The sequence below is a fragment of the Polistes fuscatus genome, unplaced genomic scaffold (assembly GCF_010416935.1).
Source record: "Polistes fuscatus isolate 324 unplaced genomic scaffold, CU_Pfus_HIC Scaffold19, whole genome shotgun sequence".
In the NCBI taxonomy this organism is placed as follows: Eukaryota; Metazoa; Arthropoda; class Insecta; order Hymenoptera; family Vespidae; genus Polistes; species Polistes fuscatus.
Window position 1 is genome coordinate 1,686,171 of NW_025113095.1, and position 50,813 is coordinate 1,736,983.

At 33.8% G+C, this 50,813-nt stretch overlaps 2 protein-coding genes and 1 long non-coding RNA gene across 18 annotated transcripts; 2 read left to right on the forward strand and 1 right to left on the reverse strand.

The window, feature by feature from the left end:
* Positions 1 to 3,841: 3,841 nt before the first annotated feature.
* LOC122515898 (flocculation protein FLO11-like) lies at positions 3,842 to 6,327 on the reverse strand. Its single transcript, XM_043633392.1, has 5 exons — positions 6,276 to 6,327; positions 5,211 to 6,145; positions 4,747 to 4,993; positions 4,489 to 4,662; positions 3,842 to 4,036 (listed from the first exon to the last, which is right to left on the reverse strand). Exons 1-5 carry the CDS (start codon positions 6,325 to 6,327, stop codon positions 3,900 to 3,902), a joined length of 1,545 nt encoding a protein of 514 aa, XP_043489327.1. The 3' UTR covers positions 3,842 to 3,899.
* A 12,492-nt stretch (positions 6,328 to 18,819) lies between these two features.
* LOC122515868 lies at positions 18,820 to 20,522 on the forward strand. Its single transcript, XR_006303417.1, has 2 exons — positions 18,820 to 19,529; positions 20,460 to 20,522. It is a non-coding gene; the product is annotated as an uncharacterized LOC122515868 (long non-coding RNA).
* A 397-nt stretch (positions 20,523 to 20,919) lies between these two features.
* LOC122515800 (homeodomain-interacting protein kinase 2) lies at positions 20,920 to 48,225 on the forward strand. 16 transcript variants are annotated; one of them, XM_043633266.1, is made up of 19 exons: positions 20,920 to 23,067; positions 25,440 to 26,081; positions 36,300 to 36,647; positions 39,266 to 39,664; positions 39,761 to 39,853; positions 39,960 to 40,178; positions 40,253 to 40,625; positions 40,721 to 40,938; positions 41,059 to 41,382; positions 41,484 to 41,726; positions 41,894 to 42,031; positions 42,120 to 42,284; positions 42,400 to 42,827; positions 43,238 to 43,354; positions 43,897 to 44,172; positions 44,255 to 44,420; positions 44,675 to 44,898; positions 45,586 to 45,906; positions 46,886 to 48,225. In XM_043633266.1, the coding sequence occupies exons 3-19, from the start codon at positions 36,303 to 36,305 to the stop codon at positions 47,082 to 47,084; spliced, it is 4,248 nt and encodes a 1,415-aa protein (XP_043489201.1). In that variant the 5' UTR covers positions 20,920 to 23,067; positions 25,440 to 26,081; positions 36,300 to 36,302; the 3' UTR covers positions 47,085 to 48,225. The 16 variants fall into 16 exon arrangements, with proteins under 16 accessions (XP_043489201.1, XP_043489196.1, XP_043489203.1 ...); XM_043633261.1 differs by having other exon boundaries at positions 20,921 to 23,067; positions 41,885 to 42,031; XM_043633268.1 differs by having other exon boundaries at positions 20,921 to 23,067; positions 41,885 to 42,031; positions 46,916 to 48,225.
* Positions 48,226 to 50,813: the final 2,588 nt, after the last annotated feature.

Genomic DNA, 50,813 nt, shown 5'->3' on the forward strand with positions numbered 1-50,813 from the left:
GAAGAGGAAGTGTTAGGTAAAGAGAAGAAGGAAGAACATAGCTATAAATACGTTCTCTCATTCGTGTTCTCTTTTTTACTAAAGATGAAAATAAGAGAAGAGACCAGACCAGCTGTTCTCCACCACCACCAGCACCACCCTCACAGGGATGCTTATTCGGAAGATCCTTCGGGTGGTATTCGCCTATCTGAACGAACTATCGTTGCGGAGGAGTTTTTCGATGAAGGTTTTTGGTTAAAAGGGCAGCTGTTAAGCTCGCATAAAGGATAAGAGAATGATAGAAAATACGAAAAGATCACGGTCACGCCCACCACCAACTTATTCTTCATTTCATTTTATTTTTTTAAGAAATATATATATGATATTTGATTTTATTTATATTGACAAATATTTCAAATCTATTTAAAAATGTATGTTGAAAAATCGCGAAGTGATCAAAGTTGGTTGGTTGGCTGGTTTGAATCGATGGTCACGTCTATTAAAAATCGGTGGGTGAATAAGAAAAAGTAGAAAAAATAGGCAGGATAGTCAGATGCCAAGGAAAGTTAATTAAATCGTAACGAACAGAAGCTTAGAACCTTTGACGGACTTGGTAGTTTAGTAATTTCACAATTTCAAAGTAATCGAATAAAAATAGAGATAGAGATAGGTTCTCGTATTTCTTCGATCCGATGTAAAAGAGAAAAAAAAAGAACGAAATCGGAAAGAGGAAGCGTTTTCGATCGATCGATCGATGGAAAGAAATTTGATTCGCGTTGAATCGGTTCGGGCTTCCTTCCCTTTATTTTTTCCGCAACGACATCCGTTAGTCGGTGGTGTCTTCGGTGAATAAAAGAAAAAAAGAAAAAAGAAGAATAGAAAGAAAATAAGAATAAGAATGAGAAAATAAATATAATGGAACGTAGGACACACAGATACAACGAGAATATTGTTCGTACAATTTCGAATTGAGAGGATGACTAGAAGAAGTTAAGATTTGGGATTAGGGGGGTGGGGTGGGGTGGAGTAGGGTGGGGGGTTGTAAAAGAAGAAGAAGAAAAAAAATAGTCAACGTCTTGTTCCTTTTTCGTTCTTTTTTTTTTCTTTTTTGCTCGTTCCTCCGTAAGACGTTCGCTCTCTCTCTCTCTCTCTCTCTCGGATGTATGAGGGCGCAGATGGGATTGCGTTTAATGAAGTTTGGCCCGGCTTGCACCTGCCACTTTCGAGGTAGTATCTCGGACCAACGGCCGTTAGGTTGCCTCGAGCAGCCGCCAACAAATTGGCGGGAACTTGCTTCCCAGGATTCTCTTTCCTTTTCTTTCTTTCTTTTCTTTTCTTTTCTTTACTTTACTTTTTCAAACTTACGACGTAGCTTTAAAACATTTTACTTTTTTGGCCCATTGAAACAAATTTTATCTTATTCCCAACTTATTTTCCCATTCGATTCCTTTTTCTTTTCCTTGTATTCTTTCAAATCTTTGCAATTTAAAACATTTCGTCCACGGTAATTATAAATATTTATAACTTATACGGATAAAGTTCCTCCCCAAAGAACACTTGTAAAATAACGAGTGTTGTTTTATTTTGAATCAAGGTAGGAAAAAGAAAAAGAAAAAGAAGAAATCGAATTCTTTTTGAGATCAAAAACAAATCGTTTTCTTTTCTTTTCTTTTCTTTTCTTTTCTTTTTTTCTTTTTTTGGAAAGAAGATACGGGAACGCGCGACCGAATCTTCCGGGACACGCGTGTGACACTCCGTGTTTTATTATTCTTCACAAATTTCATAATCCTAAGTCTCGCAATATTTTTGTTGTTGTTGTTGTCTCGCATAATGATGTACCATTGTAATATAGCAAATAATTTCTACAATTAAAATCATTTGAATATAAATCGATGTTAATGAAAAGTAATTTCGAAATAAAATTGACAACGAAATGGTTCGCAATAAGCAAGGTGTTTCCAAGTGGTATTCCCACACCATAGTAATCCATAACACGTTCCTTCGAATGTATGTAACATACCTGTGTACCTGCAAGGGAAGTAGGAAGAAGAAAAAGGACAATAGGGAGAAAAAAGGGGGCCACTTGTCGCAGTGGTGGTAGTACGAAGGGCGCTATTATCCACCTTATAGATCCAATACCTTTTCTCTACCCCATAATTCATCGTAAGGAGCCTTATGGGGGATTATTTTCCGGACTTTTGCTATTCCTTCGATCGGGGGAAAGATCTTGGAACAATTTTGAAGGAATATGATTGCTTCGATTACTATCGACCAACTTCTAATGCTCTTTTAATTTGTATTTAAAGATACGTTTGAAAAATTTTAACAGCCAATCGATATTTTAATTAATTAATAATGTTTATTATTTTTATTTATTTCGAGAAAACGAAACAAGACAATAGCCGATCAGTTTAATCGGGTTCCCACGAATGATGCACGTTAATTAAAATGGAAGATAAAATTCCAAACGTGACCAATTAGAGAAAGATAATCGTGAATTTCTCTCATAATTCATTCGGCAGATTGTACATACGCGATATTTCCTAAACAGGTGTTAAACGGGGGGAGTGTCTGTTATTTGATATGTTACCACCGTTTGAAAATCATCATCGTCGTCCTCGTCATGATGCACGCAAGAATTTCGTTCCGGTGTCGTAAATTCGATCAAATGTCTGCTCCATTTTACAAACGTACGATAGGGTGATTAATTTTTATCTTTTTAATTACAATTTTTATACGAATATATTAATACGATATATTATATTATTGAAAATATTTTAATATTAATTGTAAGAATAAACAAATGATAATACTGTATAGTTACATTTATTCGTAATAATAATATATTAAATTGTTTTTTATTCCTATATTCAATGAGTGAGAGGGTTACAAACTCTTCCTCCCCATCAATTGTCAATTTTAAAGAATTCATATTTACTTGTTATGCAAAATTTCAAAATTGTTCTACGCTAAAACATATTTTAGAATTATTAAACTTTCCACATATCAATAAAGTAAATATTACAAAATATTCACACACACACACACACACACACATACGCATAAATATAAAATAAATATATTTTTATAAATAAGTATGTTGATTGTGGCACTAATTTGCATTAAATATAATGTTATTAAGTTTATAATGATTGGTCGACGTATTCTCGCGACAATCAATTTTCTTATCGTTTATGTCAATTTATATTTCCCTAACGTTGATATATTCTTTTTTGCAATCGAATTTACATCAATTAGAATGTTTAATAATCCTAAAATATATTTTCGGGTAGAAAGAATTTTGAAACATTGCAAAATATGAACAAGAGCAAATATGAATTCTTTACAGTTGACAATGGGAATGCGAATACTCTTGTGGGGGTGGGAGGGGTGGTTACTCCTGTAAAAATCTATCGAAAAAACATTCAAATTCTCTCTCTCTCTCTCTCTCTTTCTCTCGCGCGCGCGCGATTGTAAACATCGTAAGTACTAATATTATGCAACAACAAAAAAAAAACGTGAAATTAATTGTTCTATTCGAATGAAACTCGAGAGTATCGTTTTGAATGTTATTTGAGAAAAAATAAAGTAAAGAATGATCGACAATTTGTTATCTAAATTCGCGTTGAACGCAATCTCCAATTTGCTCGCAATATTATATCGCACAATCTTGATCTCGTTAACAATTTTATTCAAAGAAATAACAACGAATCTTGACACCTGTCACACCACGGTCGCGTTTTTCAATGTTTAAAAATGAACGTACTATTTATATACACGCATATCAACGATTCTATTCATTTCTATAATTAATTATCGAATTTTTATCACATGTCCGCGCATAAATAATAATCCGTTTTGTTCTTTTCTTTTCTTTTCTTTTTTTTTTTTCTATTTTTCAAATTTTCCTTCCTTCTCTTTTATGCAACTTCCGAATGAGTAGTCGCGTTCTTTCTTCGTCGCCAAATGATAAATCCAATGATACCGATCACTGCCAAAGCACCGATAACACCACCAACTATTGCACCAACGTTCGAAGTTGCAACACAATTTTCCTCTAAAAAAATAAAAAGACAATGAGAAATAATCTCGTTAAGATTATTTTACAATCGAAAGTATAAAAAAGATAATAATTATAATTTGATATAATATAATAATAACTCTCTATGATATTATTATTCTATTAGGTATTATAGACAGTACATTTTTACATTTATGCCAGACCTTTGAAAGTTAGTAAAACGTTAGTGAGAATTTTTCAACGGTATAATATCTTTGTAATTAATTCATTATTATTTCATACAATCATCAAATGTGAAGAAATATTCGTGCTCGTGAATAACGCAATTATCCTACCTCTTTAGTTTCAATTTTAAGTGAAAGGGAAAAAAATTGATTGACCGAATAAATAAATGTGTTAGTACGTTTCACGTAACTTTTGTCAACTTTTTGTTTTTTAAATTAATTAAAAAACAAAAATAAAGAAATAATGAAAGTTATAATCCTTACCAGATCTCGAGGAGTAATCGTCATCATCTAGGAAAGCCATCAAATTGACATCTGTGATCGATAATTCCATATTTTCGGTAGTAACGAAGGTTTGAACATCGCACACGTATTTACCATTTGTAGAAGTACTGAACAATGACAGACTTTTCCCGGTTGTCTGTGATATCTCGGAATCTATAAAATAAAAGATCAATCAAAATACTTTATTAATATTCGTCGGATGTTTAATTAATAATTATAATCGTTAACGTAACTGACCTTTTGCATTTGGAAAATTTATTTCGTCTAAAACGATTTTTACAGTGATTTCATCAACCGCGTACGTAGAATCGGTCTTCTTGAACAGGAGAGAAACTTCATTTTTTCCGGTATCAAAATTGTTGAAAATTCTCCCATTTAAAAGGTTCTCGGAAGTAGACCAAGTGAAAATCATAACAGAATTCGTGTCACCGCATGTACCGCTGATTGTTGCTTTAGATGGTACATCTATAGTTTTCTTTTCGACCTGTTAAATATTACATGTAAATGAAAGAAAGGGAGAAAGAGATACGTAACGAGAAATCTATTGCAAATCGAAACTTTCGATATATTAGATAGTCAAATATTTTCTAACAAATTTTTATTACGAAATTCCAATATTCGTTTAATATGAATTAAACATTAACTAGTTTCTCGAAATGTTTCCCCCTTTAATGTTATATATTATTTTTAATAACTAATACCTTGTCGTCCTTTGTGTTGTACGATACGGTTATCGATATCTTCATTCTCGATAATATACATGTTTTATTTTCCACAATTACTTGGTGTGGATATTCCTCAATACTTGCAATTGTACTTGTAGGTGGATCCGTTGCTGATGAATCCGTTGTGGTTGAATTCGTTGCTGATGAATCCGTTGTGGTTGAATTCGTTGTGGGTGAATCCGTTGTGGTTGAGTTCGTTGTGGGTGATTCCGTTGTGGTTGAGTTCGTTGTGGGTGATTCCGTTGTGGTTGAGTTCGTTGTGGGTGATTCCGTTGTCGTTGATTCCGTTGTCGTTGATTCCGTTGTCGTTGATTCCGTTGTCGTTGATTCCGTTGTCGTTGATTCCGTTGTGGTTGATTCCGTTGTGGTTGATTCCGGTGTGGTTGATTCCGTTGTGGTTGATTCCGTTGTGGGTGATTCCGTTGTGGTTGAGTTCGTTGTGGGTGATTCCGTTGTCGTTGATTCCGTTGTCGTTGATTCCGTTGTGGTTGATTCCGTTGTGGTTGATTCCGTTGTGGTTGATTCCGTTGTGGTTGATTCCGTTGTGGTTGATTCCGTTGTGGTTGATTCCGTTGTGGTTGATTCCGTTGTGGTTGATTCCGTTGTGGTTGATTCCGGTGTGGTTGATTCCGTTGTGGTTGATTCCGTTGTGGTTGATTCCGTTGTGGTTGATTCCGGTGTGGTTGATTCCGGTGTGGTTGATTCCGTTGTCGTTGATTCCGTTGTGGTTGATTCCGTTGTGGTTGATTCCGGTGTGGTTGATTCCGTTGTCGTTGATTCCGTTGTGGTTGATTCCGTTGTGGTTGATTCCGTTGTGGTTGATTCCGTTGTGGTTGATTCCGTTGTGGTTGATTCCAGTGTGGTTGATTCCGTTACTGATGGATCATTTGTGGATGTATTTTCTTCATCCCCTATTAAGAACAATTCAATAAATTCGGGTTTTTAGTAAATATATTCGTATATTCGTTCGCTACGATCACAATATTACTAAACCATTTTAAATGTGTTAGCGTTTCGTTCACTAATTAAGAAAATTCTCACCTCTTGCTATTGCGATCGCAAGTAGGATCACGTATAAAAATCGCAGCTTCATGTTTGTAATAATTTTCTTCTATATTCTTATCGTCGAGTCACTAAATTTCTTTATATATTTGTCCCTTTTCTTTTCGTTTAATAAATCTCTACACAAATCGATATTCACTATATGTCGAATAATGTCTCAGATAAAAAATCGATAAATTGAAAAAATAAAGAGTTGTTCTTTTAGGTAGGAGCACGAAGAAGCGATTAATTTTGTAAAGCCTTTCTCCGTGGTTAATATAAACGATGGCGAGCTAATAAATGTCTACTACTAACCCCCGCCAACCAACCGTGTTCTCGTACTTTATCATTATATTTTTATCCGTACAAAGAGATAGGATATCTCCGTTATACGTAGCGATTTAATACTTGCCTTTTCTTCGCGGACGAATCGAATGATTTTAGAATGGTTCTACATTTATTACACCCTAATTACCTATAATATTTTCAATTAATTTTACACGTAATTTTTTTTCACTCCTGATCGATTTATCGTTCGACGACGCATTTAATATGAAAAAACAAACTAAATATAAATAATTACTTTTAATATCTGTCTGTGTTGAATTTTTAATTTGACTGCAAGTCAATCGGACAATCTAAACGAATGATAATAACTATTAAAAATATTCTTGAAATTGTTTGGGTACACCTGGTACGTACACTTTTGCGTGCACGTATGCACGTTAGATTTCGTAAAAAAATGAACTGACTCACGTTCGCTATGCTATCGACGTGATTATCGTGGTCTGTTTATTGTCACCGATATGGATGCATCGATAATCGCGATGACGAGTATCGATTGACGAGAATTATTTGATCCTATCGAATAATTACGAAATAATTCTCCATACTCTCTATCTATTTTTCTCATGATTGTATTTCGCTTTCTATGGAATTTCTATGAATAATCAGGGGTGGGGGGGGGAGAAGGTTTTATAAAAAGAAACACGAGCACGTATCCTTTGCGGGGGGTGAAAGGGGTGGGGAGCGGTGGCGGCGGCGGCGGTTACGGTGCGAGTAATGTTAATCAATGAAAAAAAGAAAAAATACGAAAAGAAAGGGGTCAAAAAAATGGATAACGAGCACGGGACGTACGGTTGCACGCGTATGTGACATTAGGTTGTCAACGTTAATGCGCTCCTAATGTACGACCCTTTAATTTAAATCATTGTCCAATGCAGCTGCCTAATTCGCGTTCTCGACGACATTTCAATCCTTGAAAAAAAGAAAATACATATAAAAAGAATAAATAATTGTAATAGCAAGAACGCAAAATCTCTTCTCCTTTATATATTTTTTTTTAATAGTACAGAAAGGGAAAGGGATGGAATACAAGGGTATTTCGACGAATAGAATTTGAGCATTTGCTGTTTTTTGTTTTTTTTGGTGGTAAAAGTCTAAAACGCGAAATTCAAAACGAACGAATAAAATTTGCAATTAAAGGGAATAGGGAAAAGACGAAAAATTAATAGAAAATAAAGAAAAGAAATCATTGAATTTTGATTGTAATGGTGGTGGTGGTGGTCTCTCACTTTAACTTGGTCTCACAGAAGCGTGCTTGGTGCATTAAAAGCCGAAGGATGAAAATCGATAATTATCTTTGATCAAATATCAGAAAGTAACTTTGCAAATAGACAACGTAATGGATATGATAGTAATACGATAATAGAATCGAACGAACGAGTTTCTCGTTTCTCGTTTCTGCGATATCTTTCTTTTTCTCTCTCTCTCTCTCTCTCTTTTTCTCTCTCTCTCGTTGTAATCTTGGCTTTGAAACAAATGACAAAGTTAATACGTACCAGTGCAAAGCAAAGAAAAGGAAAGACAAAAAATTGTTGTCATCGTTGCGTTTCACGACTAATTGCGTGATTCAAATCAAACACAATTAAACGCGTAGCCATTTTGTTGTTAACCGTTCAAGAGTCGTTAGAAAGAAAAAGAAAAAAAAACTATTTATCGATAACGAGTCAACATTTCTAACTTTCGATTGGTGGTTTAACTAAATTGAACATTTTTATGTTTTTTTTCTTTTTTTTTTTTGTTTAAACAGTTAATAAAATTACGTTGAATCGATAAGAAAATATTTATCGATCGTCGATCATCGTCACCTATTTATCGCAAGTTATATTTCCTGTATTTATTGTTTCTTTTATCTTTTCTTTTTCCATTCTTTTTTCCTTTACCCCTTTTTTTTTTTTCAACATTAATTTCTAAAACCGTGCGTGATCTCAGGCAATACGAGAATCGAAAGATAATCGTACAATAGAAACAAATACGAAATATTACGCGCATGCCACTTTGCACTAATTTATTTTCTATTATTTGTTTAATAAAAAAACAAAACAAAAAAAGGAAACCGCGCCAATATACTTTTCGTTAGACATTTAATAAACATTTTATCGAAGGACACGTTGATTAGGATTGATTACTCATTTCGGGGTTTCCTTTTGTCCTTTTTTATTTTCGAATAATCGAAGTATCGAATATTATCGTTAATAAATGAATCGAACGGTTTGTAAAGTCTCAGGTTTCGTTGTTTCGTGTCATCTGTCAATCGTTCGCACATCCTCGACAGATTGAAAGATAAATTTGATATGCGCCAAACCGATAATATCATCGTTTTCCTAGTCGTTGCAATCAATTCGTACGAATCGTATCCCAATAATATAACAAATCTTTTCATGGGAAATATTATTCTCACGTTTCAACATATATTTTCTAATTACTCGATATTTTATATAAACAATTAATCGATTAATTATAATAATCTTACGTATACATCTAAATCGTACATTTCATTTAAAAATCCTATCAATATAATAATCAATCTTATTGATCATGCCATTAAACATGATATAATATTGTTAAATACGTGAAATGGGGGAAATATATAATTATTAGATAAGTTCGTTAAAGTATATATTTCCTGTTCGTAACATTTAACGTTAGAAATAGAAACTAATAGTGTGTCGAACGATTTCCTGACTCGTATGAAACAACTAGAACAGGAAATGAGAACTAATTAATGTCTAAAACCTAACACTGATATAGTCTATAATATATGTGAGTAACAATATTAACTATAATTCCCACCGAAATAAAAGTATTTCTATGGGTATAGTAACGGGGGGGGTTTGATAATAATATTTTATTAACGAATTCTCGGAATTGTTTTTTTTACCCCAAAATACTTGGACAAGAATTTTTGTCTATTTTCTATCTCTCGGTGTAATATAAATAATGCATACATGTATGTAAGTATGCATGAACGTACCGATCGATCAGGATATCATCGTGCAAAACTGCGACCCAGTCGTTGAAGAATAAATAAAGCCACGAAAACAAACAAAAATGTAAGGGAAAGAATGGAAAGAATTAACATAAATTGAAGATTTTATACGTCGGTGAAGAAAACTTCTCGCTTACGCCATTGCCAATATCATTTTGAACGAAAAAAATCGATAAATGGCGAATAAAATAAAATAATATAATAACGCGTGAAAATTCGCGTTAGATCTCATTACGATCATTATTATTATCTAATTATATAATTAATCGTTTATTCGTAGGATGTTCGTACACAATTTGTAATCGTACATAAATTTTTGATTTCATAAACAATTAAGTAGAATGAAAATTATGGGGACAAAAATTTTATTAAAGATTTCCTTTTATTATTTACATATATATGATTGGTAATCTTTTGCAAAAATAACAAAAAAAAAAAAAGAAGCGTAATAGCGGAGAACGCATACGTACCGTCGAACATCCGGAATTACTGAAACCGGTTCCTACTCCAGGTGTTACACTTGCATCTTTTGCTTACCTTCTTTTGGCTCGCTTTTCTTATCTTTACAGTCGTGTAGAATATAAACAAACGGAAAAGAAAAAAACAAATCGGATCATTTACATACATTCGTATTGGATAAATTCTAAGAAAAATGTCAAATAATATTATAATAAAAGAAGAGTCATTTTGTTTTCTTTAATACGTATAGGAGGGCTGAAAAATGTCGAGTCTGGCATGCCAAGGGGAAGGGGGAGATTGTAATGAAATGATTTATTATTTTCATACGTTTGATACATTAAACAAAAATATACGTAAAATCGTGTAAACTGCAAATGATTTCATTTCGTTCATTATATTTAACCCTGAATGAAAATTTCCATTTTCAATTACGTTCGGCACGAGTAACTTCTCTCTCTCTCTCTCTCTCTCTTCTTCGTCGACCTGACTCGCGCACGTGCTTCGACACTTCCTCTTTTTCTTCGCTCATCGAGCATCGCAACAATTTGCATTAATTTTCTACCATCCCCCCCCCCGGGATGGAAGAAATATAACTTATTTCTGTTTTTTTTTTTTTTTTCTTAAATATTGGATTGGCAACTAAGTGATCGCGAATTTTAAATGTGAAGGAAAATTCCAAATGTTTCCTGAAAAATAAAACTATATTCGATCAGATGCCATATCCGTTTTCGTCGATGAACTTTTGCAATCGTTCGGGCAGGGTCGCGATTCCACGTTCGTCAAATTGTCGATCTTTCCTATTAAAAAAGTGAATTTTTTAAAAAAGACAAAATCCGCAATGACTTAGTTGCCAAGCCAGCCAATAGTACGCTCAACCACACTTGAGAGGAAAAATACGTTTAGGGTTAATATCGAATTCAAGGAAGTTTAAAATGAGTTGGTTTCCCGTGAAAGCCATTAAAGTGCCGTGTGACGCGAGGTGAAGCGAGGAATCGGTCGCGCGTGCAAAGTTTAAATTTCGTTAATTCGATAGGTCTCGATCGGGTGTCGAAGAAGACCAAAAAAAAACAACAAGAAGAAGAAGAAAAAGAAGAAGAAAAAGAATAAGAAGAACCTGGTGTATGGTAAAGGCCACGTGGACCATATGGTTCGCGTGCCCCCAGCATGGAAGTAATGGGCCATGGTTACATAAAGAAAACCTTCCTTCCCCCTTCTCACCCCTCCTCCTCCTCCTCTTCTTCTTCTTCTTCTACGTCAATTCACCCTTGTCATCTCGTTCCTTTTCTTTTTTTCATATCGACCGAGTTTTATTCCTCTTATCGACGCATCCGCATTCTTCCGAGAAAACGATATATGTCATAAAAGACTATAATAATTTATTTCTTTCTCTCTCTCTCTTTCTCTCCCTCCCTCTTTCCGTTATCAAAATCTAATCTAATTAAATTGAACAGGATTCTACAAGCAGAATCATCGTCGATCGATATCGAACAATAATCGAGAGTTGATTCACTGCGATACTATCGGTAAATATTTTTTCTTCGCTAACGAAATTGTTCGAGGCTTCGGTCATTCGATTTTTTATTTTTTTTTTCCAAAGGACAAAAAATAAGGAAAAGAAAAAAAGGGAGGAAGCCTTTGCGGGGAGCAACACGTGCCCATTTATCGAACGAACTAAATTTTTAATTAACCGGATGTCTACGTAAGAGGAAGTATACCTTTTGAAGGATTTCTTCTCTTTCTCAATGGTTGTCTTGCTAAAAAAAAAAAAAGGAAGGGAGACCTTCGTAGTTCTAATATTTAAAGAAAAAAAAAAGAACGAGAAGAAAAATAATTTTTAATTGTATCATTATTGTTATTAACATTACTCGAGCTCCCCCTGCGGTCTCGGGGGAATAAGAATGAGCCGCAGTAATCCCTGCTTGTCGTAAAAGGCGACTAAAAGGGAAATCCCGGAAAAAAAGGGAAAACCCTGGAAAAAAAGGGGAAAAAAAGCTTTGCTTTATATTATTACTATTATTATTATTATTATTATTATTGTTAGAGATCATTTGATATTATTTGAGATTACTTGATTGCACTGTTATATTATTTACTCTTATCATATTAGAAATGTTTATTTCGAGAAATATCGCATCTATTTCTCGAAATTCTCTATTTGCAGAAACGATTTTTGAAGAGGCAATAACTCGTACATACCAGAGCGATAACAACGACACGACGAGAGAAGAGAATATTCTCGATACAATGTGTAATCTTCTAGATAAGAATAATAAGATCAAGTTAATCCGTAAATAATATCATATAATATCGTCTCTCGATTAACAGCCATGATTAATATAGCTGTCGTAATTGGCAAAAAGAAACAAAATAAATATTGAAACAAATAATTAATGATTTAAAATTTGTTGAAATTCTAGTAACATTCGTTAATGATTAAATTATAATTTTTCTTCAAAATATATTTAACATATATACTCAAACTTTAACATTTCACTTAAATATGAATGATTATGAAGACGATTATTTAATTCATACGGTGAACAAGTAAGCTATTCGAGTGAGCCACTATAGTGGCCCATCGACCTGGAAAAAATAATCGCAAAAGCCACTTTAGTGGCAGGCCCGCTAAGGGCGATATCGGTAATTGCAGTGCTCTACCTTTATCATTTTGAACGTCGGTAACTCCACCGTCGGTAACTCTACCGTCGGTAACTCCACCGTCGGTAATAATAGACTTAAAATTTTTTTTACTCTACATCGATAATATTTTGTATTTAGGTTCCTGACGGTTAATATTATTAACGTACAAACTCTCATTAAAAACGGTCGATGTTTTAAAATTTACCGACAGTGTCGGTAACTACTACTGTCGGTAATAGTTGACTTAAAAATTTTTTTACTCTACGCCGGTAATATTTTGTATTTAGGTTCCTGACGGTCAGTATTATAAAACTACAAACTCTCATTAAAAACGGTCGATGTTTTAAGATTTACCGACAGTGTCGGTAACTACCACTGTCGGTAATTGCCGACTTAAAAATTTTTTACTCTACGCCGGTAATATTTTGTATTTAGGTTCCTGACGGTCAGTATTATAAAACTACAAACTCTCATTAAAACGGTCGATGTTTTAAGATTTACCGACAGTGTCGGTAACTACCACTGTCGGTAATTGCCGACTTAAAAATTTTTTTACTCTACGCTGGTAATATTTTGTATTTAGATTCCTGACGGTCAATATTATAAAAGTACAAACTCTCATTAAAAACGGTCGATGTTTTAAAAATTACCGACAGTGGTAGTTACCGACAGTGGCAGTTACCGACGGTCGGAAGATAAAGGTAGAGCACTACAATTACCGATATCGCCCTTAGCGGGCCTGCCACTAAAGTGGCTTTTGCGATTATTTTTTCCAGGTCGATGGCCACTATAGTGGCTCACTCGAATAGCTTACTTGTTCACCGTTTGAATTAAATAATCGTCTTCATAGTCATTCATATTTAAATGAAATATTAAAGTTTGAGTATGTAAAATATATTTTTAAGAAAAATTATAATTTAATCATTAACGAATCTTTAAGTAAAACATACGAACTTTCTTTATATATGGCTGATGATTTAAAAAGTGTGCTTACTTATATTATACTATTGTACGATGCAAATTTGTTTGATGCAGATTTCTAAACTGATAAGAGAAAAGGATACATTCAAATATATTTTATACCGTCTACTGAGCGTGGTAGTTTTAAAAAAAAGAAATAAAATTAGATTGCATTTAAAAAAATTAGCAAAAAAATATGGGAAAACAATAAGCTTCGTTTTCTCTATCGGTACAGACTCCATTGACTTCGACATGGTTATTTCAAGTTGAAAGTGTCTCTCAGGAGAGAAAGCCGAAACTTAATCATTGAATTAAGAACGAAAAACCTTGATATTCGTTCCTCTCGAGTTTGTTTGGTTGTTAGCTCGCGTACATATAATTGATAAAAAAGGCAAACTCAAAATTAGCAAGGAACAATTCTCTATATATTTTTTGTTTAATTTTTTATAGTTCTACTCTTATATTTGTTTGTTTATGTATTTCCGTAAGCAAATTGAAACATACTCTAATGCCCGACAAAATGAAAATTATTTTCTGTAATAATACCAAAGAAAAAAAGAAGAAGGAAAATTTCGAGTGAACGTTTAAATCCACTATATTAAATGCATTATTTTCTTTTAATTGTATTCTTTGTTGAATAATTGTAATTTTAATACTGAAATAATTGCTACCCTTTACCCTTCGATTCCCAGTAAGGGAAAAGTCTTCTCTTTCTCTCTCTCCCTCTCTCTTTCTATATATATAGAGAGAGAAAATTGATTTATTCTTTGTTCAGATTTCTCGAAATTAAAACGCGTCAGGTATCGTAACTCTTTTCGTTCGCGTTATCGGCTCAGAGATTGGGAAACGGACAGAGACAAACAGACGAACGAACGGATGAACCTACGCGAGTGCGAATTCTCCGCAGTTCAGATAGAAGTGATAATTCGACTCTCGAGATAAATTTATTTTTAGTGTCGAAACGAGGCTTTAAGCGTACACGAACGAATGCCCCTATGCAAAAATTCTCATCCGTGTGTGTGTGTGTGTGCGTGTGTGTTTGTGTATGTTCTTGTATATGTGCACGTCTGTTCGTGAGTCTGACGTCTGTTTGAAAGAAAAAGAAAAGAAAAAAGAAAATCATTAGAAAATTATCGAAATAAAAAAGTCAGGAGGAGAAAAAGGCGGAAGACGAATAAGAAAAAGAAATCGAGAAAAGCCTATAAGGATGAAATATGGAAGAATAAAGACAGTTCTTTAACGACTCAATAAATTTATCATCATCTGGCTATTTACATCCGAATCGATAATCGATGACTCGACACACACACACACGTAGGTTACATAGGCCTTACAGGTGCATCTATATACAATACCGTAAACGATTTACAAGAGCGTGTGTTATTCGTTAAAAAAGAATATTTTTTTATTGTGTTTGAATATTCGTTTAAAAAATGTCGAAGCTGCATCATATTTTCGTACAAATTATTATTCGTTGAAAATAAGAAAAGAAAAAAGAAAAAAGCGGATAATAAGGAAAATAATTAAAAAAAGGAAAATAGAACGATCTAATTAAAACGGAAGTCTCGGTCGTCGTGGCCGGTCTTTTCTTTTTCCGTTTCCTTTTTTATCACTCCTGATTGTAAAATAAATAAACAAATGCACGCACGCACGCACGCATACAAAGGCAACGTGACTTTGAGATTGCGGTCGAGCCGTCAACCGAGCGGCGGGGTCACCGTTTCCGCGATCGAGCTGTTGCTTCGATTTTTCCATCGTCTTTTACTGCATCAAATACACGTATATTTTTATATATGTCTATCAAAAATACCCGAATAACATATAAGTAATACGTTACACAAGAGAAATACATTTAGTTTGATCAAAAGTTTTAACGCGCGACATCAAATTTTTATTATTTCACGCGACTGTGCAAATCAAAAAATTAACGCGTACACGAATTTTTGCGTGTACGGTGGTTTGTCCATTTCTTTTTCTTTTTGAATATTTTTAAAGTGAAATACCTTTTAGGAGGGTACCAAAAATACGGAGAAAATATCGATCGGGCAAGACTTTGCGAGAGATAGATACGAAACACTGACGGGCACCAGGTAGAAACCATTTAAAGTTCAATAAAATGTCTTCGATAAAAATAATCGAACAAATGTTTTACTTAACTAACATCTTAAATTTATCACGCGTATTATTTTATTAGATCTAAACTCTACTTTAAATCTTAAATCACCTTTCATGAGATATATCGCGCGCGAACACATTCAATATATTATATAATTATTATATAATAATTATTTTATACAAATGATTTTTACCTCGCGTTGCGTGATATAATATTTATTTTATAACTAATCGGAAATGAAATTTTAAAGAAAAAAAAAAAAGAAAAAAACGTTTATACACGCTCGACGTTGTTACCTTTTATTGTCGCTTTTCGATCGTAATTTTTTTTATTTAAAGTTTGAATCGATGAAATAGATCGATGGTGGATAGTTTGAAAAGGTAACACACGTATGAATGGACGTGTACCTATATATATTCGTGTTAAACGCAGCGGAACGTTATTTTAACGCATCGTTGCCAAACGAAGACTCTTATCGTTCCTGGACCATGCACCATCCAAACACTCCATCCCTCTTCTCTTTCCAACCACCCTCCTTTCCACCCTCCTTTCCACCCTCATTTCCACTCCAACCCCCCATTCTCTCTCTCTCTCTTTCTCTTTCGTTCGTTTTTTGGCATTGGCTTGCATGGCTCGTAATTTCGCGATATTATATAGCTCGATGAGTCACGAACTAGTGAATCTTTCGTTAATTTAATCGATTCGTAGACTAAAGAGAGAGAGAGAGAGAGAGAGAGAGATATGTATATAGATCTCGCGTATTATTGATTTTAACAACAATAGAATAGAAAGGATTAGCTTGCTTACGTATACACGATTCCTATTTTATACTGCAAATAAATGAAATATATAATAAAATGTATTAATCATCTGTGTGTGTGTGTGTGTGTGTGTGTGTGTTATTCGTATTAATATATAAATAAATAATTCATTGTGATAGAGAGTACATTAACGAATAGCAAAGAATTCTTCCAAAATCGTGTCGTTCTTTTTTTCCGGTTGTAGCATTAAAACGGAAACTGTTGAGAATGCAGATAAAAAATATTCAACGTAAAATAAAATAGTTGTTTCCTATTCTATCAAAATATTATAATATATAAAAAATAATAAAATAATATATAAAATAATATATAAAAAAAAAAATAAGAAGAAATGAAAAAAAAGAGATGGAAAATGTTGGGAAGAGAGAGGGATGTAGGAAAAGTTAGGAAAAAGTAGTGGTGGAAGAAAGAAAGAAACCGTTGCGATGATAATCACGGAGGGCGAAAAAGCCATGGGGGATTAGGGGAGGGTGTTCCTATAAGAGAGAGAGAAAAAAAAAAGAGGGTTTTATGCGTCTCAAAGTGAGCCGATCGGATTAAATTTTGCGACTTCCTTGGCGAAAAAGGAAAAAAAGAGAAAGAAAAAATAAGAAGGGCAGGTGCAACTCGTTAATGAAGAAAATTGTTCTCTTCTCTCGTCTTATACGTAAGCGAACTCCAACCGAGTAAATCAAAGCAACCATAATAAAAGACAAATATCCGAGTTTCGCTAAAAAAAAAAATAATAAAATGAAAATATGTATTTCGATAGAGAATTGATTTTTTTTTGTTCATAACGGGCCAGAATTTGTCCGCGTCTCTCCGGGAGACTTCTTTATCGTAAATTCGAAAATTTTTGTTCTCGATGAGTAGCAAGAGGGGAGGAGAGGTCCCAGGGCCGCGAGAAAGGAGGTAAAACCAACCTTCGAGCGGAACGACTTTCAGAGTCCGCACACGAGTAATGTACTTTCACATTTGCAAGAGAGCGAAGCATTGAATCGCTGAAAACTCGTTTCGTATCGCCGGAAGGAAAAAAAAATATAGAAAAGAAAAAAAAACACGCGCAAGAAGAGAGGGGTTGGACCCGGAGAAAGATGGATGGGGAGTAACGGAGTTGGAGAGAGAGAGAGAGAGAGAGAGAGAACAAAATTAAACAACGAGAAGAATAACGTAATATAAAAGAAAAAAACAATAAGAATTTTTGGAAGAGCTTCCTTTGGCTCCTATCGCGCACGCAACATTCATCGAGAAATTGGAAAATGAATTTAAGAATTTCTACGATCTATCTTTTTATCATCTTTATCTCCCCCTGGTTTTACGTATCGTCTAAACGTTTAGATCTTCGACCATTACGGATAGTTCAATGTCTAACGAACGATATTTTATCCGCTTTAGGATCATTTAAACTGCTATATGTGTGTTAGGCATCTGCCGAGAAAATGCTTGTGTTTTCTAGATCCGATTTATTGGCAAAATGGCCAGTTCCCTACGGTACGCCATCTTTTCGGGACCTTTAAAGTTTATTATCAAATTCATTAAATTACAATTTTATTCATTATTTTTCTATATTTAGTATTATGAAATATTTGCACAAGAACATAATTGCATATAAATAACATATTTGGAAGAATATAAATATAAATTATTATAGTATATATATATATGTATATTTTATATATTTTAGAAAGAAAAATGTATAAAAGTTGATAAAAAGACGAAGGGAAGAAGATAAGGTTTAAACCTTTTATTGTTCAGGTATAGGTACTGTCATTGAGTAGAAAGCTCAAGTACGACAGCTGCATCAGCCCAAGCACAACTAATCCCAGTACTTTGATATTAAAAGGGTGATCTCTATTCTTGTTTTCTCACAGGACACCCGATGGACAAATTCGACCCACTGACACTTTGCAAATTCTATACCTGCCGTTTTCTCGCTCGCTCTCTCTCTCTCTCTTTCTTTCTTTCTTTCTTTCTTTCTTTCTTTATCTTTCTTTTTATCGTATTTTTAAATGCTCCTATATAATTACCAAGCAGCGAGGCTTTAGAATTGTTCGAAGGCGAGATCGAAAGTCTAACGGATGTGCACGAGTGAGTTTGTGGGTCTAAAAACCTAGTAGAACTTTGGTAATCATTTCTAACAACGTTCTAACATATTTACGCATTCTACTGATCATTATGACTACACGATTCTTAAAAATTTTTCGCGAGATAAAAGAAATGAAATAAGAAAATTATGCCGGAGTTTTGTTTGATGGAAAACAAATAAAATGAAAGCGCGAATTTTTCACATTAAACGCAATCGTAAATTTCGTATCGTTTCGTTCGTTTGATTGCGCGACGGCTCTCGAATCTCTCATGAAAAATTGTCTGCGTTAAGCGAAAACAAATAATTAAAAATAAAAATGAAAGAAAATAAAAGCGAAGTTTCGAGGGCAAGATGGCGTCGCAAGGAAAAACAAGCAAGCAAGCAAGCAAGCAAGCAGATTTTTCCGAATACATATATCGAGGACGCTAACGTGCCAAGCAAAAGGGTGTGGAACGGTTTCTATTAATAATCGTGTTGCATCGTGTCCACACGTCGGCCCGTCCAAGTTTTACGAACGGGCAGGATATTACCGACGAGCCAATGCAATTTCGTCACGATACAAATTCGTTTATGCACGTGTACCTTTCTATGCGTGTATCTGTAACTCGGATAAGTTACATTCACCTGGCTTCGTTGTAAAAAAAAAAAAAAAAAAAAACAACCCAAAAATGTTAACCTCGATCAATTTTGTAAAAAAGAAAAGCGACAATTCTCGAAGTTCAATCGATTTGAAAAATTTCGATTGACAATTTCTTTCCCACCACTTGTATTGTTATCGTTGTCGTTTATTCACGAAAAACGGAAGGAAAATCCTTGGCCAGTATTTCATTGTCATCGGTGAAAAGGGCCTTATGCCGTAAGGGTGAGAAGGAATATAATTTCTTAGTTGAAAATCTACCCTTAACAAACCATCAAGACCCCACCTCTCTTGGTCCCTTCGTCCTTTAATACCGTTATATCCTGTACCTACTATAAATTTTTATATAGGATCGACAAAAGATAGAATAAGAAAGAACGAGAAAGAGAGCGGAAAGAAAATAGTTGAACCATCGTGGAAATTCTTCCTACCCTGTCATTATCGAACAGTCGCTGAAATGATTGATGCTTTTTAGACTTTTCCAAATCTGTATCCTATAAAAATATATTATTTATTCGTACATACATAAAAGTATATAAGCGTGCACATAAAAATATATAAAACAATTCGTTAATAACGTAACGAATGATCGAATAAAATGTTTCAATTCAAATTTATATCATCAGCGCGAAAATTGCCGCCCCTTTTGACTGGACCAGTGACGTTACAGTTATAACCAGGGTCGTAAGTAGTACATGCAATGCCCCTCGAATACCGTTTTTGCAAACTGCACTGTATCTCTCATTCTCTTCCTTTCTCTTTGACTTTTCAAAAAATACAATAAAATGTATTAGTTGAAATCCAAATGCACTCGAATTTAAACGCTTATTTGTCATTCTCTTTCTTTCTCTTTCTCTCTTTTTGTTTCTCTTTTTTTCTCAATCACGACGAGAGCAACCCATACGACCTGGAAATTGCGAAAAAGCGAGCTTTCGTATCCCTTTTTAGACGACACGAGTGCTACAAACGAAGATCCGGTTTCACTTGGCTTCGAGACAAGAGAGACAGAAGGAGAAAGAATGAATAAGAAAAAGAAAGAAAGAAATAGATGCAAAGCTTTCCGATTACAACGATCTAAATGACCGATCGCGTATCCCTGGTTTTTTTAGGCTTGACTCTTTCTCTGCTTTTCAAATATCTCTTTTCTTTTTTTAGTTCGAAAGATGTTGTTTACGTTAACTGCTTGCACGAGGAAAAGAATTAGAAAGAGGGAGAAAAGGGAGATTGAAAATAAAAAAGTCGGGTAAGTGGACTTATTTACTTCAGTTGGTTTAATGCTATTTTTATGATTTACAGAAAAACACTATACCAAGTTATTAATACATTATCATCTCTCTTTCTCTTTCTCTCTCTCTCTCTTCAATGAAAAATATATATAGAGGTATCCGAACCTCCTATCTTTCTGTTTTCCCTCTCTCTTGATCACTCCCAAATAAATGGCGCCAGGGAACGAACGCATACGAAGATACACGATACGTTCTGCTCGTTGGTTGGTTCGTTCGCGTTCGTTTATAACCGTCCCGATATTTCATGAACGTTCTACTACATCATTTTCAGGGGAAAATCCAAGAGGGACTTCTCTTTGAAGGCAGGACGCGTTTGATCTCTCGAGGGAAAGCAAACGAAGCCAGAGTGAAATTACCTTGTCGTCGATCGGTGACGCATATCGAACGATAACCGAACGATAACCGAATGAACAAACTGATAGACGATCGACATTAACAACATTCTTTTTAATTAACTGAAATAAAATCTTATTTATTCAATTTTAAGAGAATTTTGGAAGCAACAGCACAATAGAGTGATCCAATTTTAAAGACGTTCCCAAGTGTGAATGATTTATCTACGTCTATAGATCCTCCTCATTTACTAACAATAAGCTTTACAAAGAAAAAGATAAAGCTTAGCAGGACGTCTCGACGCTAAAATCGTCCTTTTTCTTTCGCATAATTAAGTTTCTATTTGATCTTAAGGAATAAAAAAAAAAGAAAAATGAAAAAACGTAAACAAAAGAAAATAAAAAAGTACGAATATCAGGGACATTTGCGATAGATACGTACCTGATAAATTGATAAGTGGTGAGCACGCAGACGGTTTGCAGAACCGATTAACAGCGAACGTTAACGAAGGCTGCCGAATGTCGCGCAATACTCGCCAGTCTACGCCGAGCGATCTCCCGGTTAGCATCGCGTTCGCGAGTGGTAAGAAAACGAAGGGAAGAAAAGAAGAATGAGAAGGAAAGAAGGAAGGAAAGAAGAAAGAAAGAAGGAGGATAAGAATTGATTGAATAAACAACGATAATTGTAACTAACGTACAGCAAGAAGAAAAACGATATCGGTAATAATCAAATGAAATTGAATAAATAAGCGAAACGTATGCCGCTTACAAAAGTGGAAAGAAAAACGTAAAGCAACGAGGTATGGTTTATGTCGAATCATTACCTACAGAAATAGAATCATTTTGGATATTGGTTAGTTACGACTCGAACAAATGTTAATAAATTAATAAGGACGATAGCGTGTGCGGCTGCGTGTGTATAATGTACGCGTATGTGTATTAAGAAGGAGAAATCGTCTCGTCTAACTCTGTAGTAGAAAACTTATTCTCGAAAAGAGAGGTTAGGAGTTGGTATTATGAACGTGAGAAGAACGGGGTAAAGTGTTGTTCGAGAAAGTGGCGAAAAGTTTGAGGACGAGAGAAGAGGTGGAGACGACGGTGGCGGTCGAGGAGGAGGAAGAAGAAGAAGAAGAAGAAAACGAAGACGAGAGAGAGAAACAGACTAATAACAGGGACGAGGAGGAGGAAAAAGAAGAAGAGGAAGAAGAGGAAGAACGTGTTGGTAGTGGTCGGTGACACAGAGAAGAAGAAGAATAAAATAAGAATAAGAGGAACTGTGTGGTGCAGCAAGCATAACGTTGGCAGTTCCAATGCTATTCTACTAACATTTTAATAGCAGTGGAAATAATAATAGTTAGGGGGATATGTCGGTGTGCGTTGTTTATCGTACGTGGCATTGAGTCGCGCTGTCAGAAAGAGAAAAATCAAGGAGGAAAGCAGTTAACCAATATTACATCCGTAACAACAGCAACAGCAGCAGCAGTAGCAGAAGTTTTAGGAGGAGGAAAAGAAGAAGAAGGCTAGTGGTGTTGTGTTCCGTGTGCTGTTATTGCGTGTGGCGGCGAAGCGTGCGTCAGAAAAGTCTTGGACACGTACTCTTCGTTGTGTGTCGCGTCAACCATCTCTCTCTCTCTCTCTTTTGGAGTATCACGTATAGGGGCAGCCGGGCAGGCGCGTTACTTGTGTTCCGCGTCTCTACACTGTCTTTGGTTAAAAAGAGAGAGATAATATTCCTCACCAGCACACTAATACACTGATACAGTGCCTATCTCCTCTTCTTCCTCCTCTCTCACCGCAGACAGCCACATCCACCCGTTGTCCTCTCTCTCTCTCTCTCTCTTTTCCTCTCTTTCTCTCTCTCTCTGTCTGTCTGCTGTCTCTCTCTCTCTCTTCTCCCCGTCTCCTCTCTCTCTCTCTCTCTCTCTGTCTCGTTTGTTCGTCGTTCTATCGCACGCTCTGGGGCCACCGCACCGAAGGCGACCGAGCCAGGCCACCAGGCGGTACGCAAGATGGCTGTGTGTCGCTAACGAGAACCCAAAGAGAAACCGGAACGGGAAAAACGAGGAGCCGGGAATAAACGGAACATGCGGCTACAAGAACCTCGGGCCCGTCCCTGAACGAGAGACCCTGGCCAAAAGCAGATAGGTAAGTCTCTTTTTCTTTTATTTAATCCTCTTTTTAAATATCTTTTTCTACCTGTATTTATTTGTTTCCTAACCCTTTCTCTTCGTTTTATCATTTCCCGGTTACCCCCTACCTTCCACCCCCTTCTCTCTTTGTTTTATTCTTCTCCTATTTATCTATCTATCTTTATTTCTTGTGATAGAGGCCATAGAAAGAACCTAACCTCTTTCTCTCTCTCTCTCTCTCTCTCTCTCTCTCGCGGTTTCTCTAAACGTCACTCCAGGAAAAACAGTACTCTCGTTAAAAAATTCGGGACGATCTTTCTCTTTTTTCTTTCTCTTTCTCTATCTTTAATATATATATATCTCTCTTTCTCTTTCTATCTCTCTTTCTCTTTCTGTCTCTCTTTGATATACGCCGGTAATATGTCTCTCTTTCTCTATATATGTGTGTATTAGTAAAACGTAAACAAGTCGCAAAAGGATTCTTTCTCTCTCTCTATATATATCTTTCTTTCTTTTTCTCGATGACGTACGTGACTACCTCGTGCCTCGACTTTGCAACGAACGAAAGAAGAACGAACGGTTTCTTAAGATGTAATAATACAGTATGTTATACGTCGTCGTCGTAGTCTCTCTTTCTCTCTCTTTTACATTGTCATTCCAGGCAACATTTTGGTGTGTGTCGCGTGTTCCCGTTCGTCGTCGTCGTCGTCGTCGTCGTCATCGGCGTCGTCGTCGTCGTCGTCGTCGTCGTCGTGGCCACACACTTTTACTCGTGCCAGGCTCCGTTCCGCCGATCGAATCCCAGCAGTATAATCTCTCTCGATTACATGGCAAAAAGTATCTACGTAGACAACACACCGACAGATCCAACATACGAACGAACGATGACGTGGGTGAAAGAGAAAAGAAAGGGAAAGATAGAATTGTAGATAAAAGATTGTAGATACTAACGATTTGATATTAATATCTTATGATTAGATACAAATTCTACAAAAAAGTAAAAAATAAAACACACATTGCATTAGTTTCCATGAGAAATAAGAAAAATAAATAAAGTAGATTAAAATATATATATATATATATGTCAGATCGATATTTAATATTTTAAATACAAATTCAAAGAAAACAAATTGCATTCGTTAACCATTAAATATAAATGAATACTGGTAATAATTTCTTAGCCTCGATGTGTTTAAAAAAACATTTTGAATTCATATAGAAATGTGTTAGTTAAATAAAGATAGTCATAGAAATTCAAGAACACACGTTGAATTAATTAGCATGAGAGACGAATAAAATATAGATAGATTAAAAATGAGCAAGTTAGGCAGAGAAATACTTATTAAATAAACAATAGCTAATGTATATTTAATGTTGAAGTTAAAGGAACATGTTGAATTTGTAAGAAAAATTTCTGAGAATAAATAAATGAGATAGTTAGATTCAGCAGGAGGGGGTGGGCCGACTTAGGTGGAGAGAGATGAGGCTAGACAGAGCCTGGGATCCTAGAATTCGTCGATTTCGCCGATGTGTGTAATATATATATATTTATATCTATATATCTAACTATATAGATATAGTTATATAGATAGATAGATGGAGAGGAACGAAACTCGTGCAGAGTGCTCAAACACTGTCTCTGGCAGCCGGAAATTTCCATCGAAAGTACGACGATGAGATCGAAGCTACGTATGCGTTGTTCCTGTCTTTCTGGGTTATTTGTGTGTGTATATATATATATATTATAAGATACGTGGAGAACTCGAACGTTTTACGCGTCACGTATTCTACTATTAAATTTATATATAATATGTCAAAAAAAAAAAAAGAGAGAAAGAGAGAGAGAGAAAAGTTAGAAACTTATTGGAAAATATTTGAGTTGTGTTTTTAAAGGTTTTCCCGGACGAAAAACTTTCCATGTTTTCGTGGAATAACAACAAAAAAGGGGATTTTATTATGCATCTATCTTCCGTTTTTTCGTTCTGTCATTTTCTTTTCTACGATGAAACTCATTGTGCATAAAAATAATATTCTCTTAATCTTTTTGTTCCCTTTTCCCGTAGAATCCCATATTGTGCGCCGTTTTTAAGTTACCCTTGGTTAGCGTGAAGTTTTATTTGAAAATCCTACGAAACGTTATATCCATTATCGGGCATATGTTTCGTTGCATAGAAAAACCACTGGTAGGTCAACCATTGAAGAAAATAAATCAATTTCCCAAATCTTTTGCTTATTCGAACGATTTCTTAGAAATTTTGCTTTTCTTTTTCTTATTCTTCTCCTTCCCTTTTTTTTTTCCCCTTCTTATTTTCTCCCATCTTTCTTTCTTTCTACTTTCCGATGGATACGCATCTTCAATGCCTCCAGTTTGCTTTTTTCTTCTTTAAGGATCCGAAGGAAGGCCAAGAGAGAGAGAGAGTGGGTGAGATGCTTGTCACGAGTAAATTCTGTGTAGTATTCGTCTTCTTTTCGTCCTCGTGGTCGTCGTACTCTCGGAATGGGAAAGGAGAGACGCAGGAAAGTTTTCTGATCGTGACTGACCGTACATGTCGTCATCGTCGTCGTCATTGTCGTCATTGTCGTCGTCATTGTCGTCATTGTCCATCGTACATGTGAACTTTCTCACGGAAAAGAGAGTTTAACGAAGATTAAAGCAAAATATAACTTACAACGTCTTTAACCTACCAACATCGTCATCGTCATCGCCACCGTCAACTTGGTCATCGTCATCGTCGTCATCGTCATCATCATTATCATCATTATCATCATTATCATCATTATATTCATCATAATCATCATCGATGAATTCGTCGAGGACAGTACACCTCTTCGTTATCTGTATTCACCTTCGAGGATCTTTCTTCTTGCTCCTCAACTTCGAAGAATCGTGATCGTGATTGGAAAATACGATATGCATCCTTACGATTTTATTGGACGAACGAATGCTACTTTTCGTAGACGAGGATAGCGTTAGAGACGGATGCGAAAGAATTTTCTTGAGGAACTCAAGTGTCTATTCAGAGATAACAGGTTAGTGAATAAATTTCTACTTGGAGAGAAAACGAATTTCAAGGTTCCCTTTTTTTTTTTCAACGCAATTCTTATCTGCGCAATTATTTATCGTAGATTTTGCTTGGTTATTTCTGTAGATGTTAGAACGTTTATACGAACTTGCGTGTTATACATTTATTTATTATTAGAAATATTTAGTTTGCTGTTAAGTTAAGAATTGCCAAATGATATTCTAGTTCTCTCGGTCGTAAACTTTCGTAAATGTTAGACGCGTGAAATTAATTTCAATTGAATGATCAAATCGAAACTTCGGTTCGTTTAGATTAATATTCTCACCGTAGATATATTCATTGCAACATTTCAAAATAGGTGAACAACCTGGGATGATCCTTTTTGCCGGCGTTCGTATTTCGTTATACTTTTTCTTTCTAGAAACGTTTCATTTTCTTTGCTCAAATGATTGCATAAAATAAAAACCCAAAATGGAAATTCGGTGGCTTGTTTTCGAGTACGCTAATTGTAACAATTATTCACTCGGCATTGGATAAGCATGTAAATCATTAGAAACATCATTTTCAAAGCTTTCTCATTTATTTATTTTGTCGAGTTTTTTTCTTGTTCAAGGACAAAAATAATATGTAGAATAAATTTTAATTTATATATTTGGATGATAATATATTAAAATGTAATCGTCAATAAGACGATTAAAATTTGAATGTAAAGAGCGATAGAATAATAGAGATAGAAAACTATGACGAAATAGAACTTTATCAAGTCAACTACTTACGTAGTCCATATAGCAATCACATTATTCGATGGCCTGCTATATAATGTATTCGTTGATCGTTGTTACGAGGATATAAATTTCACGTAAGATCCTTGCTCTCGTATATTTCGTCCTCTCGTTTATGTAATTTCGTTCGCGTAATATTTTAGTCATGCGAATTTGTCCAAAAGAAAAAAAAAAGAAAAAGAAGGAGAAAGAAACAGAGGCGTATATAAATTTTCTAAGTTGCGTTAAAAAAAATTTCAATAATCGACTAAAACACATGTGCGAATTAATTAGATTCCAGAGTGAGACGATTAAAATATTAATTAGAATATTATTTTATTTGTTATTTTTGTTAGAAACACCATATGCTGCAACTTCGTCAAACGAGTAGAGTAAATTGTTTTTCTTTTTCTTATTTACGAGTAGGGGAAGAAATGATTATGACAAAAGAGAATTAATTATTATTTTCGTTCTTCTTTTTTTTTCTCACTCTCAATCTCTCAATCTCTCTCTCTCTCTTAATTTACAAAAAGTGTCAGAGATAAATTTGAATTCGTCTACGGCTTTGAAGATTAACGTTTATCTTGTTTATCCAGCAGGTGAAGAAGGACTTATCGTGTCGTATCTATGACGAGGAATAATTACTTGGGGTTAGATTGCGAAATAAATTCAAATCTTTCAATTATTTGGGTATTTCCTATCGACTAATTTAATAATCCATTTTTTGTTGTCCTTATTCCTTTCTAATCACGCGATTTCATTAACAGATTAAATGGTCCAATATAGCAAGGGAAAAGGAATAGGCATGCATGACAATCATAAATTTGGGAATTTGTTATTTTATTGGGTAGTCGAGACATGTTGCTTTTCTTTTTCTAAGAAACTGGAACAAAAAGAGAGAGAGAGAGAGAGAGAGAAACGCGTTGCAATAAAGTCAAAGAAAGACGGACGGAGAGAGAAATCGTCCTTTATATTCGAAAGTAATTGCAACGAGGCGAAAGGAAACCACTGCTTGCTTTTATAGCGAGAGAAGCCAGTAAGAAGGTTAATACGATCGTAAGATCAACATTATTCGTCGAGATCCTATTGATTTGTATTGAAAAAAAAAAAAAAAATATGTCTTTCTAATATTATTTTTATAATTTTTTGTTTTTTTTTTTATTATTTCTTTTTTTTTGTATTTGTATTTTCAAACGGAAAACAACGAACGAAACAACGTAGATGGTGGACCAATAGTTTTCAAGTTTCGTAATTTTTGTTATTTACAAAAATATCCAAGATTTAAACATGTCCTTGAACATTTAAAATATCACTTCTTTAAACATGTTTGGATAGTTCTTTATCGGTATGATCGGTAAAAGATTCTTTACAATATTAGTTTCTAAAGGATACATTTGTTATTTTGAACATTTCCTGGTACGGATAATAAAAGCTTTTAAAGGATTAGAAAACCCTTTAAAAGAATTCTCCTTGGGATTTGTAGTTTTATAATTCTTAGGAATGCGGGTTTTCATCGTAACAATATTTTTTTAGTACTGCTATACGGAACAAATAAAAACAAGATATTAACAAAAGGTGTCTGTCAGAGTATTATAGTGGGATAATTCGTAAATCAAAATGAACAGAGATCGAAAAAAGGATAATACTTTTAATGTTTTGTTTATTTTTCTTATATTTCTTTCCTAAGATTTCTTCGTGGCCTTCTTCTTCTTCTTCTTCTTCTTCTTCTTCTTCTTATGTTTGGCCTTTCTAGCGAGAACCCTGCTGAGAAATACCTGTAGAAAGAAGAATATTTTGCATATATTTCTAAGTCTATCTATCCTTCACATATTTTTTTCTCTTGTTCCATTCGATTTTTCCCTCTCTCTTATTATTCTCTATATTGTTTTGACACACAATTTCTTTTTACATTTCGTAAATATTCATAAACTTTTATATTCGACTAGCAGAATATTTATTCTCCGGCTAAATAAATCAATGATCGATTAATTGATCAGCTAAAAAAAGAAAATAAATTAGGAATGATTTCGTAGATCGTACAGTTGATTGGAACAAAAAAAAAAAAAAAGAAAGATTGAGAATTTCTAAAGTGAAACGAAAATAATTTAGATTTAAATATAGCGTAGGAAAAAAAAGGAATGAATATTTTTTCTTAAGAATTAGCGTATGATAATAAGGTTTAACGATTTTCCCCCTTCCCCGGATAGTTTTCTAAGTAAAATTTCGTAGACACTTTTTGCGTGGGATGTTTCTTCGTCGAAAATCAATGAGGAACACACGAGCGAAACTTTCCACGTGCCGCCGGTACGAGACGCCATGACATCAAAACGTGATACTACAAGGATATATTAAATGTCCTATTACGTCTATAATAGAGTATGAAAATCGTTGAATATTTTGTAATTTTGGTTGTTTTATTTGCCGTATTCGTTAGATGAAAAGCGTCTAATAGAAATTAGGAATAGAAACTACGATGAATACTACGAAGACGATAACAGTTCTGTTTTCGTGAGCACAAATCCGAGAACGTCCAGTTATATTTGGGGGTGAGGGGAGGGCAAGTGGGTGGGGTGAAGAAGGAGGAGGTTACTTGCTCGGTTAGAAACGCGACAAGCTATTTCTGTCGATCGCGCAAATGCGAATCTACGAAACTATACGAATCACTGATATACATACACGCATGTGTACGTGTATCTATCTATCTATCTATACATGTATGTATATACTTATCTACTTTAATAGCGTTGCGATTGTCTCTGTTGTACACTTTCGTCGATTCGTCATGCAATGAGATTTGTTCGTTGTACTTAAAAAAAATTCATCAAACGATAATACGTTACGCAATTAACAAAATCGAAAGAAATTAGAAAAAAAAAAAAATAATAAAGAAATCAAATATTTCAACACAGTTATTAAATATCACTAATATCTAATAATTTTATTTTAATCGCGTTGAAGATAAATTTTAAAAAAGATAAATATAATAATGTATATATATATATATATATACACATTTTGAATGAACACTCTGTATAGTAGAAAATTAATTTCTTTTTTTTTCTTCATCGATAACATTATCAATTGAATCTCTTAATCGCAATATAAAAATCATATAATATTAAGAAAACAATATAAAACGAAAGTGCAATGGTGAACAACGCGGTGTTATGTGTATACGCGTATGCATACAATATGTAGTCACACAATATTGATTTTCAGATTGATATACATATATACGCGACGTCATTGAATCATTATCGTTATCATCGTCATCATCGTCATCGTCATCGTTATTAGCAGTTATCGACGAACTCATTAAGTTCCAATTAATAACACATTTTCCCCAAGAAATTCATCTATGTAACGGTAATCCTTTTTTTTTCTTCTTCTTCTTCTTCTTATTTTCCTTTAGTTCCCTTCGTTCGTACTCGATCGTTCTCAACCCCTCGTTTTGCCCTTCTCTTCTTACACCCTCCTTCTTTCATCCCCTTATCTTTTTTTCTTTTTTTCTTTTCCTTGTCTTTCTCTTCTTGGAAATTATCGGAGACGCGTTGTACCGTACTTAATGAACTCCAATACGAAGTGCAATTATCAATGCATTTATATATATATATATACAGTAAAGATATATAAGAGTGTAGTAGTAGTTTGTTCGATTGTAATGCAGTTTTATGTGTCGTCGTCGTCGTCGTGTCCCTCATCCTCGAACTCCTCCCCCCTTCACCCTCATCCTGAGTTTCTTGTATATATAAGAAGACAGGAATGAAGCCTACAAACGCGATCATCCAATTCGTCGGCGAACTTTTGTGTGCCGAGAGATTGTGAGTTATAAATACGAGCGACGGTTCTTAATAGTCCGACATTTATGATCGAGATATCGTTCATATGTGTGTTAGTATTACTACCACTGCATATATTTATATGTGTGTGTGTATGTTTAGGGTATAATGCTGCTTCTGCTGCTTCTGCTGCTTTTGGTACTATTGTTGCTTTCAAGAAAGCTTCCTTTAATTTATGAGATCGGATATTTAACTTTTATCTTTTATTTTCTTTTTTTTTTTTTTTTTTTTTTTTTAGGACCGCTAATGTAACCGTGATTATAGGAGGATACTTTATTTTGTATCTTTCCGATTCACATATCGGACACTGATTTCGTTGTAATTAAATTTGTTCTATTAGCGATATTATATATTTGGAAAATATATTTTTATTTTATTTCAATGAAAGTTTCTACGAACTTGTTTATTAGACATTAGAGAAGTAAATTGCATTTGGGTACGTAGTATGCCATGATTCATAAAAGACCAAAGTTAGAAACCTTCGTTAACTTCGCGTAGATCATGATGAATTTTCTGATGCATCGATTTACATAGCATTTACAAATATTATAATGTCAGGTTGTTCGCAAATATAATAATAGTATCCTTTAGACAAATAATGACTTTATTTTAGCATCGTCTTGTTTATTCCAAACGTGGTGGTTGGTGCATCTTTTAAAATCGAAATTTCGTAAAATAATTAAAACGTTGTCCTTCGTTCTCATAACGGCGCATAATTTTATTTCCCTCCCCCCAGGCCTCAATGATGATCAAAAATACTCTCTTTGATTTTCTTATTGTTTATTATACCCAATTGCATTGGGAAAGTTCAACGAATTTACGATTGAAAAAAAAAACAAAACAAAAATTCATTTTCGCGGGTTCATCCCTGACCTCTTCAACCCTCTGTCAGGTTTATTATCTTATGGTCAATGTAGATCTGGCTTTCCCTCTTTATTTTTTTTCTTTTTCCTTTTTATTTATTTTCTTTTTATTTTCTTTTTCTTTAGAAAGGTAAGAAAAGAAAAGTTTTGCACGTGGGTCCTAACACTTGGTGGCTTTCCTGATTTACTCATTGATCGGTACTGACTCATCGTACAATACATTATATCCCCCATTTATATTCTCGAGTATAGCTATAACCGCCGACACACGAAGCCAGTAACGGCAGTAGCAAAACTAAAGAGAGAAAGAGAGAGAGATAAAAACGACTTTCGTTATTCCTTTCGCGTGCACTCGAACTCGTGACTCATCGACAATTCTCTCTCTCTCTCTCTTTCTCTCCTACCTTTGCAAAAAAAAAAACATGAATTTTTTCTCGTTCCATTTCCATTAAATTTTATTTCATAATGATTCAGATTTCTTTATTTCTTTCTTTCTTTGCCACCACAATAATTCGCGTGATTTTTTCTTTTGTTTTTTCTTTTTCGGAATTTACCCCGGTTAATTTCAAGAGATTGAAATTAGTTTTCGAGTTTTTCGTTTCGATAGCGAGTATACTAATTGATTAAACGATTAGCGCAAATATGTATATCGATATCTCTCGATATTAAATTTAAAAACAGAAGAAAACTACGAAACGCGTTATAACTTGTTCGCAAAATTACGCAAACGACTGGGGGACAACACACGCACTGATTGCTAATTAAATTAATCTAAACTATTTCGTAATCGTGTGAGTCAATTAAAAATAGGAAAACTAAAGCTATAGTTTAGTAGAAATATATCAGTAACGTGATCATTTTTTCTCGGTGTGTGATTTTTTCTTTTATTCGTTGGAAATCCGGCGGCGGGAAAGTTCAAAGGAGGCGTATTCGACTCGTATGTAAGTAAAATCAAACTTGCCTATGAAAAATGAATAGAGAGAAAATAAAGAAAAGTATAACGGGATTTATACTAACCGAATAATTAATAAAATAGATCGAGAAGTAACGTCAATCGTTTGTATGATCGTTTAATTATGCGATTGGGATGGGATAACGAGAATACACGAATAGGATATTTGTGTTTGTTACAATGTAACATTCTTATTGGTGAAAACACATCGTACACGATGATAACGGGAAACTTTTATGTATACATGTGCATACGCGCGTGCGTGTATGCGCGCGCGTGCGTGTATATGAGTGCGCGTGCGTGTGCTTATGTATATATATACACATGTAACGAACATAAAAAATTTATTCTTAATCTAGGCATCGTCGTCTCTTTATTACTATTCTTATTATTGTTGTTGTTTTTTTGGTCGTTATCATTATTATTACTTTTATTTAATTCATATTTCTTTGGACAAACTCGTACGTATCGTATAATTTATCTGATATATATTATATATTGATAATATTTTTATTTCGTTTTACTTTTCGATACAATTTTATTTTAATTAATAGCTCTGTTACCAATATACGATCGGGTAATTATATTATTTAATAATTTAATTATAAAAGAAAAAGAACAGAAATGTGTTTGTTAATTATCTGTTTTTCTTTTTCCAATTAGCAAGAGTTTCCTATTTAAATGGAATATTCAAATACATTAAGAGAGAAAATATTTGATATTGTATTATTTATATAGGTGTGCATATGCGGTACATGTATTTTAATAATTTTTATATGGCACGCTCGTCCTTGTTGTCTTCATCGTCGACGTTGTTGTTGCCACCGAAGAAATGGCATTCTTCTCATTATTTAGTCGCGTCCAAAGTATCGCGCCATGTTTACCCGATTTTGCATAACATCTTAATCTTACATTTACTTTTAATTGTGCACTTATATATATATATATATATATATATACATATATATTTTCTTTTTTTTAAATATTCGTTAAACAATTCATTTATTTCTTGCGAAAATTTCATTTCAAAACTCTGCATACTTTTATACACTTCGTATTTTTTCTTTTTATAAAATATTATTTTTATAATATTCATATTTATTTAAATGTACATTAATCTAAGCTTAATTTTCTTTCAGTTATATTTTTCTTTTTCTATTTTTATTTATCTTACACGACATGCTCTAATTATAGTGCCGTTTGTCAGAAATAGTACTTGCTTGGTACTGTAATGAGCGATTTACGGTACCAAGATAGTTACAGTTACGTTTCATCCAAACAACAACGACAACACGATGACTACTTCCCTTCGAATTTATTTTCATTCGTTCTAACTCTCGCTTCGTCAAAATATTCTATAGAAACGCGCACATTGGTTCAATCGTTCGATTTTTATCGATAGAAATGATCGCCATGTTTTCTGTCCCTCTAGCGCCCTCTGGCGCCCTCTGTTTTTTTTTTTCAAGAGTTTTACTTCCGTAAAAATGGCGATCATGATGTTATTCTAATGCTTGGAAGATATAATACTCGTAATGTAATTAAAATATATAATAAAGTATTAATTGTAATTAAAAAGTATATAATAATTACTACGGATCTTTTGAAGTTTTAACTTACAAACGAGCAAAATTGGTCGACCTATCGAAGTATAGTCATCGAATAAAAGAAATATCTTGTTCCTATTTACGACACATGCCACATTTATCTAACATATTTTTCGCGAGGCATTAATTAAAATAACGCGTTATCCTATGAACGGTAAAGGACAATTTTAATAAGAAAAATAATAATTGTAAATTAAATTTTTGTTTAATATCTAGGGACCCTAGATTACAGGTATGCCAACATCTGGAATATAAATATCCCATAAAAGTTCGACACTATCGGACGCATTTTTAAATTTGTATTTTAGAACTTCCTGAAAGTATAACGCGTCGTTGATTGGTTATACATTATTTTATAGTATTTTTTAATTTGTTGAACGTATATATAATGTACTCAACTCTCTTATAACACGGTATTCTGAAAACATGATATTAAAATGAAAACTCTGACACGACCCGACTTAATAAATATTTCTAACTACTTTTATGCAGCACGAATTTTTCCATTACATTTTATAGTTTCTTTCAAAAGTATTTTAATACAGCATGAAACTAATTAATTGTGTTATAGCATAATTGTGTATATACGCGTTAAATTAATATATTGAATTAACCAATAATCATTAATATCGAAATGTTAAATAAAAAATATAGTGTTACTTACTGAAATATAAAATAAAATACGAAATGGAAGTTTTAGTAAACGCGTATTGGACAGTATTGGGTAATATTGAATTTTTGGTTATACTGGACACACGATATATTCATCTTGTGTATGCAACAAAAAGAAAGAAACAAAGATGACAGAGAGAAAGAGAGAGAGAGAGAGACACACAACGATCGATCTGCGTGTTTCCATTTACGAGCTCGTTTTTTTCCTATCATATTGAAAATTAAAAAAAAAATAAAAAATCCAAACAGAGACTTTCATAAACGCATGTTCTCTCGTAACATACGAAAATCCTCAAATTCATCGTTCAAGTTCGTGTCACGTTTGGCCAACCTCGACGTTTCGATTATTTTTACAAAGTCATACATAGCTTTCGTTAAATGAACAAAATTTATGGCTTTTTTTTCTTTGTTTCTACTTTTTATATTAAGAAAGAATGAATTTAATAGAATATCGGAATAAACTAACCAACAAATTCTTAGAAGGATCATGAACATATTTCAAGATAGAGGGAACAAATCAATCAAAGAAAAGATATTCCATTTAGGAATTTCTTCGGTTGAAGAACCCTTTGTATTGTTAAACGCGTGATTAAAAGAATAAAAATAAAGAGAAAGTAGTTGAAATCCTCGAATCTCGGGTGTTGGTTTACAAGATGGTATATAATTCGAATTGCAAGCACCGATTTTACTTTCCATTTGATAGGAATTCGAACAATTCGAGAAAAATCAAGAAAGTCGTTAAGAATTTGAAGGAACTTCGAAGAACGCTTCCATTTCCCTTTTTTGAGCATGTCTTTATCGTCGTTGTCGTCATTTCCGCATACTTAAAGCTATACAAAAGAGAGAGAGAGAGAGAGAGAGAAAGAAAAAGATGAAAAATAAAAAAAATAAGACATTTAATATCGTCTACTTAGTTTTATATTTCGTATTTAAATAAAAATATTCAATAAAATATTATCCATTAAGAAGATTTCTCGATATGTTCCCTTAGCCTCGAGCCCTTCCGTTAACTTCGACGTCAGCTCTACGCATTATTGTAAATGCGCTCCTATTGGTCAATTTCTGGAAATTTTAGCTTTTTCCCTAAACAGGTCACAGGACACAAATTCTTACGGTTTTTAAATTGTGAGTAAGTTTTCTAACTTCAACTCGAATCGACAGTTGGAGGCATATTTCTCCTTCGCGTTCTTTCGAGTTCTTTTAAAAACCATTTTTTTTCTCAGAAGTATCAGGCGATTATCAATAGGGAGTGTATAGTGGAGAAAAATAATTATAATAATATAATTAATTATTTCTTTCGTTGATTTTTTCCATTAAATTAAATCACAATGGGTCAAAATCAATCGAGAGAACTCGATCCACCATGGTTTCTCGATTATGAGCAAAAGAAATTACCAGGCCTATTGTTCGGGGTAATATAAGAATAAGAATAAGAATAAGAATGAAAAAAAAAGGAGAGAGAAGGAAGATAAGGTGGAAAAAAAAGCGATTGTAATTAACCGGTGAGTCATTTTAATTTGTGGGGATGTTGCAGGGAATGTGTGACATGTTCATCCAAACACAGCAGACGAGTAGCGTCAACGGCAGCAGCAGCAGCAGCAGCAGCAGCAGTAACAACACCGTTCACCACCATAGCAAAAAACGCAAGTTGGAGTACAACGTGAGCCAGCCGGTGATCCAGCACGGGTTGGTCCAATCGACCGGTGACTATCAATTGGACAATACCGGACTGCCACAGCGGTATTCCGTGAACGGTGCTAATACCGCATTTAGCTCGCTGCACAACAATAATGCGCTGCAGAAGAGTAGCCCGAACCAGCAGACCCTGGTACGAGCCTCGACGATCAAGCTCCTAGACACTTATCAACGCTGTGGTCAAAAGGTTGGTCTAATATCAATCTCCGTTAATGTCCAAACTTTGCCGCACAACCCTCTCTTGTATTTTATTCGTTAACGTTTTATAAACACAAGTATTTCCTAACACAAAATAGAGGGAATCATCGTCACTTTTATCATGATTACTTATAGGATATTTATGGGACAAATTTCAATCTCCCCCTCCCTCTCTACCCCCCCCTCTTTCTCTATTAACAAATTGTTTAATGATATCTATAGAAATGCTAACGTATTTCAATTTTGTTTTGTCTCAGATATCGATGCATACAAAGTTTTATTCTTTCTAATTATTTTTCAAAAAAAAAGAAAAATTTAGATATCTAAATGCTTCAAATTATTTGGGAAGAATCGTTGAAATATCATATCTGGAAATGTCATGAAGATAATAAGAGGTATAAGACGTTGGTAGAATATCGTAGATCGTTTTTCCTTTATTCAAAATATATTTTATTATTATACTTTCACTTTTCGTACCTGTACATCGAATACTCGTGAACTTTTAAAAGATTTACACGGCTCGCGTCTTGTTGAATTTGTTATTTTAATATATATAAATTTATATAAATTATTATAAATTATTTTGTTTATAGAAATTCTTTATTGATTTACTGATGTTATAATTTTATTAAAATTGTTCTAATACTGATCTCTCTAATTTTATTAACCCAGCGTGCTTTAATTTTTAAAAACAAATCAGTATCATCTCATCGATTGCTTTACTAGTTCGATTGTAACAATTTCATAATAATAATAATTAATAGAAAAAGCTCACATTACACCATAAAGACTAGGTGTATCTGTATGTGTGTGTGTGTCTGTGTATATATAACTCGTTTAATCATTGTTTAATGATGGCCTTTCTCTAACGTACTTGGTACCACTCGGTATAGATCACGTTATCCTTGGAATAGTCTTTTGATCGAGAATACGAAGGTTTCAAACTCGATGATCGAATGGCTGTGTTATTTTCTGATAAGATACATTTTTGTATGCTATTTAAAATATCGATTAATAAATGAATCTTGTCTTGTGATCAACGCAGTATCGGTAATAACAATTGTTACCTTGTTATGAAAGTAATTTGAAGGTTTCAGAGTAGAATCAGGTATCGGTAAATGCAATCCTAACGAAAATTACTTTCAGAACAATCCGATATTTTGGATTTACGATTTATCGTTATAAAATTTAATTTAGAGATCTTTTTAAGACCGATATTACTTCTCGCGATAGTTAAATAGTTTGTTACACCCTGTATAGAAGAATACGTAGGCGTTCTTTCATTCTCGTTCATCGGAGCATTTCATTCTATGTTCCATGAAGGACTGAACTCTTGAGAGTACAATGAACGAACCAACGGTTTCTATTCTCTTTCTCTTTTTATTTAGAAAATTCAATTCTTTCGCAATTTCTTTTCTATTTCTTTTTATTTTTCCCCCCTTTCTCACCGAGATTACAGTAAACTTATTACTATTTATAAATTAGGTATTACGTATATTGCGAATTTGTAGATAAGATACAATCTCGTTTGTTAAATTTCATTATTTCTAATATCAGTATTATACGATTATTATCTTATAAAATATGGATAATAATATTTGTTAATATATTTGAAATGTTGCAATACGTAAAAATGAGGACCTGTAATTCCTTCTTCTTGTCCTTTTTTTTTATGTCGGTTTGTAGGGGGTGGGTTATGGGATTAGAAAGATAGGTACCAGAAGTGTAGGGTGGTTGAGAAAACGATAATGTAGATTTTAGATCGTTGCCCGAAGCCCAATGGCGATCAAGAATAGAATTGATTCTCTCGAGGACGTAGAAAACATTTCCGCGTGGCGTAGTTAGCTATCGATTCCCTTCAAGGCTTCCCCATTTCATATTTCACGATGCTCTCTCAGCTTTTCTGCCTTTCACGTACGTCGAAACGCCCACTTGCAACAACCTACCCACCCCTGCCGTATCATTTCTTCTTCTACATGTTGTTTTCATTCCTTTCTTCGATTCTTATTGGATTCCACGATTTTTATCGAGTTTAAACGTTTATTTGCGTTACATCTCTACAAACAAAATTCTATACGTCTTGCAAAAACATTGACGTTGATCGTTTTGTCAAAAAACCAAACTAAATGAATAAATTTATACCAATTTTTGACGTTACAATACACATTGATCCTTCCAACAGATACGTAGATTACCTTCGATACATTTTAATATATATGTGTGTGTGTAATCCGGATTCGAGTCACATACTCAAGATTATGTCGTCTGTCTTACGACCATAATCGGCTCCAATATCTTGTTAGTGTATCCGATAGATCTAGAGCTAATGGTTGACAACAAGGCAAGCAAGATATATAAAGAAATATTTCAATAGAAATCAGCCAAGCGAAATTCTATTTTGAAACCCCATGAATTATCGTTATCGTCATATTATCATCGTCATTTGTCAACGTCACATTCTCCATCGTCATTAAACAATCATCACCGTTGTCATTATCCATAGAAAGAAATAGGCTGCAAAATAAAAAAAAGATATAACGCGAAAATTAAAAGATAATTTGTTAACTTTAACAAATTTTTGTATAAGGTGTATTCCTCCTCCTACAGAGAAAAACTTGGTCGAGGGAGGGTAATGGTGACGCCCTGGCAGTCCACTCCGCCAACGCGACGAACGCAGTGGGTAGTACTATAGTGTCGCAGCATTATACCCAACAGCAACAACAGCTGCAGCAACAACAACAGCAGCAGCAGCAACAACAACAACAGCAACAACAACAACAACAACAGCAGCAACAACAGCAGCAACATAAGCAAGCAGGGATGACAGCTCATAGCAAACAAGTTGCAAATGCGGCCAACGGGGCTGGTGGTGGAGGTGGCGGTGGCGGGGGTGGAAGTAATCCTCAGGGGGATGGAGATTATCATTTGGTCCAACATGAAGTTTTATACTCTATGGCCAATCAGTATGAAGTTCTTGAATTTTTGGGCAGGGGCACGTTCGGCCAGGTAAATTCTTCTCTTTTTTATTCTAACGAGAATGAAAAACTCTTTAATTGTTAGGTGTCCTTAAAGTTCGGTGAGACTCATTCACTTTTTTTCCAGGTTGTAAAATGTTGGAAAAAGGGAACGAATGAAATAGTAGCCATCAAAATTCTTAAAAACCATCCCTCGTATGCGCGCCAAGGGCAGATTGAGGTATCCATTGTGTTTCTTTCTTTTAATTAATTTTATGCGTTATATATATATTGTTACGACTATATAATGCTTAAATTTATATACTGTCTTTCTCTTTCTCACTTAGGTCTCCATCCTGTCACGACTAAGTCAGGAAAACGCGGATGAGTTCAACTTTGTGCGCGCTTATGAATGCTTTCAGCATAAATCACACACCTGTTTGGTGTTCGAAATGTTGGAACAAAATCTTTATGACTTTCTCAAGCAAAATAAATTCTCACCGCTACCTCTTAAATTTATCAGGCCGATACTCCAACAAGTTTTAACTGCATTATTAAAGCTCAAGGTATGTTTATTAAACATTATTTTCTTTATAATCAGATATCATTATGCTATAATTATCAAATTGATTATTTTTAGCAATTGGGCCTTATACATGCGGATCTTAAGCCAGAAAACATCATGTTAGTGGATCCCACGCGTCAACCATATCGAGTTAAAGTCATAGATTTTGGTTCGGCATCTCACGTATCAAAGGCAGTCTGCAATACTTATTTACAATCGCGATACTATCGTGCACCAGAAATTATTCTTGGACTTCCTTATTGTGAAGCGATAGACATGTGGTCGCTCGGATGTGTCGTAGCAGAATTGTTTTTGGGATGGCCCTTGTATCCGGGTAGCTCGGAATACGATCAAATTCGATACATCAGTCAAACACAGGGCCTACCGACGGAACATATGTTAAATAATGCTAGTAAAACGACGAAATTTTTTTATCGAGACATGGACAGTTAGTATGAAATATATAATACAAATTGGTTTACGAGTTCGCTTATAAGGGGGATTATTGTTAACGTTTCTCATCGTTGAATTATTTTATTTTAGGTACGCATCCATTTTGGCGTTTAAAAACACCCGAGGAACACGAGGCGGAGACCGGAATTAAATCAAAAGAAGCTAGAAAATATATTTTTAATTGTCTCGATGATATTGGCCAAGTTAACGTACCAACTGATTTAGATGGTGGTCAACTTTTACCTGAAAAGGCAGATAGGAAAGAGTTCATTGACCTCTTGAAGAGGATGCTCACCATGGACCAGGTGGTAATATCTAATAGATCAATATATTTCCAACATATAAAGAAATACATTTATCGAATAATAATTGATTTTCATTCTTAATAATAATTTTGTTAATATAATGAATTTTGTATATATATATAGGAGCGCCGAATAACACCCGGAGAGGCATTGAATCACGCTTTCGTAACCCTGGCACATTTGGTCGATTATGCTCATTATAACAGTGTCAAGGCTTCCGTCCAAATGATGGAGGTTTGCAGAAGAGCTGGCGATTTTACAGCGAGTCCTGCTCACCATACAGCACCATCTGCTCCTCAAGCACCCCCGCCCGCATCCTTAGTAGCTAATTTTGTACCGACGACCAATGGTAGTGCAGTTACTCTTACATTCAACAATCAACTGACCAATCAAGTGCAACGTTTAGTTAGAGAACATCGCACTGCTCCAACGGGCTATGACAATCTGGTTTGTATTAATATCATTTTTAATAATCATTTTTATTATGTTTTGTTTTTTCATTTATTGGACCAATTTAACATATTAATTATTATTTGAAATTATTACAGTACGAAACCATCAGCAGTCCTTGGCCAAATGTAATATACGATTTATCATTTCCAAAATTACAGTATCAAATCTATAGTAATAGCAGTCGTCGGGCAACACAATACAGCAGTTCTTCTAGTGGTTCAAATAGTGGCCGAAATGCGGTTCACGATTTTTCACATCAATTAGTACCTGGTATATTATGTCCACCTCCTGGCTATCAAACGATGCCAAGTCCAGCTAAACACGTTGTTGTTGCTCAGGTAATAGAAATATCTATGTTTTAATATATTATTTCGTCGTTGTTTATTTTTGTTCTCTCTCTCTCTTTTTTTTTTTTTTTTTTTTATTTCATACATCTGGGATACATTTTAAATAATTAAACGCTTTATTGTATTTGAATATAAACTAATGGTTATAGCCACCGCAGGCTCAACAAGGTCCACTTCAAATCCAACCCTCGATCATATCGCAGCAAGCTGTTGCAGCAGCTGCGGTAGCTGCGCAACAACAATACGCGGCTGTTCCTGTATCTATGGTGGAAACTGGACGACAAATGTTGCTCACTGTAAGATCTTAATAAATATTTATTTACTTCAAAATAATGCATCGTGTTATATATATATCAATGTATGCATATTATTATACATTTCTAGAATGCCGTACAAACATCATGGCCTGGTGGAAGTCGGCAAATGGCTGCAATTGTACCATCTTGGCAACAATTACCACCTCAACATGCAGCGATTCAACAGCCGTTGTTAAGCGACGCTGGAGATTGGGGAAGACCGCTCATCGTAGATAGTTCTGCCATATTACAGGTAAGGTATTTGGATTTTGTCGTTAAACGACGAATGATTATCTTTTTCTTATGAATTATTTGAATACATCTTGTCGAATGCAATGTTCCAATTGATTACCCTTGTTTTGGGGAAGGATCAGCGGCCAGTATTTCCTGTCACGGAGGTTTATAACGCTAGTGCTCTCGTCGAACATCCTCCTCAAAGTTGGGGCAAACGTAGCGTCACGAAACATCATCAACATCATGTGACTGTACCCCAACAAAGCCAACACAGGCATGAACATAAGAAAGAAACTCAACAATTGAGTCCAGTTAAAAAGAGAGTGAAAGAGAGTACACCACCGAGCAGTATGAGGCGACATTCACCTTCGAATGGACATTGGCAGCTACAACCAATTCAATCCCATCATCACAGTAGCAGCAAACACAGTAGTAGTCACAACGTAGAACATCAACAAGTTGCATCCGTCCGGCAACCAACAATCACCATATATGATACCCCATCTCCGGCTGTTTCTGTTATCACCATCAGCGACAGCGAGGATGAATCACCAGGAAAATGGTAAGTTTGTAGATAATTTGTCCTCGATCATATAGATTTCTTTGCTCTTAAATTTTATAAAAAGTTTAAAAGTAGAATAGTAGGCTATTATATTTATTGCTTTAATGAAGAGTAGATTGCTTACTTGTGATAATTTACTGTTATGATTATAAGATAGATAATTGTGATATGTTTTTGCATATATTTTTATCTTTTTTTTTTCTTTTTCCTTTGTACAGTAAGAAATAGTATATTTCTTTTTTTTTCTTTTTTTGTAAGCTCAGTGGCATTTAATTTGGAAAGAAAAATTGAAATAAGTTCATCGTATATTATCCGATAATTAATTAGCAATAAACTTAGTAATCCTGCAAATTAATACCTTCTTTTGTGGATCATATATTATATATATGCTTGTATATGCTAATTTGTAGTAGTGTCATGCATGATATCATTGACAGCTGTGGAGATCGTCAATGCGGAGCCTGTCAAAATTTGGCAACTCGCCTGTCTGGCGATGGACGCCCTGTCCGTGAGGATGTCATCAGAAGGTACATCGAATCATTGAACTATTGCATAAGAGATAAACTATAAAATATTTATTTTTTTTCTGTATTATTATTATTTTTTTCATTTTTTTTATTTTTTTTTCTGCAAATTAGATCTAGAAGTTCTTCTTAAAAAGAAAATTAGTACTCATCGTACATAAACATAATACATATATACATATAAGCTTTGTTCTTTGCGGTTATTAATCTAGGTAACTATAACTATAAGTTTTCTATGTATGTATGCTTTTAGTAGAATGTTAACATAAGTAGATCATTCAAAGTATTGTGATTAAAAAGGCTTGCGATTGTGGAATAATCGTTTAATATGTCATGACACGTTTGCTATCGATATCGCAATTAGATCGTTTATTATGATATAATAATTTTCATTGCTTATAAGTAAAATATCATAATTATGATTTTGTTTTTTAAATCGACTTACAAAATGTTCTTAATAAACGATCCGAAAGCATCGATTTTCATTGTGTCGCACATTTATGATTGTAATTTTTGGAAATTCTAAAAATCTTATATAATTGCAGTACACAATCTACACCAAGGGTTGTACCAACGATGCAACAGGCTCATTCGAATACGCAAGCCCATACGAGTTTTCATACGACATCGCAAAGCTCCTCTCAAAGAGCTCAAAGGAAAAACGTTATCAGCTGTGTTACGGTCGGTGATAGCGATGGCGAAGGTAGTCCAGGCAGAGCTCATGCACATTTGTATCAACAAGTACCGCAACATCCGCAACATCAACAAACTACAACGCAACACATCAAACACGAGCCTCAACAACAGCATCACGTTAGCAGGTAGGTGATTTTTTAAATACATGTTACATATTTTGTGCCAAGTATTCTGTTCGTTATATTAATAATTAAATTCTTAACTCAGCAGTAGTTCTGGCTATTCCTCTCAGTCCCAAAAGAAGCGATTATTGGCTAAGGTACAATCCGAATGCAATATGGTGAGCGTTACGACTAAATCCGAACCTGGCGTTGAGTATGTCGCTCCACATCCTTGTCATGCGCCAGCTTGCAAAGAGCCACCGACCTATCAGGTAAAATAATATTTCTTTCATTTCATTCAACCTTCTGTATTATTTCATTATTCTTATCGTTAAAGTTTTTAGTTTGATATTTCATTTCTGGCTTTGTTATTGACAGCAAACTTTCAACAATATATTTTTCTTTAATTTTATATTATTTTTCGACAACAGAAAAATTGGATTAAACGAGAACGATGTAAAATTTTCTTTTCTGTTGTCCCTCCCCCTTCAGTTAGTAATTTTTATTCTGGGTAATGTCTTTCTAGGATGACGCCTATGACATGAATGACTACTTATTGCAGTATGTGACTACAAGTAGCGCTCATCCTCATCTACAAGAGCAACACATCGTTTACACGACCGGTACAGACAAACGAGTATCTTGGTCTGGAAAACGAGCTGAATATAAGCACGATTACGTTCAACCTCCAGCAGCTCATTCGAGAGATCATCAAAAGTGGGCAGTAGCAAACCCTGTACATCAATATAGGTGAGTCGTTCTACGTCATGGTTTTATTTTTTCTTGCATGAATCGTATTAGAGAATAGCATTCATTTTGAAGAAAAAGAGCATGTCATTTTTAGAACAACAGTTTAGGCATTTTGTGATATTTTCGAGTAAAGATTATTATTGCCAGTGGCATGCTAATTTCCATTGTAAAAGTGTGTGTTGAAGCATGGTATCTTCTTTCTCCCATGGAGAACAATTTCGACACGATTATAATTAAGTAAAGAAGAAACATACACAACAAGAGAAAATAAAAAAGAAAAAGAAAGTATAAACTTGCATGGTTTTTCAAAAGTTGTACGTTAGATGATATTTATATAATGAGTAAAAGGCATGAATTTCTTTTTCTTTTCCTCCAGGCCCCCTCGATTTTCTTCGATTTTGATTTGTTTCAATTTCAATTTTATTTGATTATTTTTCGTTTGCGTTTAGAAAGAAATCTTCACAAAAATTTGATTGTTTTTTCCTCCTATTATTTTCTATGCACCACCATCATCATCATCAGAATTTTCTGTTATGATTTAATATATCGGTAAATAAATAGATATTTCAGTTAGAGTTATTGGCGGAAAGTTAATAAAAAATAAAAATAAAAAAATCGCTAGGAAAGAGAAAAGCGGAGCATGTGAATTGCATAATGAAGGGATGGATTTTGTTCTGGGTTTTGTAGGCAGAGCCAGGTGGTAGGCTCGGCAGCCCATCCGGGTCATACCCACAGCCACCATGGGCATCCAGTCCATCTGAGCCCTGGGGGTGGTGGTGGAGGCAGAAGCCCCACGGGCGGACCTGTGATAGGGGGTGCCCAGCATCTGGGACAACCTCTCTACCAGGAGTACGCTCATGTGCGTTCAAGAGCACATGCCGTGCCACCCCCTGTTTATGTTACTGCTGCGCCTTCTCAGGCTCCTGCTGCTATCCAGCAGCAACAAGTGCCCACCTTTCAGGGATTCACACCCGGGTGGGTACCTAGACACCTAGTTGATGCATGCACGTGTGTACCATTTATTATTTTACGTTTATAGTCTTTAGTATTTATTTAATGTTAAATGTATCTGTCCCGTTAAGGTATGTTTGTCGATGTTATGTTCTTATCATTGACGACATTTCAATCATTATTATATATTTTATATATTTACGTGATGCGTAATATATCCTATTTAATGTAATTAGATATTCCTCTTGAAAAAGGTTTTTACTAGATTATAATTTATTCGATTCCCAATTCGCAAGGATTATCGTTAAAACGATATATCGATTTCTCATATAAAAGAATAAACTTCGTTTTTATTCTTCTTCTTCTTCTTCTTTTTTTTTCTTTTTTTAATTAATTGTTTATTTATTTTTATTCGTATAATTTGTTTCTTTTTATATACATAGCATCAAGAGTATCTTACATTTTGTATAGTTTAGTGTTTTTGTAGAGTATCTTGATTAGAGACTGCATGTTTGCACATTGCATATCTTTCATATTTATCTATGTACAAGTATGCATTTATTTCGATGATTTTCATATTTTCATTCTATCCTAAAATATTAATGTTGAATAAATAAATATATATTATATAAAAACGTAATAATTGTTTGATATCATACTTGTACATAAATTAATTACAACAATATGTCGATCGCCCATTTGCACATTCGTATCCGAAATATCATTTATTAAAAAAACAATCATTTCTTTTCCACGTACATATGTTTACGTATGTATAGATAATCTAAATTTGAAGATACGCAGGTGTAATCTGGGCCAGCGGTATATCTTAAGGGAAATACATTTATTATATTAAGGAAATTATATTTATATAATTAATATATTACATATATATATATTTATATATTAATAAAAGATATTAAGAGAGAATTATATTTATATAAACATATACATATACATATATATATATATTTGCAATCTTATTTTTAGAAATTTGTGGAGATGTTCTAACCATATGTTATCCCGTTTTTTACAGCTCGTCTCCATTAACGTTATATGATTCTAGTCGTGCGTTGCCACCACCAGCTCATCACAGTTCAGCCAGACCATTACTAGCAAGCCATGCAGCGCATCCACTACCAGCGCATATGCAACCTACTGCTGTTTATGGATTGGCTCCGCTTTCACCAGCCAAACACCAGTATCAACCGTCTGGTTTGTGGTTTACGGAGTAAATTCATATTTTTAAAGTGCATTAACGTGCTCTGACCGTTGCAGTTTAAATGCTCTCGTTATGCCCCCTTACTTGTTTGTTATATTTTTTTTCTTATCTTTTTCTATTTCCTGAGAAACTTACGATCTGCCTGTCTGTCTCTCTCTCTCTCTCTCTCTCTCTCTATATATATATATATATATATATTTCTTTTTTTTGTTCTCATTTGTCGATGTTCGATACAATGGGAAATTACTGCGTAATGAAAAAGGACTTACATTGCATTGAAATACTTATTGAAAGACTCACATACTTTGTCTCTCTATCTTTCTCTTTATCAAAAATTCTAATTCAATGTCTGCTATATTTGTATCAATGGAAAGTGTATTAAAAAAAATCGATTCACATTAGGAATTTTTGAAAAGAGATTTTGAGATAAATTATACATAGTCTTTGGTCTTAGAAAGAGACGGTCTTTAATAATACCGAAAAAGAAATCGTCAATCCGTCCTCGATCATCGTTGTCCTTTATATTTTCTTAATTGTATATGGTATAATACAATTAAGTTTTGCAACAGAGACGATGTATACAATAAAATAGGTTTGATAAAAAAATAGATCTCGCGATTTGATACTTTTTATTTATCAATCTTTTTTAATGTTTTGTTATTTTAATCGCAAATGAAATGTATAATGTGTCCTTTTTCAATTCGTATAATAATAACTCGTGTAGAAGGAATTGTTAAAAAGATACTTTAGAAATCGTGTGTCGTTTAGATCACTCTACACGCTTTCCTAAAACTATTACTATATATATATTTATTGTGTTAATCTTATAAAATTAATAAAGATTTGTAATATTATATATATAAAGACATTAGCCAATGTATTTATATATATATATATATATATATAACTTTACGTGCACATTATGTTTGTCGTAAGTTTCCAGGAATATAGAAAAAATATAATATAAGGGGGAAGAAAGAAAGAAAAAAAAAACTCGTGAATATTTTGAGGAGACCGATTTATCTGGGTATCGAAATTTATTTAAATTGTTTCGTTTAATTATCGAACTTAATCCGCGGAAAAGTATCGTCTACAATTTAAATGAATTATCACAAAAAAGAAAAAAGGAAAGAAGTTATCATCGGGTATTCAAATATATAATGAAAAAGAAAAAGCATATTGTTGTTGTTACATACGAATGGAACGATTTATTCTATTCGTAATGTAATGTATTTAACAATGAAATATTGTGTACGGTGTTGGTCTTATTTATTACGAATAAGTTTGCTGCATTTCTTCAGTGATAATGCTTTGGAACGCATATCACGTTGTATAATTGTTTTTATTGAAGATTAGCGAAGGGGTAGAGGATTATTATTATTATTCTTCCTCGAATCTAAGGGCAATGGTTATATATATCTATATATATGATTTAATTGCTAATAAAATAATCGATTATATTATATCGTGTCTCAGTGGAATTTTCTTCCCGAGACATCAGTTGGGAGTTAACATTTGATGCGTTTTTAGTCTTTTTAAGTATCTTACGTATTACAACCAATCAAGTGGCACTCAAAGTTTAACGAATTTACATTATTTTTCTTGATGATGATTATTATTATTATTATTCGTCTTCTCTACTTCCACTTCTTCTTCTATTTCTAATTCTAATTATATTTTTTATTTCTTCGTAATACCAAATTAACGAGAAAATCCTACATACATCATAAATATATTATATATTATTACACACAGATACATGTTGTGTATACCTAATCGTCATGCTTAGGAGATACGTTTTATTCGTATAGGAAAAGTAATTGTATGCAGGTATTTATTATTGTCCTCTTATTTTTTTTCCTTTTTGTGGACTATTTTCGTTTAATAAGTATTCAAGGGATTCTTATCGTTTAGGATAGTGTTAGTAGAAATGCAGAAAGTCACATTAGTTTTTGTGGAAGCAGATTGTACAAAGCGTGTATTTCAGAATTTAGCGATTTAATTGAAACTGACTGGTTTGGAATTAGAAAGTTTTTCTAACTAAAAACTAAACATTGCTTAACGTTTCGCATGTATCATATACACACATATATATGTATATGTATATACATGACGAGCTGTCCTTTTTTTTCGAACAGCTTCGTTATTATTTATTAACTTTATTTTACTTCTTCTTCTTCTTATTCTTATTATTATTTTTTAACGCCTGAGTTTAAACGTTTAAGCATTCAGGGGATTGGGAGAGGGGGTAATTTTCTAACAAATCATATTATCTTTCAAAATATTTTGCATTCTTGCATTTCGACGTGGTTGTATTTAGGACAAATAATTGCTCAAACGTGTATTATCATCAAAAAGAAAAAAGGAAAAAAAAAGAAAAAAACAAATACGATACGTAAATGCACGCCGGTAAAAGTTTAAAAAAGAAAGAAAGAAATAAATAATAATATTAAATTGCTTTTTAAGCATTAATGCGAATTAACGAAGCTAAAGAAAACACATCACACATAACAAATACGTTCAGTATTTATTACACGACGAGCATACGTATATATATATATATATATCTCATTTGTATAAACTCATTTCTTTGTAATAAATAACATTTAACGCGTATTATCCTGTACATATAAAATATTATATATAGAGAGAAGAAAAAAGGATTTTATTATTATAATTAATTGTTCGATCATATTTCTTTAGCTATTTTTTTCTTTTTTTTTTCGTTCTTTCATATATCAATCGCGTTCTTCCTTATCACACTTTTCCACGTCAGGTGTAAGAACAAATGTTTCTATAAATGTATGTTTGTATGTTTGTATGTATGTATGTATGTATGTATGTATGTATCTTTTAGTAGAATAGGAATTAATTGGAAAAGATTGATTTGTAAATAATTATTAATTGAAACGACTATTCTCTCTTCTTATTTCAAAGAAATGAAACAACTAAATGGAAAATAAATGATGTGGCACGTTAGGGTTCCTGAAAAAGCTTTCTTTAAATCGGACGAACGTTACATTTTATATATTGTTCTAAGAAATATCTTTTTTCTGTTTTACCTAAAACGATGAAATGATACTTAGATATTGTTTCTTCTTTTCTTTTTTTCTTTTGCAAATAAATTCGATGATACATATACATATATATATATATACACATACAACTATAATAACTACACTCAGCAAAGAGAAGCGCATACGTATTTATATATAGAATTGTATGCTAACTCGGTAAAATAGCCTATGGGGAATTTAATATTATGGGTATGTTAATTAGAGTGATTTACGTCCAGAGTTTAATTAGAGATATTTTATACATAGGAGAATAATGATGTGTGGAGAAATGAATTACTACTGAATGAAATAAATGCAACACGTATAAGAAAGCAACTTTTAAAGAGGGAAGAAGCGTGATTGAGAAGGTGTGATAATTACCTATAAAGTAGAAAACACAGAGAAACATGGATGGTGTGATGTTTATGGATGCGCATATGTAAAAAATATTTAACATAAAAAAAAAAGAATGAAAAACAAATAAGTAAATACGCAACAGACACATACATCAAAACCTATATGTACATATGCACATATTATATAAAAAAAAAGTAGTGTGTATAATATATTATAAATATTATTATTAACAATTGAAGAAAATTAAATACAAGAGTTTAGATTACGTTACCGTATGATACACAGTGGGTGTGTGTATGTGGGTATGCGTGTGTGCTTGTGTGAATGTG

Excerpts from the sequence above, each read along its gene's own strand:
- LOC122515898 (XM_043633392.1), bottom strand. The coding sequence starts at position 6,327 with ATGAAGCTGCGATTTTTATACGTGATCCTACTTGCGATCGCAATAGCA. Across the intron at positions 4,663-4,746 it reads AAATTTTCCAAATGCAAAAG|ATTCCGAGATATCACAGACA; the intron begins GTCAGTTACGTT and ends TTTATTTTATAG. Across the intron at positions 4,037-4,488 it reads CGATTACTCCTCGAGATCTG|AGGAAAATTGTGTTGCAACT; the intron begins GTAAGGATTATA and ends TTATTTTTTTAG.
- LOC122515800 (XM_043633261.1), top strand. The coding sequence starts at position 36,303 with ATGTGTGACATGTTCATCCAAACACAGCAGACGAGTAGCGTCAACGGC. Across the intron at positions 40,626-40,720 it reads TTTTTATCGAGACATGGACA|GTACGCATCCATTTTGGCGT; the intron begins GTTAGTATGAAA and ends ATTTTATTTTAG. Across the intron at positions 41,383-41,483 it reads CAACGGGCTATGACAATCTG|TACGAAACCATCAGCAGTCC; the intron begins GTTTGTATTAAT and ends AAATTATTACAG.